At 42.3% G+C, this 61,183-nt stretch overlaps 2 protein-coding genes and 2 non-coding genes across 9 annotated transcripts; 3 read left to right on the forward strand and 1 right to left on the reverse strand.

The window, feature by feature from the left end:
• Positions 1–4,108: 4,108 nt before the first annotated feature.
• On the forward strand, positions 4,109–18,100 carry DKC1 (dyskerin pseudouridine synthase 1). 2 transcript variants are annotated; one of them, XM_025372481.1, is made up of 15 exons: positions 4,109–4,345; positions 6,172–6,239; positions 6,709–6,795; positions 7,174–7,265; positions 7,478–7,662; positions 8,279–8,343; positions 8,539–8,665; positions 9,458–9,588; positions 9,998–10,141; positions 11,711–11,831; positions 14,229–14,347; positions 15,006–15,109; positions 15,607–15,685; positions 16,599–16,736; positions 17,218–18,100. In XM_025372481.1, the coding sequence occupies exons 1-15, from the start codon at positions 4,330–4,332 to the stop codon at positions 17,284–17,286; spliced, it is 1,545 nt and encodes a 514-aa protein (XP_025228266.1). In that variant the 5' UTR covers positions 4,109–4,329; the 3' UTR covers positions 17,287–18,100. The 2 variants fall into 2 exon arrangements, with proteins under 2 accessions (XP_025228266.1, XP_025228267.1); XM_025372482.1 differs by having other exon boundaries at positions 15,006–15,094.
• On the forward strand, positions 9,684–9,815 carry LOC112616730. Its single transcript, XR_003117756.1, has one exon. It is a non-coding gene; the product is annotated as a small nucleolar RNA SNORA36 family (small nucleolar RNA).
• LOC112616735 lies at positions 15,407–15,535 on the forward strand. The gene has a single exon (XR_003117761.1). It is a non-coding gene; the product is annotated as a small nucleolar RNA SNORA56 (small nucleolar RNA).
• Positions 18,101–19,095: 995 nt separating the features above from the next.
• On the reverse strand, positions 19,096–45,155 carry MPP1 (membrane palmitoylated protein 1). 5 transcript variants are annotated; one of them, XM_025372173.1, is made up of 13 exons: positions 44,886–45,141; positions 39,435–39,580; positions 31,889–32,032; positions 31,539–31,617; positions 30,868–30,953; positions 29,810–29,878; positions 26,853–27,049; positions 25,765–25,871; positions 24,988–25,068; positions 24,011–24,091; positions 22,111–22,313; positions 21,730–21,804; positions 19,096–19,760 (listed from the first exon to the last, which is right to left on the reverse strand). In XM_025372173.1, the coding sequence occupies exons 2-13, from the start codon at positions 39,444–39,446 to the stop codon at positions 19,584–19,586; spliced, it is 1,311 nt and encodes a 436-aa protein (XP_025227958.1). In that variant the 5' UTR covers positions 39,447–39,580; positions 44,886–45,141; the 3' UTR covers positions 19,096–19,583. The 5 variants fall into 5 exon arrangements, with proteins under 5 accessions (XP_025227958.1, XP_025227957.1, XP_025227956.1 ...); XM_025372172.1 differs by lacking the exon at positions 39,435–39,580 and having other exon boundaries at positions 31,889–31,894; positions 31,955–32,032; positions 44,886–45,083; XM_025372171.1 differs by lacking the exon at positions 39,435–39,580 and having other exon boundaries at positions 26,853–26,989; positions 44,886–45,155.
• Positions 45,156–61,183: the final 16,028 nt, after the last annotated feature.

Consider the following 61,183-nt stretch of genomic DNA (forward strand, 5'->3'; position numbering starts at 1 on the left):
AGAGTTGAGGTGGGGAATGGCATATCTCACAGATATGCTGAATAATCTGCCTTCAGAATTTTTGCTTCTCAACCTCATGACTTTGTACCTGGCTGGTTTAGATTCTAGTACCCAAGAAAAACATGCTTCCACTTATGAGAATCACGCCACTAACCTGGAAACAGAGCCACTTGGCCACTTCTGGCTCCTCGTGCCATTACCCAATCCTCCCCTCTCCAGCTGACTTCCAGTTACAACTCGTTGGCCAGCACTGTGCCACATGGCCACCCGAACTGCAAGAGAGGCCAGTAAATGATGTGACAAAGGATCTGATTGGCTTAGAGCGACTGTGATACATCCCCCGCTGCTGGGCACAGTGCTGTCCTGGCCAAAACTGGGGCTCTTTTATGGAGAAAGAAGGGGAAAGGGATAGCTGTTAGGCAGCCAACTAACAGTGCTTACCACACATGACCTAGTGAAACATTGTAGAAGCAATATAACCCTACAGGACCTGAGGGCAAGAGAGCAGGCTGGGAACTAAAGAGCATCCATGCTGGGCATTGTTAGGGGCTTTTCTCTTAGAGTACAAAAAGATATTTAGAGCTATTGTTTTACATTCCCTTCTTTACATTTGATTTTCTGTTTTTACTTCTGCAAACATCCACTAAAGTCTTATTTAATCGTATAACTTGGTGTGGTGTGGTGCTGTGAAGGTGAGAGATGAGACATAAACAATTTTGAGGCCTACCCTAAATGTTCACTCACCCCACTCTTTAAACCTGTTCTTTATTGAGTCCCACAGTCTATAATACCCTTCCAATACTAACAGTCTGTTTCTTTTACTTCCAAACAAAACATTTCTGGCACAAGATTTGGTACTAGAAGCAAAGTCTTCCATGAATCTTGCATTCAGACAAATGCAAGAGTTTTGTTTTGGTTATCTGCTAGATGTAGTGAAAACAATGTGGTGAAAAATAATCTGGCATGGGAATCTGGCAGCTTACAGCATTTATTAGCGAAACACCTCCTTCAATCCTTGTACGTTCTCACCTGAACTCCATCCTCCATTGCAGTTAAAGTTCTGGGATAGGCTTCTTGGTCCAGGCATCACCTCCACATGAACCTCTATTCCAGCATCTATACCAAAAATTCAGCCCGATTTAAAATGATCTCCCTTTTTGGGTCAAGAACCTTCACATATTATTTACATAAATATTACCTATTTCCTGGTACATGTTTGCAAACTCCTACTACTGTTTTCATATGCAAGCTTTGTCCTGCTGCATGACTTAAATTGTTCAGTTGAGGCAATGTAGAGGTTAACTCTAGTCACAGGCCTGGAGACGTTGGGGTGGGAGAGTAGGAGGGAAGTGCTTTTGCTTCCCTGCTAATTCCCTCAGGAGAGAGTAAGTGAACCTGCAATCAGATAAACGTGGGGGTTGTTTAACAATGGAGGCTCAGTAAGAGTTGGGGATTCTGGGGACTCCCAATTCTCCAATTTACTCCCATTTCCAATCCCAGTGTTCTATGCTTTTCTGATCATGGCCCCAACCTTTACTAAGGGAACTGAGAAGGCTGTGAATTCACTGAGTTTTGTAATTTGGAAAGCTGATGGGTCAAAATTTTAAAGTTTGGTTTTTAGTTGTTTTATTGTTGTGCCTGTAAAAGATAAGTACTTCCTTAAGCATTGTTACAGAAATTCCCTGGATTTCTGTCTGTGACCCAAACCAAAAATTCGAGGAATTTGGCTGTCATTTAAATGATCCCAAACAGTCATGAGTGGCCATCCTATCCCACAATTCTTGAAATCTTGTGCAATCATCACCAAAATGTAATTTTAGAACCTTTTTTATCACCTCAAAAAGAAACTCTGTGCCCATTAGCAGTCATTCCCCATGTTCCCCTAAATTCCTAGGCCAAGGCTACCACTAATCTGCTTTTTGTCTCTAGATTTGCCTAGTCTGGATATTTCCTATAAATGGAATCATACAAAATGTGGCCTTTGGTGTATGGCTTCTTTCACTAAGCATAATGTTTTCAATGTTGTATCCATGTTGTAGCATGGATCAGTACTACATCCCTTTGTATGGCTAATAATATTCCATTGTATGAATAGACCACATTTTGTTCATCTGTTCATTTTGGTTGTTTCTACCTTTTGGCTATTGTGAATAGTTCTGCTATGAACATATGTGTAGAACCATCTGTCTAAAAATCCATTTTCAATTCTCTTGGGTCTATACCTAGGAGTAGAATTGGTGAGTCATATGGTAACTCTATGTTTAACCTTTCAAGGAATTACCAGACCATTTTCTAAAGTGGCTGCATCATTGTATTTGAGGATGGAGTGCTGCTTCACATGCCCAACTTTATGGTTTGGTCAGACAACACCCAGTTTATCATGGGCAGCTCAGGTCTTAAGACCACGTGTATCACAGTCATTCCGTTTCAGTAAATAATCACAGTAAGCCAGGAGCTTTTCCTCCTGGCATATTATTATTTTTTGTGTGTGGAGGTTTTAGCTTTAAGTTTATTTCAAATTCCAGAGGGCTGAACTGTGAGTCTCTTACTAAAGCTTGGAAAAGGCTCTGTGTAGCATCCTAATGGGATATGCCATCTCCAGAAAATGGCCCACTGAGTGTCATGCTTCTTGTTTAGTAAGCAGAGGGTTCCAAGTAAGGCAACTTGTCTTTCTCTTTGGAGGGACTGTCTCAACATGCCTCAGCCCACTGGATGCCCAGGAAGCTCACTGAGGTGTCACCTCCCTGAATTTTCAAGGGGCTTATCTCTCACCCTGTGGTGAAATATTTGCTACTTCCTAAGCATCAGGTCCGCTCTGCATGATGTCTTGGGGTACAGTGAGATTATAAAATCAGTTTCCAGGGAATCAATTATGATAATGTGCCAGAGGCTTCCTTTGATCTTTCCTTCCATTATCACCCTCAGTCCTTGAGTCAGGAAGCCCCTGTGGGAATTTTTTCAGCTACCAATTTACTGTTTATTACAAGTACGGATTCAAGAACTGGGGAGAGAGCCACAGGGTGGCTGATAGTGAAAGGGACGTGGGCTGACTCCACTTCTGACCATTGGACCACAGTGGCATTCTACTTCCCCAGCGATTAACACAGGCTAGTGCAAGCCCCTAGGAAATGGCCATGGGTCCCAGGAGAAGGCAGGAGGCAGGCTTAAAGTACACACTTGTAGCGTTACATATGCCTGGCCTCACCTTTACAGGTTCACCTCACAGGCTCTGGCCTGTGGACTGACCAGATCTGGGAATTAGATGAGGCGCTATGATTTTCCATTGTGGTGATTCAAGGCAGGATGCCTTTAGCCAGACCTAGAGTTACCGGGGTTATACAGATCATGATGGCTTACTACAGGACACTGTGATCAATTAGACACCATCAAAGATCCCTGGGGAGAAATCAGTTTGGTTCCAGCTTCCAGCCCTGCTGCCTATCATGATACCCAGGCTCATCCTGTTTCTATGAGATTTAGTGCCAATGCTTTGTCTCTGCTGTTTGGCGTGAAGCCCGGTCGTGGAGTTCGAATTGAGGTGTGCTGTGAGCATAAACGCACACTCCGGAAAGTCTTCGTGAGGGGACAAAAAAAAAAAAAAGTAAAATATCCTATTCATACTGTTGTGTTTTGCCTATATGTGGAAATGATAATATTTCGGATACGCTGGGTTAAAAAAATTCATTATAAAAATCATTTTCACCTTTTTCTTTTTACTCTTCTTTCATGTTGCTGCTGGAAAATTTAAAAGTTAACATGCAGCCCGCACTCTACTCCTATTGGCCATCTGCTCTAGCTGGATGGGAACTGCAAGCAGCAAAGGGCTTTCAACCTCTCCGAGCTTTAACATGTTCACTTATTAATCAGGACTGATCCAACACCAACCTGAAAGGGTCGGTGTGAGAAAGCAAAGAAAGGGGTACGGTTTACGGAGCGTTCAGCCGTGAGCCCAGGCGCAGGCGCGGAGCTAAAACCGGAGGTGAACCAGTTACAGCTGAGGCCACGCCCACAGACTCCAGGCTGCCGGGGCGGGCGGCAGTCGCGCTTCCAGCCTGGTCCAACCGGGCTGGTTGAGGCTCGATGCGCACGCGCGGTCGCGCCCTCCGTACTGGCCAAGCCAGCAAATCGCATTGCGCGGACTACCAGCGCGCGCCTCGGATTCCGCCCCCGGGATGACCCCGCCCCCTCCCGCCCCGCGGCAAGGCACGCACAGGGCGGTGCGCGGGTGGGTGGGTCCTAGCAGCGCGGCCTGACGGGACCGAGGCGGCGGGAGTCTGCGGTCGGTCTCTCAGCTGTGGTCCGGGCTGCACGCACGCGGTGCAGGATAACATGGCGGATGCGGAAGGTAAGGGCTGCAGGCGTCCGGGCCGTGCTAACTCCGGGCGACTCGGGGAGCTGGGGGTGGGGGGATGGTATCGGGGCCCGCGCACGCCTCCTTCTGGTTCCCGCCGGCGTGTCGGCCTCTTCTCCGCCAGGCCTTAAGCCGGCCTTGTCGCTCGGCACTGGCTCCATGGCAAGGGCGCGAGAGTGGAAGCCCCTCGTGGTGACTTAGTATGATGGGGCTCGGCTCTCTCACCTCTCTGGGGTCCGGGTCGCCGTCGAAGGACCTCTGCCGTGCTGCCCACCCTGTGGTGGCGGGGGACGTGGCAGTGTCTGTGCTGCTGCCAGCGCGGACGCCGCCGTTACAGCTCCATGCGACTAGGGGGGCAAGGGTAGTGGAAACGGGCCGAGAAGAAAAGGAGCCGAGGGACCTCGGAGCAGGGATAGAGCTCCAAGTTGCAAGAAAGTTCTAGAGGCCACAAGCCCGTGGGGACAGTCGAGTGGTCGCTTGTGGAACTTTCCGGCCCGCTGCCTGAGTGCTTCTGTTGGGTATTTAAGCCCTGCCATAGCCACGTGGTGAACCGGAAGGGAAGCAGACACGTGCAGTAGCCTGCAGTCAGTTACCCAGCCATGCGACCCATATATTTGGCCTTACACACTTTGTTTTCTCGCTTACCTACGGATATACGTTCTGAGAAATGGGTCGTTAGGCGATTTCATCATTGTATGAACATCAGAGGACTCTTACACAAACCTTGATGGCATAGGCTACTACACACCTGGGCTGTATATGGTGTAGCGTATGGCTCCTAGGCTACAAACCTGGACAGCATTGTACTGTGCGGAATGCTGTAGGCCGTTGGAACACAGCATCGAGAGTTTGTGTATTTAAACATGTCTAAGCAGAAAAAGGACAGTGAAAATATAGCACAGGGCCGGGCGCGGTGGCTCAGGCCTGTAATCCCAGCACTTTGGCAAGCCCAGGCGGGCGGATCACCTGAGGTCAGGAGTTCAAGACCAGCCTGGCTAACATGGTGAAACCCCGTCTCTACTAAAAATACAAAAAAATTAGGTGGGCGTGGTGGTACACGCCTGTAATCCCAGCTACTTGGGAGGCTGAGGCAGGAGAATTGCTTAAGAACCGGGAGACCGAGCCTGGGGAAAGAGGGTCCCCCCACTCAAAAAAAAAAATATATATATATATAGTACACAAGGTTATAAGTGGTGCACCGGAGGGCACTTACCATGAATAGAGCTTGCTGGGCTGGAAGTTGCCCTGGCTGAGTCGGTGACTGAATGTGAAGGCCTCAGACTGAAGACTACTGAAGACTTTGTAATCTGTATACCTAGGCTACACTAAATTTATAAAAATATATTTTTCTTCAGAATAAATCAACCTTAGCTTACTGTAACTTCATAAACTTTTTACTTCGACTATTGTAATAGTACTTACCTTAAAACAAACATTATTCAGCTGTACATAAATATTTTCTCTGTTTATATCCTTATAAGTTTTCTATTTAAAAAATTTTTAATTTTTTTCTTAAAAAAAAATTTTTTTTTTTTGTTAACTAAGGCACAAATACACACAACACACACAGTAGCCTTGACCTACACAGGGTCGGGATCATCAAGACATCACTAGGAGATAGGAATTTTTCAGCTCTGTTATAATCTTATAGGGGCCACCATCACATACGCAGTCTGTCCTTGCAAAACATTATGTGACATGTAACTGTAATCGTAGACCTAAAATACATTTCCTACCTGACCTAATTTCGGTCTTTATTTTAAACTCTTGTTTCATTTATTCTTGGGGAAAATTCCCGAATCCTGTGTTTGTTTTTTTAGTAATTATTTTGCCAAAGAAACATAAGAAGAAAAAGGAGCGGAAGTCATTGCCAGAAGAAGATGTAGCTGTGAGTAGTAATGTGTTTGACTTCACTTTGACTAAAAAGGTTTACTTAAATAACAAACTAAAAGAGGTGTTTTTAAAGATTTCCAAGGAATGGGCCAGCATTGCTGGTCATTGTGTAGATTTGAAAAAGCATTGAAATGAGAGCCCCAGACAGTCCAAGTGTCCTTCAGGCATAGCTTACTAAGTGGTGCCGGCCTTAACCAACTGCTCTCTCTGAATTTCTCTTCTTTATGCCACCCACAGACCCACCATCCCCCTTTCTCTTTAAATGTTTGGACCTATCTTAGTGGCATTTCACTTCCCCTCTGTACTCCTGGTTCATTTCTTCTCTCTCTTTCCCTTGGAGGTCCCAGTGAAAATACATAGGAAGCCTTATTTTCTATTTAAAAGGCATACATTTCCGTGGCAGTAATGGAATTGTTCAAAATCGGGTGGGAAGTTTAATAGGTTATATTTCTGTCCTGTCGAAGGAAATACAACACGCTGAAGAATTTCTTATCAAACCCGAATCCAAAGTTGCTAAGTTGGACACGTCTCAGTGGCCCCTTCTGCTAAAGGTATGTGGTTAAAATCGTGCATCAGGTGAATGCCTGCTCTTATGTTATTTCCAAGTGTTAAGCAATTGATTGAGAATGCTTACTGCTGGCATCCTTGACTTTAGGAAATGCCCACTGATACAGTTTAAAGCAGGATTCCTTAAGGTATCTGAAATGAAGAACCAAGTTTTTTAAAAAATTTGCAGTGCACTTGACACTGTTGTAGAATAAATGTCCCCACAATGTTAAATTGCTAAGTTTGTAAACAGTTCTCAGTTTTTGTACTTAGTCCATCCTGCAGACCTATGCCAGTTTGTGGGCCACATAGTGGTACTGACTCTTTTTTTACATGTGCTCACGACATGGTATTTTGTTTTGTGTTGTGTTGTTGCTTTGTAGAATTTTGATAAGCTGAATGTAAGGACAACACACTATACACCTCTTGCATGTGGTTCAAATCCTCTGAAGAGAGAGATTGGGGACTATATCAGGTAAGTGTTGGGAGGAGGCACTGTGCAAACTTACTTTCTTTTGAAAATGCTTTCACACCAGCTATTCAAGAAGGCAGTGACATGCCAGAATAGCTTTGTCCTGAATATATAACCTGTACCCACAGTGAATTCTTTTTCTTTTAACTCTAGATCTGTTGTTTCATTGGCGCACAGGAGTGGGTTATACATTAATTTTTTTTTTTTCATTCTAGGACAGGTTTCATTAATCTTGACAAGCCCTCTAACCCCTCTTCCCATGAGGTGGTAGCCTGGATTCGACGGATACTTAGGGTGGAGAAGACAGGGCACAGTGGTACTCTGGATCCCAAGGTGACTGGTTGTTTAATCGTGTGCATAGAACGAGCCACTCGCTTGGTGAAGTCACAACAGAGTGCAGGTATTTGGGAGAGGGAGGGAAGGACTGGCTAGAGTGGAAAGCTTTCTGTATTTCCCTTCTATGTTTTGTCTGCTGGAAACTATTTCTTCGTTAGGGAAAAAAAAAATCCTAAAGCAGAGATACTGTTTTGGTTTCTGTGTACCTTCTGTCCCCTGCCAGATCTTGGTGGTCCACCCTTTTTGGAATTCCACATACTAAGCATGTATTCATCAAGCTGACGGGATCCATTTGTAGCCTGGAGGCAGAACTCTGTCCAGGTTCAGCTCTCAGCTTGTCACTCTAGGCTTCTCACTCTGTGCCACTGCTTCTGCCTAAAGTATCCTTCCTTCATTTTTATCTGAGAAAAGCCTGCTTATCTTGCAAGGCTTTTTCCAGGCAGGTTCTACACTGGGTACTCCCAACTGTCCCTGTCAGTACATTGAATTCCCAGTGAGGGAGTATCTTCATTCTTTCCTACATCATCACCATGAAATCTGTCTTCATGCAGATTTTATAGAAACACAAGGTCAAACTGCCTGCTTTTCCTGTTGTGCAAAATGGGAGTGACTGAGCATATAAGAAATATGAAAAACAGAAAACTCAGTGGCCAAACCTGACTACTCTTGTCATTTTTCAGGCAAAGAGTATGTGGGGATTGTCCGGCTGCACAATGCTATTGAAGGGGGGACCCAGCTTTCTAGGGTAAGTCTGCAATTGTAGGGAGGACACCCTTTGTTGATTTGGATCTCTGAGCCCCTAAACATCTGGAGATGAGTTAGCTGTCCTGGCTGACTCCTTTTGTGCCCTTTTCAGTCAGCTGCCACAGCCAGCCTGGACCAGTGACTGCACATTTACATTCTGATGAGGGTGTTTGTTTTGCTTTGTGTTTGTTCTTAGGCCCTAGAAACTCTGACAGGTGCCCTATTCCAGCGACCCCCACTTATTGCTGCAGTAAAGAGGCAGCTCCGAGTGAGGACCATCTACGAGAGCAAAATGATTGAATACGATCCTGAAAGAAGATTAGGTGGGTCATTAGGTCTGTGAGTGGGTATGAACACATTCTTCAGGATTCTGTTCTCTTGTTAAAAGTAGATGCCCTTGAAGTTGAAGACTTTCTGAAACCTGCGCTACAGCTGGGATATTGTCTGTGGGCAATAGTTTTTATTATCTTTTGTTAAAAAGTGAACAGTGCCTAGTAAAGTGAGATGGCTTTTGCACTTTTTATGATGACTGCTTCTGCTGGAATTGAAATATTTTCATTCTGCATTTGTGTAGTTCGGTGCTTTGTTCAAAGGTGTTTTCACCAAAGTATGTTTTGCATGTGTTTTTTACTTGTTGCAATTTTGACTGCTTAGAAGTTTCTGTTGTACAAAACATCATTTAAAAGGTTTTTCTGTTGAATCCAGAGTATTCTCCAGATTGAAGCCTATATGTAAAATGCTACCAAATGGCAAAAAGCAACAATAAACAGTTGGATTGTACTTTTCTTTTAAACATAGCAATACTTAGCAGGGCTGGTCAGATTAAGTTGTCAGAAGTAAATTTAAGACAATGCCTATTTTCCACCCATCCATGAAACATACCATGCTGAATATACCTGCAACTAAGTGTTAAAAATTCTGTTAATATCAGAATTACAGATCTTTAAATACAGCAAATGCTTATATTTTAAGAAGTGGTTGCCCTTGGCATATTGTGTTAGTCATGCCCTCTGTCTGTCACCTCTAGTCTTGATGGCTCAGATGAAGGATAACCATTTCTCAACCAGTGATGTATTTATAGTAGGTGCTGCTTTTCTTTTGTGTGTATATCTTAGGAATCTTTTGGGTGAGTTGTGAGGCTGGCACCTACATTCGGACATTATGTGTGCACCTTGGTTTGTTATTGGGAGTTGGTGGTCAGATGCAGGAGCTTCGGAGGGTTCGTTCTGGAGTCATGAGTGAAAAGGTATGTGTTACGGGGCTAGAAGTTTTAGAGCTTGTTCTTAACATCTGCCAGCCTTTGGTGGCACTCCACTTGCTTCATGTTGTGGGAAAGGCGCTTTCCAAAGTGTTGAGTTCAGTCCAGGGCAGCTTCCCTGTTCTGTTAATTAAACTTTGGGACATTAAAATGGACTAAGGGAGATGATTGGGTAGGAAGTATTATTCTATTCATTTGCCTCCCAGCCTACAAAAATGCCTGCTTGGGATCTAATACTTCAGTGGTTAAAGATGCCTGGAAGAGCCAGGACTGAAGAGGCTGAAGACATAATGAGCTTGGACTAGTAGACAAGTTACATTCAGTTTTAGGAAGTTTGGGATCTGATGGGCCGAGATGCAAATAAACTGAATTATTTTCATACATGGCTGCTTTTCAGGACCACATGGTGACAATGCACGATGTGCTTGATGCTCAGTGGCTGTATGATAACCACAAGGATGAGAGTTACCTGCGGCGAGTTGTTTACCCTTTGGAAAAGTTGTTGACATCTCATAAACGGCTGGTTATGAAAGACAGTGCAGTAAGTTCCGGGTTAGGAGTTTATATTTGGACAGAACATACTCCAAAGATGAGGCTTGCTCTTTTTATTGTTTTCCTTGGGTTTTATTTATTTATTTTTTCAAGTCCAAACCAAGTATACTAATTTAAAGTAAAAGTTTAATGGTAGGAATACTTAAAAATAAGGCACATTAGGCTGGGCACAGTGGCTGATGCCTGTAATCCCAGCACTTTGGCAGGCTAAGACAAGAGGATCACTTGAGCCCAGGAAGGAGTTTGAGACCAGCCTGAGCAACATAGTAAGACCCTGTCGTCACAAAAATAAAAAATAGCCAGGTGTAGTGGCACATGTCTATATTCCCATCTACTTGGGAGGCTTAAGTGGGAGAATCGCTTGAGCCCAGGAGATCAAGGCTGTGAGCTGTGTTTTTATGATGATCAGAGAGTTGGCCTTTTATAAATTAAAGCATACTCTCTTTTCTCTAACTTGAGGGATAAAAATTTCTGGATATTTAAAATGTTTGTAGTTGGTAATTATTTATATTCAAATCTTGTACAGATGTTTGCATATTTTGTATGTGTATACGCTGTAATAAATACTGAAAGGTGGCACCATAATAGTTGAAAAAACTCAGTCACAAAACAGTGGACAACATAAATGTGATAACCTCTCCTTATCAAACCATTGGCTTCTGGGTGAATGTAAAGGGAGGGTCAAATGTGATCAGCAAAAGAGATCTAGGTGAGTGGAGATGGCATGAGGCAGATGGGTGCCTTGGGCACCATTGAACTTCTGGAGAGGAAGCCTTAGGTTGTACCTACTGATCTATAAATTCTGCACCAAGACTTTTGTGTGATTGGTTCAATAGGCCTCAGTAATCTTGTTTTCAAGTTCTTTAGGAGCCTGTTATTGCCTGGATCTCTAGTAAATCTATTCTTTCTCCTGATAAGGAGGAGAGAGGAGCAATTAAGGAATGCCAAGGCTATTTTTATGTTTAAAATGAAAATACCGACCAGGTGCAGTGACTCACACTTGTAATCCCAGCACTTTGGGAGGCCAGGCCAGGCAAATTGCTTGAGCTCAGGAGTTTGAGACCAGCCTGGGCAATATGGTGAAACCCTGTCTCTATTAAAAATACAAAAATTAGCTGGGCGTGGTGGCGCGTGCCTGTAATCCCAGCTACTGGGGAGGCTGAGGCACGAGAATCACTTGAACTCCGTAGGTGGAGGTTGCAGTGAGCTGAGAACGTGCCACTGCACTCCACCCTGGACGACAGAGGGAGGTTCTGCCGGAAAACAAAAAATAAAAAAATAAAATGAAAATACCTGTGAGTCTTTAGAACCTGAAAACCTGAAAGTCTTCTTTACGACTTTTAAGTCATGTGTGTAAAGTGCAGAGAGTGGTGCCCTGCACAGTGAGGTGGCTGTTGCTCTTCTGAGTCCCTTCATGCCCCTTGCAGCTAGTGGGCTATCAGTGCCATCCCTGTTTCATGGTGTCAGACCCCACCCCCTTGTTGTCTTCCTTTACTCTGGTGTGGGAGTGGGGTGGAAGGCAGCAGCTGGGCCCTCACACATGGTGCCATCTCTGCAGGTAAATGCTATCTGCTATGGGGCCAAGATCATGCTTCCAGGTGTTCTTCGATATGAGGATGGCATTGAGGTCAATCAGGAGATTGTGGTTATCACCACCAAAGGAGAAGCAATCTGCATGGGTAAGAGGGGATGTTTATTTTTTAAATTGTAAATGTTTGCGGTTACATAGTAGGTGTATATATTTATGGGGTTCATGAGATGTTTTGACACAGGCATGCAATACATAACAATCACATGGTGTTACTAACAATCCTATTTTACTGTTAGTTATTTATCTATCACCTTAGTTATTTTAAAATATACACTTAAGCATTTCTCCTTTGTGTTACTAACAATCCTATTTTATTGTTAGTTATTTATCTATCACCTTAGTTATTTTAAAATATACACTTAAGCATTTCTCCTTTGTGTTACTAACAATCCTATTTTATTGTTAGTTATTTATCTATCACCTTAGTTATTTTAAAATATACACTTAAGCTATTGATTATAGTCACCCTGTGACTATAATCTATCAAATAGTAGGCTATCAAATAGTAGGTCTTACTCGTCTTGTTCATTCATTTGATTTTTTTGTTTTTGTTGTTGGTGTTTTGTTTTTGTTTTTGCTTTTTAAGAAGACAAGAGTCTTGCTCTTTCGCCCAGGCTGGAGTGCAGTGACGTGACTGGCTCGCTGCAACCTCTGCTTCCCAGGTTCAAGCATTGGCTCGCTGCAACCTCTGCTTCCCAGGTTCAAGCAATTCTCGTGACTCAGCCTTCCGAGTAGCTAGGATTACAGGTGCACACCATGACACTTGGCTAATTTTTTGTATTTTTAGTAGAAATGGGGTTTTGCCATGTTGGTCAGGCTGGTCTTGAACTCCTGACCTCAGGTGATCTGCCTTTATTTTTTTTTTTGTACCCATTAACCATCCCTACCTCCCTGCCAGCCTCCAACTACCCTCCCAGTCTCTGGTAACCATTCTTTTACTCTTCTCTGTCCATGAGTTCAATTGTTTCGATTCTTAGCTCCCACAAATAAGTGAGAACATGCAATGTTTGTCTTTCTATGCCTGACTGATTACACTTAACATGATCTTCAGTTCCATCCATGTTGTTGGAAATGACAGGATCTCATTTTTTTTTAAGGCTAAATAGTATTCCATCGTGTATATGTACCACATTTTCTTTATCCATTTATCTGTTGATGGGCACCTCGGTTGCTTCCAAATCTTGGCTATTGTGATCTCTTTGATAACACTAATTTCCTTTATTTGGGGTATATACCCAGCAGTGGGATTGCTGGATCCTATGGTAGCTCAGTTTAGTTTTTCGAGGAACCTCCTAACTGTTCTCCATAGTGGTTGTATCAATTTACCTTCCCACCAACAATGTACAAAGGTTCCCTTTTCTCCACATCCTTTCCAGCATTTGTGATTGTCTGTCTTTTGGATATAAACCATTTTAACTGGAGTGAAATGATATTTCATTGTAGTTTTGATTTGCATTTCTCTGGTGATCAGCGTTGAGCACCTTTTCATATGCCTGTTTGCCATTTATTTATCTTCTTTTGAGAAGTGTCTATTCAAATATTTTGCCTGTTTTTTGATTGGATTATTAGATTTTTTTCCTATAGCACCGAGTTCGTTATATATTCTGGTTATAAATCCCTTGTCAGATGGGTAGTTTGCGGATATTTTGTCCCGTTCTTATGCATATGGATATCTAGTTTTCCCAGCACCATTTATTGAAGAGACTGGTTTTTACCCAGTGTATGTTCTTGGTACCTTTGTCAAAAATGAGTTCAATGTGGCTGTGTGGATTTGTTTCTGGGTTCCCTATTCTGTTCCATTGGTTTATGTGCCTGTTTTTATGCCAGTACCATACTATTGTGGTTACTGTAGCTCTATAGTATAATGTGAAGTGAGGTAATGTGATTCCTCTAGGTTTGTTCTTTTTGCTTAGGATCAGTTTGGCTAGTTTGAGTCTTTTGTGGTTCCATGTAAAGTACCAGTGTTTTTTAACTCGTGAAAGCTTAGCTACTGTTGGATTGTCTCTTAAGACTTTAAATGCTCTGCACCCTCTTAGCGAATGAACCTTAGAGCTATTCATTTAATGGGTCCAATATGTACCAGAAGTAAGCATGTCATCAGGATTCCTTAGCTCTGTGAGCAGGCAGGCCAGCCATGGCCTACGGACAGCAGCAGAAAAGGAATCCTTAAAACTTCAAAGGTTCTGTGGCCGCAAAGGGAGTGTGCATGCCATTCCTGTAGATATCTTGAGCTGCAAGCCTGTTACGTGTATCGTTAGGTGCTTTGGTTAGGTGTTTTTTAACTTGAGAAGTTTAACATCATTTCAGAAGCCTCCTTCTCATAATGGGGGATTTCTTCCATATGCATATCCTGAGCAAAGGAAACCCCAATTAAAGTAGTAGAGCTCAGAGTTTTAAAAGTGGCATACAACAGTAGAGTTGGGGCTCATCAATTATCAATTCTTTCCCCCTTCAAATAATTCTTTTCTTTATTCAATGCCTGTAGCTATTGCGTTAATGACCACAGCGGTCATCTCTACCTGCGATCATGGTATAGTAGCAAAGATCAAGAGAGTGATCATGGAGAGAGACACTTACCCTCGGAAGTGGGGTTTAGGTCCAAAGGTAAGTGGTACTGGGTTGCGTGCTCTGCCAGGTTCTTTTGTTTGGCATTGTTGAATACTTGGGCAGCTATTGGTGTATTTCACCACCACAGGCTTGTATTGTGCTGGGCTCTGGATTGTTGATGAGTGGAAACAGGCCCTGTCTTGGGCCTTAGAGATTTCAGTCTAATGAGGGGAAACAGTTGGGCATTACTTACGTAATCACACAGTGGAATGGCAAATTTCATTCATGTTAGTGGCTACCAAGAAGTGCAGAGAGGTGGCTGTCACCTGGAGTGTCCACAGTGCTCAAGGAGTCTGGGCAAGAGATCATCTGTTAAGCCACACCAGTGTGAAGAGTGGATTAGGTGTTGATGAAGTGAAGAGGGGAGGGGAGAGTTCAGGGCAGTGGGAGGCAGCAAGCAGCATGTGCAAAGGCAAAAGAGTAGAGTGGCTGTGGTGGGGACATATGTCTGCAGAGGCTCTCACTAATAAGCTTTGTGACCTTCAACAAGTCCTGTGTGTGTTGGAGTTAGTGGGCGAATTCTGAATGCTCTGGAGAGGAGTTTGAGGCCCTGCTGAGAATACACCAGGGAGGAACCTTGTTCTATTCTTTGCAGTCACCATGCCCGCTTCCGCATTAACACCATTCTAATGTTGACACCTTGATGTTCCACCAGGCAAGTCAGAAGAAGCTGATGATCAAGCAGGGCCTTCTGGACAAGTACGGGAAGCCCACAGAGAGCACGCCTGCCACCTGGAAGCAGGAGTATGTTGACTACAGGTGAGGGCAGGATGTTTCAGAGCCAGGGGTGGGTAGAGACAGCACACATGCTGCCTTGATGCAGGAGTACGTCAACAACAGGTGAGGATGGGAGGGTAGAGAGTGCCCACTTGCCATTTGGATGCAGGAGTACATAGACGACAGGTGAGGGACAGGTGAGCACGGAGGTTGTAGAGCCCAGGGGAGGGGGAGTCACTTGGTTTGGGGCAAACTTGCTAAATGCAGGACCACAGGAACCAGCTCTTTGGCTCCCATGAAGTCTTGGCTGCCCAGGCCAGTTAGGGGTGTGGGCCTGCACGGCAGACAGTTATCCCTTTCTAGTCTGGCTCGTGGGACTCTAGAGGGAGTCAGTCTGCAACAGTAAGTGGTGAGTTCTTCTGTCCAGCGTCAGTATTTTGATGGTGGTTTTAGACTTGCCAGATAACACTACATAACATCAGTACTGCCCTGGAAAGCCATTCAGTGAATTTGACCTATTGCTACCTCTTCTCTTTCAGTGAGACTGCCAAAAAAGAGGTGGTTGCTGAAGTGGTAAAAGCCCCGCAGGTAGTTGCCGAAGCAGCAAAAACTGCAAAGGTGAGTGGCATGCTGTAATCAGTTTGGAATGTGCTTAGGGAGATAATCCTAAGAGGCACTGGCATTCGTCTTACTTTGTGACTGTCTGCAGTCTAGCCATATACCCTGGCGTCAGAGGTGTAGTGCATACACAGGTAATGCTGCCTTATACCCTGGGGTGCTTGTTTGGGCTCTGCAGGCTCCTCTGATTTGTATTCCCTGTCGTATCTGCTGGGAGGAGGAATGTGGGCTCAGGAATCAGATCGGCCTCGACTCCTACCTCAGCTATGGCAGCAACACAGGGATAGAATGGGTGCTGGTGTGTGTGTCATTCTGGCCCCCGCCCTGGGTCAAATGGTAGGACACATGTGTTGAAATCAGAGGCCATGGCTGTTGGATACTCGAGGCCATACGAAATTCAGCAGAGAACAGAATTGCATTTTAACTCGGCACCACCTGGTGTTGAAAGAGTCAGTCAAGCATGGGGTGGCAACTCCACCCCATGTTGCTGCTGGCATTAGCGCACAGAATGACAGGTCTGTACTCAGAAACGGGGGGCGGTACTGAGTATCCTGCACAAGGCTGTGTGGGAGGAGCTTCTGACTTGTCAGATGTGAATTCCTGCTTTGCCTGCTTTCTGTGAGAGGTCCTTGCAGTCGTGAAAGAAACAGCTTCTCTGGGCCTTTCCATCCCCAAGCCCCGTGCTGCTGCTGTGCTGCTCCTCTCTGCCTGCCTCAAGGCTTCTTGGATTTGGGGGATGAGACTGTCTTCAAATCCTCAGTAAACTAAAGCCCTGTCCGGGTTTGTAGTCACAAAACGTCCTGTTGGATTCAGTTGGGATCTTTCTCGGTGCCTCACTACCTTTTGACTCACTGAACCTTTCTTGTCCATTATTGCCCAATATCTAACACTTAACCAATTGCTTTCATCTCAGCGGAAGCGAGAGAGTGAGAGTGAAAGTGACGAGACCCCTCCAGCAGCTCCTCAGTTGATCAAGAAGGAAAAGAAGAAGAGTAAGAAGGACAAGAAGGCCAAGGCTGGTCTGGAGAGCGGGGCCGAGCCTGGAGATGGGGTGTGTGGAGATATGTTCAGGTTCCTTGGGCTGGCTTAGTCCCTCCATGGGGAAAGAATTACCCAGGTGGTACCAGCTTTGTTACTCTTCTTGGAGGAGCTGTGGCCTGGGAGTGGCATGCGACTGAGTGCCTTTAGTGCTTCCCCATGTTCCTGGACTGCTTTTGCCCTCCCTGTAGAATGGACAGATAGAGGTACTCGGCATCTACCACTTACACTTACAGCTCTATTGATGGTGGGGTGGAGAGGATGTGTAGGATGGTGATCTGAATGTTTCTACTTCCAAAAGTAGACCACTAGGGTGTCACTGAAAGGTTCGCAGAACTTTGTGTCACATGTAGTATTTAACCCAAAATATCCTTACAGGTCCTGAAAAAAGGCTTGCTTGACTGTGGACCTTTACCAGATTTCCTTCTGGGAGAGTGATAGCTTTGTTAGTGGATCCCACGGTATCTATAAGCTTCCATTCTCTTTCTTTCTAGGACAGTGATACCACCAAGAAGAAGAAGAAGAAGAAGAAAGCAAAAGAGGTAGAATTGGTTTCTGAGTAGTGAAGGCCACTTGAAGCATTGTGTCCAGCTGGAGGAGAAACTAAAGCCTTATTAAGAAAACATGTTATAGATCCTTTTGTTGCTGAGAGAGTGGAACATAGGTCCTAGACAGGGTGAAGAGTTCCGGCACATTTTAGCTGCTACTTTGAGACCTCGGTGATGTTACCTGGTGTGGTCATCCCATCTTGTCCTGTTTTAAGGATATGGGTGATGAAAGAGGCAGAGTTTATCCCAATGACTTCTCGGTTTGAGCTGGGAAGCCTCACCTTCAGACCCAGTAACTGTCCGCAGCTGTCTGCTAGTGGTTGTCTTAACATCATAGTCCTAGTTTGCATTTTTTAATCCCCTCTGTTTATAAGGTTTGTAAAACAAAACAAAACAAAAAACTAAGTCTGCTCAGTGAAATGGTGTAGAACTGTAAATAAGTGATAGAAGAGTGTCACTGAATTTTGTCTCTGAATTCAGTATAACTGAGTTTTGTCCATGCTGGTGTCTGACGGGCCTGGTAGTTTTCCATCTTGTTCTGGCCTAGAGGTCAGTCCTTTGCACTTCCTCAAAGCTTCTGTACAGTGTTCACCTAAATCCATCTGACTACTTGTTCCTGTGCCGTCTTGTTTTAGGCCTCGTTTACTTTTAAAGAATGAAATTGTTCATTGCTGGGAGAAGAATGTTGTAATTTTTACTTACTAAAGTCAATTTGTTAAGTTTTTTATGTATTCCTGTTGGGTTTTCTTGTTGGTGATCTCATGCTAGCAGAGCAAAAATTGTAAAATATTTTGATTAAAAATCTAGGGACCTTTATGTTCTATTTGAAGTGTGATGCTTTTATGTTTTCTGGTTTTTACATTTTCGTTCTGTATCTTACACAGTTCACCTTGGGCCCTGTCATCTGATGTGAGTACTCAGAGGCAGTGATTACCACAAAACCAGTGATCTGTAGAAGAACAGAGGAGAGGGTTGATGTATTTATACATAGTGGGCCTGGCAGGAGGGAGGCAGGGTGAGTCGGGAGAAGGAAGCTGAAAGTTAGGGACATTCAGGAATCTGAAGGCCTTGGTGACAGATCAGTGGAAGAAAGGTCTAGGGTTGCTTCCAATTTGGTATTAAGAGCCAAGAAAGGGGCCGGGTGTGGTGGCTTACACCTGTAATCCCATCAACTTTGGGAGGCTGAGGCGGGCAGATCACCTGAGGTCAGGAGTTTGAGACCAGCCTGGTTAACATGGCAAAACCCATCTCTACTAAAAATACAAAAATTAGCCAGGTGTGGTGGTGTGCACCTGTAATCCCAGCTACTTGGGAGGCTGAGGCAGGAGAGTCCCTTGCACCTGGGAGGTGGAGGTTGCAGTGAGCCGAGATCCTGCCACTGCACTCCAGCCTGGGCAAAGCAGTGAGACTGTCTCAAAAAAAAAAAAAAAGTGTCGCTTCCTGGGGGAGTCCTTGGATGCAGTGAGGAGAGGCCCTGAGCTGTAGCCACATTATGAGCCAGGCGTGCAGAGTGGACCCCAGCCCTGGCTCAGTGACCAGCCTCCACTGTACCACGGGACCCCAGGCTAGGATTTTCTCTAAATATGTGCCCACAATGGGCTTTCCTCCAGATATGACAACCTTAGGGTGTTTTTCTACATGGGCACTAGCCAGTAGAGACCTGCAGTGGGGGCACAGAGAATGGGGATTCTTCCAGGGCACTGGTGTTTATCATCTGCATCCCATCTGAACACAAGTGAGACATCTTGTGTTAATGCCGTTGTCCAGGAGCTTAAGTGAAATGGACCACATTTCTTTGTGTGGAAACCCAGAGTTACAAGGTCATTGGCATTTTAACACAGCATTTTTATTGCTTTTGAAGGTTTCCCTAGAGCAGACATCATTCTATTGCACAGATGTGTCATTTTGGCATTATAGAAAGTTGCAGTTAAAAACGCTTTCTCCAAAATAAAAAGACAAACGAGATACAGTTGAAGGCAAAGGAGGGCAGGCTTTAGAGGGATGGGGTCATTGCTTTTGCTGTGCATCATCCTTGATTAGCAGTTACGTTTTGGTAGTACTGCTTACCCCCAATTTCTAGGAATCCTTTTGAAATCCAGATTACTGGGGCCCCATCTATCAGGAAAATCAAATCCCAACCCTTCAGGAGCCTGAGCAAGAAGACTGAACCCTACTGGCTTAATTAGGATAGCTGCAGAGAGCTGGAAGCTGACACAAAACTAGTTGGAGCAGCCCTGTTTGTCTTAAAGCAAGGGGGGTGGAGTTCCAAATGCTGGAGAGGGGCATACAGTGGGTTCCCCCATTCTATAAGCTTAGTAAACCCAGGAGACAGGCACCCACTGTGGAGAACTGCACGCTTGGTCGAAGGCTTCTTGTAATTTCTTAAGGGTTTCATCAACACTATTATTGACCAGTGAGAGGTCAAAGTAGTGAGCGTACTGGCTGCGAATGGCCTCAGAGTCCTTCTGCAGCTGCTGCAGGGCTTCTGTCTGCAAAGAAGAAAGCCACAGATGAAGCAAGCTGCACCACCCCCAGCCCAGAGAGGCCAGTGACAGATTTTAAAGAGCAATTGTTAGCGCTGCTCAGCTGTGCATCATACTTGAAGAGTCAAACTTGGAAGACATTGTGAAAGAATGTTAATAATAGGGCATGAAGAGGCAATCTCAAAAGACCATGGCAATTCTCAGAGGATCTCAAGCTAACCCTGACCAATCAGAGCCCTCTGGAGAACCAATAGCTATGCAGAGACAGCATGGACTTCACCAGCATCTCCTATTAGTGCCCTTTGAACATGGAAGAGCCATTTCAACAACCACCAGAGCTGCAATACTAAAACAAAGATAAAGGTGATTTTGTTTTGTTTTGAGATAGAGTCTTGCTCTGTGGCCCAGGCTGGAGTACAGTGGCACAATCTTGGCTCACTGCAACCTCTGCCTGCTGGGTTCAAGCAATTCTCGTGCCTCAGCCTCCCGAGTAGCTGGGATTACAGGCATGCGCCACCACATCTGACTAATTTTTGTATTTTTAGTAGAGACAGGGTTTTGCCATGTTGGCCAGGCTGGTCTCGAACTTCGGACCTCAGGTGATCCGCCCACCTCGGCCTCTCAAAGTGCTGGGATTACAGGCGTGAGCCACTGCACCCAGTCAGATAAAGGTGATTTCTAATCCCAGAGCACACCTGTAATCCCAGCACTTTGGAAGGCCGAGGCAAGATGATTGCTTGAGCACAGGAGTTCAAGACCAGCCTGGACAACACAGTGAGACCCCATTTCTACAAAAAACAAAATTTAAAAATGTGTGTGTATATATCTCACGACTCTTTCTTTGACCTAAAACCAAGCAGCCATGAAAGACAAATCATGTAACTACATAAAAGTAAAAATGTCTGCATAGCAAAAAGACATGCCAAATTGGGAAAAAAAAATTACAGCTGATATTACAAAGGGCTAATTACCCTAATACGGACTTCCTATACATCAAAGGCCAATAACTCAGCAGAAAAATGAGCTAAGGACATGACCAGATAATTCTCAGAAAAGGCAATACAAATTGCTCTTCATATGAAAAAGTACCCAATCATCTCTTTTAGTAAAAAAGAATGAGATACCATTTTTCCCGCCAGTAGCCTGGCAAAAAAAGAAAAGACAACATGCTACAGGCAAAGAGAAACAAGCACTCACAGGTGGTTGGAGGGACTACAAATCCTAAAGGAGTGTAGTTTGGCAGTCCCTGTCCAAATTCTAAGTGCATGTGCTCTTGGACCCAGTGATCCTACTTGGGAGTTTTTCCTACAGATATATTTGCACACATATGCTATATGCACAGGGCTGCTGATTGCAGTATTCTTTATAATCAGTGTTTGAAAGCAACCCAAATGGCCATCAACAGGTGAATGGTTAAGTAATTACACATGCATGCAGTAGAAGACCATGCAGCTACTGAGAAAAATAGTTCCTCACACCCTGATAGGGAAAGGTGTCCATTGTTCAATGAAAAAGCACAGTGTAGCAAAGTGCATGGGTAGGGCTGGGCAGAGGAGCAGGGTAGGCTTTTCAATATATTCCTGGCCCCTCTGTCTTTCCTCACAGCCATACTGCACCCCAGGGCAGGTTCAGTGCCACCTCTGTCCATCACAGCTTCCCCTGCCAGAGCCTGCATCCCACCAGTATCAGGATCTGCTCAACTGTCCATCTCTACCCCTGGAACTGTGTGCCTCTGGGACAATGACTGGGTCTGGTTTGTTTTGTCCCCATTACCTGTCATGGGCACCGGCCTAGCTAGTGGTTTAAGAGCTCGAATGAATGTGCATGCCCTTTGGCTTCTTGGCCCTGGAGGAAGAAGCCCAGCTGGAGCTGTGACCTCCAGCCAGCACTCTGGCCAATGACCTGGACTGAGGTCCTAGTCTGGGCAGGCCCGGAGAAAGTGAATTCCTACCCAACCCGCACAACCTCTCCTCACCTGAGTGCCCTGGTCAGTAGGTGCAATGAATACAATGAAAGGTGAAAGTTCTGCTGTCCGAACAATTTTCAGGGTCTAGGAAAAAAAAAAAAGAAGGGGAGGAAGGAAGAAAAGGAAAGTGAAAACAAAAAACAAAACAAAAAAACCTACATAGCTGTCATAATGGATTCCTTCTAAATAAGCAGCTTTGAGCTTTACCCCAATACTACTTTCCAGCTTTCCCAGTACTACTGTTCTTGTTCCAGGCTGACCCCATTAAAAGTGCTGAAGCAATCCTGAGCCCCCAGAAGATTCCCAAGGAGCACTATCTTTTTCAGCACTCTCTTCGCCATCCCTTGTGTGGCTGAGCCCATCCGTCCCTGCCCTTCCATGCCTACCCACCTGGGGCTCAATGTCAAGGATGGCAATCTTGTCTTGCTTATGAATCTGGTGCACTGTTTCAAATTTGGTGCCAAACATGTTGCCTTGGTAGCTGCCAAACTCCAAGAACTCATTGGCAGAGATGTTCCTTGTCATCTCCTCTGTTGAGATAAAGTGGTACTCCTTCCCATCTTCCTCACTCTTCCTTGGCGGCCGTGTTGTATCTGTGTACAAGAGCCCAAATCCCTGACAAACTCCAGGTCCTCACCCTTTCATGAGGGCTTGGACCATGGTTGTCTGTATTGAAACCCTAGCTGCCTTTGGTGCATTGACTTTAATACAGGGGTTCCTGAAGAGCTGATGCTCGAAAGTGATGTACACCAGGAAATCCCTCCATCTGCCCAGGACACATTCAATTTTTAAGGGGCAAAGCCTAACATAGAAAATTCCTATTATCATTTTCCCTAGATGAAGTTACATCTCTCAAACTTCCAAATCTAGGAATATTGAAACTCAGAAATGAAAACAGCAGAAAATATTTTTAAAACAGATCTATAGACTATGCTCAGGATCTCTTGGAAATATATTTAAGGTTTCCTTTTCATGACTTGGAAAGAAGAGTACTTTGGTTTACTCTCAGCTCATGTTGTTAAAAATTGGACTATTTTCTATTACTCATATAAATTGTCTAATCAGTAAAATATGCTCCAGATATTGTAGTTTGAAACACAATCCTCCCAACCTCCCCTCTTTCCATCTTCCATTGACTGTCTACTTTGCCTCCCAGATCACACTTGTCTCTCACCTGGCCCCTTCTCCTCAATCTACAACCACGTGTGATTCTCTTGAAGGAGGAGCCTGTACTGGTTATTTCTGCTTCCCCACTCACTCCTGGGGCCATTTGCTTTCTGCTCCTAATGCGAACCTGGAATAAGTCTACGTCCCTCCGGCAAGGAGACAACTTTCAATGATCCATGTGTAAAAAAGCAAAATGAAGAAAGAATAATAATAATAAAAAAAACCTAATATGAGGTTTAGAATCTGGTTTTCTATTTTGCTTAGCAGTACAGTAACTCCTCACTTAATATTATTATCAGTAGGTTCTTAGAAAATGTGAGTTTAAGTGAAATCACATGCAGTTGGTCCTTGAATAACACGGTTTAGTTCAACTTCATTTCATTGTATTGTTGATGAGTAAAAAAACCGTTTCTTGTTATATGTCATTTCACTTAAAGTCACAGTCTTCGAAGAGCCTATTGACAATATTAAGCGAGGAATGACTGTATTTCTTTCTGGGAACATACACAACTATACCATGCAGCATCACTTCTGGGAATGGAAGAGTTATCAAATTCACCTGATCACTGGCGCTACTCTTCTCCATATCTAGGACTCCTGTTGAGATAGTTTGGGCCTTTCCTAGGCACTGCTTTGATTTAGAAGACATTCCATGAAAATGAGAGGCAGCCTGAATATCAAGAGTGGGATAGCTAAGGAAATCTACCAAGGACATCCACTCAGTGGACTATAAAACCATTCTCAAAGAGAATTAGGCAAATTGCAGGGGAACATGAGAAAATGTTTAAAAAGTAAAACGACAAAGTTATATGTACAAACTTTAATACTTAGTAATTTTTAAGGCGGTATAAAATGTTTACTATAGCTTCTGTTATGTAGACAAACAGCACGAATAACAATAAGAAAACAGTTATTCTGTTAGGTGGAGGAATTGTGGGCACAAATTTTTATCTTTCCATATTTTGTTTAGTTTTAATAATCAAACATTTAAAATAAAATAATTAAAAAAATAAAATAACACTATGGTATTTCAGATGGAGAGTGGTACTGTGATAAAAAGTGCTACTGATGCCCTGTCCTTCAGCCTGTCACCTCCCCTCCACAGTGCCTATGAGCTACTTACATGGGGCAGGGTACACAAACTTCTCTGGATTCTGGCTGAGCAGGGCATTCTTAATGTGGCTGCGACCCACCCCACTGGCTCCTGTGTAGAGAGAGAACATCTTTTGGAAAGCGGGGAGAGGAGCAGGGATCGGGAATAAGATACAGATGTTCCTCTCTCGGCACTCAAAGCTGCCAACAGGTGAACATGAGTTCGGGTTCCATGTGGGCTGGAGTCAGGGCCTTTAAGCTGTCAGAAGATTTGGGGCCACCAAGGGGCTTCAGGTCCTTTTTTCCATTTCGGGGAGAAGGCTCTTTCTGAGGACTAAGGGTTGGGACTCAGAATGTAACTGTCACTTCTGCAGAGGAGCCAGCGAACACATGAGGCTTTCTGGTTATTTTCTAAAATTTCTTCAAAATTAATGGAACTGAATTTAAGCCAGTGTTTTTACTAGAAATTTTACCAAAACCTTAATGTAGATCCTCTAACCAACTAAAGTTTCAACTCTAAAGACAGGAAGGTGAGCAGCCCGCCAGAGGCAAAGCCTACATACCTGGGTTTGAAGCAAGGACTTACTCTGTTTCAGGTCAGAGTCACTGCTTGGGGGAAGGTTCCAAGGCTTATATGGGTGACTGACAGCTCAGAATACTAACAAAATGCTAGCGAAGCTCTCCAACATATTTGCTTTAAAAAGCATATCACTGCCAGTGGACAGATGAACAAAGAGCAAAACCTTGTTTCGGACCTGCCAGCATGAAACCTAACCAAAAAGAATTCGTTGCTAAATAGTAGAGAAACTTATAAGGTTTAGTTTCACTTGTGAGGTGGACCCAGATGGGGTGCATGTGAGGATTCAGAAAATTCCTTACACCTGCTCTATGTGGAGAACCCAAGAGACCTCACTTATTTTCTTCCTCACTGCCTTTTTTTGGGGTGGGCACATGATGCAGGCAGGAAAATAAAGACAGAAATGTGCAAATGGGGCAATGAGAAGATACCGATCAGCACCAGGGTCTTCCTCTTGAATGCAGGGAGCCGAACGACTTCCTCGTAGGAAACAACATCCAACTGATCAAAAACTAGAGACAAAGAAAACCAAGCAGTGTTCATTTCCAGAGCTGGGAAGAACAGTGTTCCACACTCTGAAGTGGGAAAGAACCTCACGATATCTCAACAAGCAGGGAGGAAGTGACTAGAGATGAGGCTATTGACCCAGCTGCTCAAGATGGAGACCTGGTGTCATCCTGACTCTCCACCCCCTCACCTGCTCACAACCCAAGACTGCCACGATCATTCCCTGGCTGGTGGTGTGCATGTGACATCTCAGAAAGAGAAATGCAGATGGAAAGCTGACCGTGTGAATTCTCTGCTCAAAACCCTTCACTAGCTCCACAGTCTGTAGTACAAAATTGAAAACGCTAGGGAGGGTGCACGAAGCTCCTATGACCTGGTCCTGGCCTCTCCCTCTGGCCTGTGTTCTTGCCCCACTTCTCCTCTCCCACCACAGATGTTCTGGCCACATCTACTTCTGTGTGAGGGGTGGGGTGATGAGTAGGTGTAGGCAGACCACTAGTCCTCCTTTACCTCCACTGGTCTGACTGCGGCAAGCTTGTGAAGATGGATTCAATAAAAAGAAACCAGAAGAAATTATATGCTTTATGTAGAATGTGCCTTCCGCTGCACACTGCACCACCTCCCCTTTTCTGCTGGTTACAGGGACTGGGAAACACACGAATGCTGGAGGAGCCTGGGGCAAGAAGGCTCAGAAAGCTTACTCGAGCTGTGCTTGGCCAGATATTTGTCTTTGTACTTCTTCTTCTTCCCAAAGGGACTGCAGCTCGGGGCTTCGCTAGGAGCTGACTGAGCTATACTTGCCACTCGCCTGGTAGGAAAAGACAATCAAGGGGTCAGCTTTCCTCCCCCTCCCCTCATAACCCCCTAGTCACTCATTCCCTAATCCCCTTCACTCTCTGAGTGTCCGTTACAGTGGGACATAATGTGTGCAAAGCGCCCCATACGCTGTTTGGTGCATCTTGCACTGTGCCCTGCCCTCAGTCAGGGACCTGGCCCCTTGAGTCTGTGTCATCCAGTACCTGTCAGCACATTCTGGACACAACGCAGAAACAACGTGCTTTCTTTGGTCTAGACCATAAAGGTCTCAAACCTTTATGACCCTAAGAAATACACTGTACATTGCAAGCCAGTATTACACATACATCTATAAACAAAACACATACACACACCCCACATATATATATCTAAAACAACTGCTTCACAAAACAATAACTTGTATTACTACATGTAATAGATTCTAATATTTCTATTCAATGTCAACCCCACAAGGGTTGTAATCTTTACACCGGGGTAATTTTGCACAGGCAGAGGGAGGCTCAGTGTTGGATATGTTATAGGTTGGAACTGTTTTGTGAATTTTTTTGGGAGCAATCTGACTCGGGGACAGGAATTATTTCTTCTATGTACCAGAAATGTGCCTAAAGGACACATACTTAAATGTGACTGTTTTCTGCAGGACTCCAAGGAAATCCCAGAAACAGTATGGCTGGTAGAAGCGCACTAGCTTGGGAGATAGGAGACCAGGGAGGGCTCCGTCCCAGCACTGTCACGTGCTTTGTAACTATGGGGAAAACGTTTAAGGAAGCAAGAGGCCCGCATAGGAATGAAGAGCTATTTGGGCTCCCTTGCCTGTAGTTGCCTCTTTAACCCTCCCCCACCCATTATGCCAGGAAATCTAGGAGGTCTCCTTGGTCGAGAAACAGAAACTACAAACAAAATGACAGATTTTCTGAAGCTAAGTTATTTGTGGCAGGCACATGGCCCTTCCGCCTGCACAAAAATGGCTCACCATTCCTGCAGTTCAGGGGAAGGGATCAATCCTGCTGACTCCTTGGAGGAGCCTTCCACCCGTCCCTGCCACCAATTGCTGTCATCCTTGTTGATAATCTGGATAATGTCCCCAGTAGCAAACTTCAGTCCCGCCTCCTTGCAAGGGATCAGGTTGTCCTTTTTGGGATCATAGTCAAACTGCGCTCTCATGAACATCTAAAAAGAAGGCAAAAGGAACTGCAGGCGGCAGCTTCAAAAGAAACACCAGCATCAGAGCATGTCCTGCTGTAAACAAATTGGGTCAAGATACACAAATCTGACAAGAATCTTACAATTTCTCTCTGCAACAGAGATGTAAAAACGCCAAACAAAATATTAGCAAGTCAAATTTAGCTATGTATAAAAAGTATAATAAATCACACCCAAACAGGATCTAGTTCAGCAATATAAGAAGGTTTACTACCTGAAGGCCAATAAATTCACCACATTAACATAAAAATGGAAAAAGATCATATGATCCCCTCAACAGATGCAGAAAAAGCCTATGATAACATTCAAAACCCATTCAAGATTAAAATTCTTAGCAAACTTGGAATAGAAGGGAAGTTCTTTATTGTGAGAAAGAATACCTACAAAAACCCTACATCCAGCGTCATACTTCTCAGTGAAAGATTAAAAGCTTTACCCCCTTTTTTTTAAAGGACATGGGTCTTGCTATGTTACCCAGGTTGGTCTCGAACTCCTGGGCTCAAGCAATCCACCCGCCTTGGCCTCCCAAAGTGCTAGGATTACAGGCGTGAGCCACCACACCTGGCCAGCTTTCCCTTTAAGATGGAAAAATAAACAAAAATGCCTGCTATCATCACTTCCACTGAGGTATGGTGCAGATGCCTCTTTTATCCAAATTGACATGCAGGTTTGGCATAGGGATAAACAAACAGTACAATGGAAAAGAATAAATAGGCCTGTAAATATTACTCATGACAAAAGTGATGGTGTACAGTAAATGATACTGGTTCAATTGGTATCCATATGGAAAAACTGGAATCTTGACCTCTTACCTTACAATATGTATAACAATCAATCCCAGATGGGTTGTGGATCCAAATGTGAAAAATCAAACAAGTAAGCATTTAGAAGAAAACATAGGAGAATATCTTAACCTTGTAGTAAGTAAAAACTTTTAAAACAAGACGTAAAAAGTGCTAATCAGAAAAAAGTGGTAGATTGGATTTCATTAAAATTGAGAGTTTCTAGTCATTAACAGGAACCATGAAGAAAATAAGCCACAGAAGAAGAGAACATTATCCAGAATATATGAGGAACTCCTACAAATCAGTGAAAAGCCTTGAATTGGTATCTTACAAAAGAGGATACCCAAGTGGGAAAAAAACATATAAAAAGGAGTTTACCCTCACTAGTCATTAGAGAATTTTTAGAATCACAATGTGATACCACCATCAGGATGGCCAAAGGGCGAAAAAAAAAAACCAAACAAATCAGACAATGGTAAGTATTGGTGAGAATATCGAATAACCAGAACTGTCATACTATGCAGCTGGGGATGTCACATGGTTCAGCTACTTTGGAATACTATTTGGCAATATCATCTAAAGATGAAGACACACATATACTACAACCTGGCAATTCTACTCTCAAAACAAAGGCATAGATGTATGCACAAAACACATGCATAAAAATCATATGATTTTTCTCCATTTTTCTGTTAACGTGGTGAATTCATTGCCCTTCAGGCAGTAAATCATCTCGTATTGCTGAATTAGATCCTGTTTGGTAAATGGCAGCACTACGTAAGACCAAAAAAGCTGACTGAATAAATTGTAGCATGTTCATACAATGAATGAATGAGAATGAAGCAATATAGGCGATTCCCATAAACATAATACTAAGTGAATAAAATGAGACACCAAAGAATTCATACTGTATAATTCAATGTTAATACATTTCAAAAAGGGGCAAAACTCATCCCTGCTGTTAGAAGTCAGGGTTATGGTGGGCCTTGAGGAAACAGGCATGGTGGGGCTGGGGGCGGTGGTCTTAGGCTGCTGGCATATTCTGTCTCTTGAGCTGGGTGCTGGTTGCATGGGTGTATTCAGTTTGTGAAAAATTCATCCAGTTTTATACTTGTGATGTGTGCCCTTTGTTGAATATATACCCATATATGCCAAAACTTCAATTTAAAAGTTTACTTAAGAAAATTATACCATCATACTACAAGTAACCTGCAATAGAAACTTCAGATGTATTCTTTTAAATATCTCCTTCTTCCACATTGACTTGCCATGGCCCTGTCCAATCTATTCCTCTACTGGCTGATGAGCTGTGTGCAAACTGGGAACCATTTCTCTTTATGTCACCTCCATGTTCTAGCACAGTACTTTGTACATGGTAGATCCTCAATAAATTGTCAATGAGTGCTCAACAGATTCTATCTTCTTTCTTTCTTTACTTCGCCACTATCAATCACAGGGCTTTATTATTGCTATTTTAAAAGTTATTTGCCAATTTGCTTGGTGAAAACTGGTGTCCCATGCATATTTCAATTTGCATTTCTTTGATGACAGGTAAGATAAAATATTTTTTTCATATGTTCAACGCTCATTTGTAGTTTTCGTCCCGTGAATGATCTCTTCATTCCCTTTACCCATTTTCCTCTTGGAGTTGTATTGATTCCTTACCATCTGTAGAATAAGATTACCCTCTCCCTTCCTACCTGATCACTAGCAGCAAAGGCTCATTCATTCTCTACTACTGTCGTCACTATGTTCTCCCTTGAGGAAAGGGGAATGAGCTCCTGTATTTTATACCAGGCAGGGAATAATGGGACCCTGAGCCAAGCAGCTACACACTTGTGAGATACTTAGAACTTATCCCTTATAATCAAATTTCAAAGAATACAAGACAAATGGCCCAACTCCTGCCATCATGACAACAGAGAAAATGGTGCCCACCCACCTGTAGTGCAGGAAGACGGCTTTGCTGGTTGGGAATTACTTTTAATGAGATCATTCCTTTGGTTTCTTTCTATTTAAAAAAATGGACATAAAATTGTACAGAAAACTCAGTTGAAAGATGTGATCATTCATTCAAAGTCCCAGGTTTTTTTCCCCAACAACCATCTTTACATTTTGAGATTCTGTAGGACAATTCCTCCTTTAATACAAAAGTATCATGTGCCCCATAAAGCAGCATAACAATATGAAGACATGCAAAGAGTAACAAAGAAAAGCTAACTAAAGACTTTTCCGAGCTGGGCACGGTGGCTTACGCCTGTTGTAATCCCAGCTCTTTGGGAGGCTGAGGTGGGTGCATCGTCTAAGATCAGGAGTTCGAGACTAGCCTGGCCAACATGGTGAAACCCTGTCTCTACTAAAAATGCAAAAATTAGCCAGGCGTGATGGTGGGTACCTGTAATCCCAGCTACTCGGGAGGATGAGGCAGGAGAATCGCTTGAACCCAGGAAGCGGAGGTTGCAGTGAGCCGAGATCGCGCCATTGCACTCCAGCCTGGGTGACAGAGCGAAACTCCATCTCAAAAAATAAATAAATAAATAAATAAATAAATAAATAAATAAATAAATACAAACTTTTCCTCCCCAAAAAGTCCCGAAGAAGTTCCTAAAAATGAACTATGGCACATATATATCCAAGCCTTTCCCCATACCAATAAAAGCATTACAAATATTTACATACATTATACATATACATACATATGTATTGTTTGTTTTTAACAAAAATGGGATTCTACTATACACATGATAACTTGCTTTACTTCATTTGGCATTACTTCATGGAATACCAGACTGATGCTCCGGGTTATTTGCCCTGCTTTAGAATTTTATGAAATAAAGGCAGAAAATTATCATTTCTTACACAAAATAAAGACTAGCAGTGAAAAGAGCCCCCTCAAGAAGGTACAAATACTCTGACAGAAAGACAAGGTCACTGATACCAATGTGGATCAGCACTTCTGGAGACAACGCAAGGTCTTCATCTAGCATAGAAAATACCCACCATCGCCTTCTGCAGCTGATCCACTGAATGATTAGTCACATTTGTGCCATTGATTTCTAGGATCTCATCCCCCACGTGAAGAGAGCCTGCCATGAAATGAAAAATCAATCCACAAAAGAACAAAAGTTCAAACAGGAGCTGTCGATGTAACTCAAGATACCACAGAAGAGAAACCAGGATTTACAGCATGTTATGAAACAGATTGCGTCAAATACTCAGGATTGAAAACATTTGATACAGATGTATATACTAAAAAGAATAACAAGCAAGGCGAAGACCTCAGTACTCCTCTTTCACCAGCAAGCTCCATGTTTCTTTGTTGTTTAGCTCAAACCCCAAAATGCTACCAAATGGTACTGCTGTCCTTTCCGAGTCTAATGCCATGGGTGGCATGTGGCAATTGTTCAAATATTAACTACTAGAAAAATATTGGTATAAATAGGTGTGAAAGAAGGCTCAGATAGAGAGATGGTCGCACTGGGCAATTCACATAGAGATCTTATCATGTAGTGATTCTACAGAGCCAGTTATTAAGCCACAAAAAGTCTCTTGGCACACTCACAAAAATGCTACCAGTTTGGAGGATTGTAAGCTTCATGCCCCACACCACTGAACAGGGAGTAAATTATTAATCCCTGAATAAAACCCCACCCAGAGCTCCCACAGAGCACCTTGTCTATGGATCATGCCACCATGAAGAATTCTGGCCACTGTACAGGACTGTTTTTCATTCAGCTTCAGAGTGATTCCCTGAAATAAAGATAATGGCATGATAAGCTTTATTTTAAGGTCTTTCTGAGGTTATTTTAGAAATAACTTATGGCAATTTCGCAGGAAAAGCATTTTCTATTTATACCCAGGATAGTCCTCAGCTAGAACAGGCATGAAGCCTGCTTTGAGGAGGAATTTGAGATGAGGATGAAAAGACAATATTGGGGTTGGCCAATTCCCTAACTCCATGAGCAGCCTCCTTCACTGGGCCATAAGAGTCACTGGTGGGCAACAATAGGACGAGGATTACCATGGGCTCTTCTGTGACCTTCTCAATCTGTATGAGTCGCACTTTCCGCACCTCCTGTCCCTTGACTTGGGCAGGGCTACCTGGGGCAGGAGACCCGTTGGTGTACATGTCCTCGGTCACAGTATTCAATGGATGCGATACAGCCTGTCAAGTCAAAACAACAAAGCAATGTATGAAATCAGGAGCAAGGCCCACAGTCAGTCCACAATCTGCAATTCTAACATTCAAGAGGCTCTGAAAACTTATTTCATAAGTTTGGCCTCATTCTTATTTGAATTAACATGAAGCTGTTTGTAAGCTTTATTTCTCCAACTTAATAGACATGTTAGCCAAGTGTGGTAGTGTGCACCTGTAGTCCCAGCTATAGTCCCAGGGCAACAGAGCGAGACCCTGTCTCTAAAAATAAGTAAAACAGACATGTTTATCTAGGTTGCTGCAGAAATATTAATGTGCCTTGATTTACATGGTGCTCCCCTGGATCCTACTTGGGGGATTACATAATATATAACAAAATTAGAAAGATTCTGAATCCTGCAGCACCTCAGGCTCCAAGGGTTTCTGGCATGTCCCCTTCTCCTCTGTATTTCCTTGAACAACCTGATGCTCTCAGTCACACAGCAGCAAAGGTAATTCAGGTTAACATCAGTTTCTCATGAATCACCTCTTAGGCTACAAAGAACTTCTACCTGTAGAATTAGGTGCTTAGGACTGGGCCCCAAACCACGGTGATGACAATAATACATTGCCACTGTGACTCCTTCCCCTAATCTCAAAGACAGCAAAGCTAAATGAGTTACTCTACCAGGCAGCAAGACCTCTTCATTATAAATCTAAAGTAATTTAAGGCACTGTGGTAAGAAGAAAGATAAAAGACCAATGTAACAGAACAGAAAGTGCAAAAACAGAGCCACACATTTATAGTCAGGTGACTCTGCAGTGAACTCAAGCCAATGACATGCATGCTGAAGCTTTCAGGGGTAAAGTGCTCTGATATCTGAAAATTATTTGAAATACCAGGAAAAAAAGGTGGACAGATGGGCAGTTTTTGGATAGAAATGTGATAAAGCAAACATAGCAACATGTTAATTGTAGAATCTAGGAGGTGTGGCTATATGGGTGTTACTATAAAATTCTTTCATCTTTTTGGCGCCATTCCAAGAGCAGCCAGTACCCTTTAAAAATGTTATAAAATTTAATTTTGAACCATTTGAGCTTAATCTGAAGACTTTATTTTCCTTTACCCATAAGTGTCTCTACATGTTAGGAATGAGCATTTTCAAAACTGAAAATTTAACATTGACACAATATTGTCATCTGGTCCTCAGTTCATATTTAAATTTTGCCAACCCTTTCAAGAATGTCCTTTATAGCTATATATTTCTTCCCCAGTACAGAATCCAATCTAGGACTTTTTGGTCCCAGAATCCAATCTAGGACCAGAATCCAATCATGCATTTTTCACATTTCCTTACTCTTCCTTAATTTGGAAAATTTCTTCTTTCATGACCTTGACATTCTTGCAGAGTACACACCTGTTATTTTGTAGATGGCTCTCAGTTTGGGTTTATCATCTGATGTTTTTTTAAAGATTAGATTGGGATTTTGCATTTTTGGCAGGAATTCCAGGAAAGTAGTGGTGTGCCCTTTCCAGAACAACACTATTCTTAAAAGCCCAAACCTGAAAATACCCCAAAAGTCCATCAACAGTAGAATGGATAAACTGTGGCATATCCAGTGGATATCCCACATCAATGGGAATGAATGGCTACTGCTACACCACAACATGGTGGATCACCTGTGGATCACTCACAGGTGATTGCTCTCTTCTCCTTAAAACACTCCTTCTCAGTTTGCTTTGCTGGTCTTTCCTCATCTTACTGATCTGTTAATGTCTAAGAAGCCCAGGGCCTGGGGTAAGAGCAATCACAATGGGGAAAAACTATGGAAACCTCTGAAAACGCTCCCTTCCCACCCCAGATAAAATATTAAATCAAAAATAATATAGCCACCTGGAGGAGGAGGAGGAGGAGGAGGAGGAGGAGGAGGAGGTATATGCCTGAAGTGGGCTTATGGAAGGATCTGCTGAAAATAGAGGATAGCTGCATTCCAGTCATACCCAGAGGTGACCCTCAAAACAGTAAGGAGGGAAGATCTTCCCAATAGGCAGAACTGTGAGGAGTGTGCCATTCACTGTGTGGGGAAGGAGAAGGGTCCCTAGAAGGGAATACATGTATTCCTGAGCAGTGTCCACTGGCCTGCCCAAAGCCTAGAAAAGGACTAGAAGACGAGAGACAAGGAAGTCTGGAGTAGAGGCTTACATCATTTCTAAGGGACTCTGATTTCTAAGTAGAAACTTTGATAAGATAGTGAGGTTTGGGCCAGGTGCAGTGGTTAACACCTGTAATCCCAGCACTTTGGGAGGCCAAGGTGGGGAGATCGCTTAAGCCCAGGAGTTTGAGACCAGCCTGGGCAACATGGTGAAACTCCTGCCTCTATAAGAAATTTTAAAATTAGCCAAGTGTAGTGGTGCAAGCCTGTGGTCCCAGCTACTCGGGAGGCTGACGCAGGAGGATTGCTTGAGCTCAGGAGTTGAAGGCAGCAGTGAGCCATGATCATACCACTACACTCCAACCTGGGCAACAGAGGAAGACCCTGTCTCAGAAAAAAAAAACCAAAAACAAACAAACAAAAAAAACACAACATGGTGAGGTTTGAAGTAATGTTCACTATCAGGTGACCTCAATGAGGGAAGTACTGAGAAAGAGAAACTGCCTTGTCTAGCAACTAGAAACTGCCTTGCCTAGCAACTAGAACTTCAAAAAACTCACATGACACCAAGTCATATGGCATTGCTGTTATAACAAAATTGTCTAAGATAGGCTTATATTAAAAAATTGACTTATGATACCTGGGATACACCATGCAGGTACGAAAAGGAGGTTCTGAGGGTAATCTTGAAGATTTATTGTTAAGCAAAAAATAATAATAATGTGATGAAGGGTATATTAGCTTCATCATAAAGAGTGAAAGAATGATTATATTCATATTTGCTTAAAAATCCATAAACTGGCCAGGTGCAGTGGCTCACACCTGTAATCCCAGCACTTTGGGAGGCTGAGGTGGGAGGATCACTTGAGCCCAGGAGTTTGAGACAAGCCTAGGCAACATAGTAAAACCTTGTCTCTACAAAAAATAAAAAAATTAGCCGGGCATGGTGGTGTGCACCTGTAATCCTAGCTACTCGGGAAGCTGAGGCTGAAGGATTGCTTGAGCCCAGGAGGTCAAGGCTGCAGTGAGCTGTGATTATGCCACTGCACTCTAGCCCGGGTGACAGAGTGAGACCCTGTCTCAAAAAATAAAATAAATAAAATAAAATAAATGAAAATACATAAACGATGTCTGGAAGGAGACATAAGAAACAGTGCTTACTTCTAGGGAGAGGAACTGGGAGGCTATAAGATGGGGTGAGAAGGAAATTGTTTTCACTGTGTATCAAGTTATACCTTTCAAATTATGTATTATGTGCTTGTGTTACTTTAATAAAAGAAATTAGTAAAAGAAGTTTCCAAAGTGATTGGGACTCAGGTTCAAGTACTTGTATGGATCTTGTCCTGCCTCAGCCTTGACCCTGTTTAAGGTGAGGAGGGAAATAGAAACCCACAAAAAGTCATCAGGGTTGAAGGGTTTCTTTCTCTTCTTTACTTTTCTTTCTTTCTTTTTTTTTTTTGAGAAAGAGTCTCACTCTGTCGCCCAGGCTGGAGTGCAGTGGCGTGATCTTGGCTCACTGCAACCTCCACCTTCCAGGTTCAAGCGATTCTCCTGCCTCAGCCTCCAGAGTAGCTGGGATCACAGGCATGTACCACCATACCTGGCTAATTTTTGTATTTTTAGTAGAGACGGGGTTTCACCATGTTGGCCAGGCTGGTCTCCAACTCCTGACCTCAGGTAATCTGCCTGCCTCGGCCTCCCAAATCTACTGGGGTTACAGGCATGAGCCACCGCGCCTGGCCAGGATTTCAATAGCTTTCTAGAAGACAGAAAGCAGATGGAGGAACGACCAAGGAGAGTTGAGACAGCTAGAGCCTAGAATGTGCATACCAGAGGCACCAGCCAAGGGGATAACTGTGCCCTCTGCAGAAAACAACAGATTCAGGGCTCAGAGACCCCCAAAAGAAGTGAGGCTTGTGGTTCTTGTCTCATTGGCCAGAACTGTGGAACACGGCCGTCCCAGCTAAAAAAGAGGCTGGGAAGATTAGTTTAGTTGAGCATCTTGCCATCCCAAACAAGATCAGGGATCTATAAGTGAGAAGTGGGATGTTGGATCGGCAACCAGTTATAACAATATAAAAACCACTTACTGATTTTTACTTTTTAGAACTCACTTAGAAACAAATCATGAAACAAATAACAGACTGTAAATATCACCACCATGACAATATTAAGGTACATATGTACATGATAGGAAGTTGGCAGGTAAAAGGGGGAGAAAAAAATGAAGGGAAGAGGCCTGTAATCTTGTTCTGTTACAAAGTGGGGATTCAAGAAGTAGTATCTGCATTGGTTGGACAATAAATGAAGGAATGAATGCATAATTTAAAGTTCCAAGCCAGGTGTGGTGGCGTGTGCCTGTAGTCCTAGTTACTCGTGAGGCTGAAGCAGGAGGATCGTTTGAGCCCAGGAGGTCAAGGCTGCAGTGAGCTATGATAGCACCACTGCACTCTAGCCTGGGCAACAGAGTGAGACCCTATTTCCAGAAAAAGAAAAGAAAAAGCTCCAAGGGTAACCACCAAAGCAGAAGTTGCAAACTGTTTTATTTCAACCACATGTCTCTGTTTTGTTTAGTAAAAATCAGGGGACTACAACTTCTTTTTAAAGTACCGGAAAATCTGGCACCGCTCTCCAGGTGGCCCCAGCTCTCACATTCCCTACTGATGCCTCATCCAGAAGCCAGTGTTGGCTACCGATCACCCTACACTTGGGGTGTTATTTTTCTTATACATAAGAGTTTTCACTCACTTGGTCCATGTAGGTTACACTAAAAGCACGTCTAGACTTGCCCCTTTAAAAATCATATACATGATGGAAAGGTACAGGCCCATGAAAAGCTAAAACAATTTTGAAAAACAAGACAGTAGGAAGACCCAGTCTGCACAGTTTTGAAACTGACTGTAGTATAGTCTCAATAAAGACTACACGGTATAGACACGCAGATCAATGGAACAGGACAGGGAACCCAGAAACAGATCCACAGAGATATGCCCAGTTGATTTTTAACAAAGATGCAAAAGCAACTCAATGGTGCTGCAGCAACTGGAAACTCATTGCCAAAAAGGGAAATGCTGACCTGAACCTTACCTTCTAAAATGGATATGGACTTACATGTAAAGTGCAAAACTAGAAAATAGTTTTGGAAAAAATAGAAGAAACTTGTCAGGATCTAGAGCTAGGCAAAAAGTTCCTATACATGACACCAAAAGCAAGATCCATAAAAGGAAAAATTGGTAAATTGGACCGCATCAAAATGAAAAACTCTTGTTCTGTGAAAGCCCATGTGAAGATTATGAAAATACAACAAGCTACAGACTGGCAGAAACATTTACAAAGCACATACCCAATAAAAGACCGGTATATAGAATATAAAAAGAGAGTACTCAATACTCAACAGTAAAAACAATCTAATTAGAAAATGGGCAAAAAACATGAACAGATATTTCACCAAAGAGGATATATAAAGATGGCAAATGAGGATATAAAAAGATATTCAACATCATTAGCCATCAGGGAGAAATGCAAATTAAAAAAACAATGATATGTCACTACACATCTATCAGAACAGCTGAAATAAAAAATAGTGACAATACTCATAACTGGTGAAGCTGAGGGGAAATTGGGCATCTCATACATTGCTGGTGGGAATGTAAGTGATATGGCTTCCTTAGAAAATAGTTGAACACTTTATTAAAAAACCAAACACATAACTACCATACAACCCAGGGATGGCACCTAGAGAAATGGAAATTCATGTCCGCTCAAAAGCCTATACATGAATGCTCATAACAGCTTTATTTACAACAGCCAAAACCTATAAAGAACCAAAATATAGGTGAACAGTTAAACTGTAATACATCCATACCATAGAACACTTCTCAGCAATTAAAACAAAAAACACAATATTGATAGTAAAACAACTTGGGATCCATCTCAAAGGCATTATCCTGACTGAAAGCAAGCTAATCTATCTCAAAACATCACATACTATATGATTCCACTTATATAACAGTCCTGAAATGACAAAATCATAGAGACATTGAACAGAGTAGTGGCTGCAAGGGGTTGCGGGGATGGAGTAGGGAGGAGGACAAGTGTGAGTATGAAGCGACAGCAGGAGGGAGGTCTTTGTGGTGATAGAACAGTTCTGTATCTTCACTGTGGTGGTGGGTAGAGGAATTTTATTTTATTTTATTTTATTTATTTTTTGAGGCGGAGTCTTGCTTTTGTTGCCCAGGCTGGAGGGCAATGGCACAATCTCAGCTCACTGTAACCTCAGCTCACTGTAACTAGTTGAACTCCTTCAACTAGTCCCCACGTCTCCTCATTACTGACGTATCATAGGAGAAAAGATATGCAGAATTCAATCAATTCTCCTGCCTCAGCCTCCCGAGTAGCTGGGATTACAGGGATGCACCACCACACCCAGTTAATTCTGTATTTTTAGTAGAGACGGGGTTTCTCCATGTTGGTCAGGCTGGTCTCAAACTCCCAACCTCAGGTGATCCACCCGCCTCAGCCTCCCAAAGTGCTGAGATTACAGGTGTGAGCCACCATGCCCAGCTATGTTATATTCTTCTTATCCAGCTTTATTACAGTGATTGCTTTTTACATGTCAGCCTTTAAATTAAAGACTCAGCAAAGCTTAGTAAAGGCAGAACACATTCCAGCTAGAAAAGTTCAAGCGTTGCTATCCCAAAGGTTGGTCTTTCAGATGTGCTTATCCATCAAGATGTTCCTCTTTGCGATGACTAAGAGTCATTATCACGCTTACGCAGAAGTTGCAAATGATGACTAAGAAAAACGGAAACTTTCAACGTGGTAACTAAAGTACACACTTGCAACAATAAGTTTTCCAAAAGCAAAGCACAATTTTCTCCCCCATCAACTTGTCCCTGAGCCACCCTGTCTTCATGAGACTCTCAGAAAGGGAGGGTCAGCTTCTCTGAGACCTCATCTTACAGAACTCCTTCAACTAGTCCCCACGTCTCCTCATTACTGACGTATCATAGGAGAAAAGATATGCAGACATATACTGTAAGTGACATGAGTAATGCTGAACAAATAATAAAGGTCAAAGGTACTAGATTCTATTTCTCAGAGGTCACTTCACAACCTCCACATCATCCCCTCAAAGCAGCCGCCATCATCTCTACTGGATACAGGAGGCCACAGAGCTATGGCAGGCCTGCCCCTGACCAGTGACAAGGCAGGGCGGAAGTGGCTCTGTTAAGGATGACTGCTGGGATTCAGGAGGAGCCAGGGAATAAACACCCACCCATGACTCCATGTCTGGCCTTTGTTCTGCAGCATCTGGCCTTTAATCAGACAAAGTGCTGGAGTGGCAATGCCTGCCGCTCTGAAAGCCCCTGCGGAGGAAACATCTGCAGGGTTCAAAGGGCAGAGGCAGTTGCTCAAAGGAAGCTGGAATTTAAAAAGAGATGAAAAACAAACTGGGCGGGGGCAGGTGGTGGTGGGGGTAAATAGAGCAGAGGCAACTGAAGTTGGCTTTCTAATCCAAACAATTAGATTAAGTGACAGTGAACATAGGAAAGAACAAACATTTGCTCAGCCTACTGTTAGGCTTTTTGCCAACTGCTCCCACGTGGAGACTTAGAAAGCCAAGTCCAAGACGGCGAGAGGATGCCAGACAGCTGCCCAGCAAGCCCTGGCCCCAGGTGCCCGCAAATTCCCTCTCTTTGCATGGGCAGTATCCTATTTCACTTTGGGAAAAAAACAAGAGAAACTGAGAAAGCCAAGGGTATTCTGAAGTATTAGAAAAAGATTAGCAATGTTTAACCACAAATGAGAGGAACTAGGGAGAGAGGAAGGCCTAAGAGCCAGGATATTCTTGCAGGTACTGTAAAATCATACATTAACCAGGTGCTTTGCTTCTCAGGTACTAAATCCATCTGGGAACACACACATCAACCTAAAGGCCAAGTCTCTAGAGATCCCTTTCCAACGAGCTTTATCTACCCCATGCTTTCAGTACACATGCAAAGGCTTTTGCTTTCACCGGGCCGGGACGGAGGTGGGGAAACAACAGGAAACTCAAGTAGCACCGGTCCACACAGAAGAAACACAAGGCTGCAGATACCTGGTGCTGAGTCCGCCATTAAACCAGTGCCAGAGCTGTGTGCAAATAACAACACTCGTTAAATCAAATGCTCATCCCCATTCTATGGTCAATATTTGAAGACATGAAATGGTTCAGAAACCTGTCTGAGCTTAAAGGATGAGTAAGCCTCAGACTCCAGAAGTTAAACTATAAGCATGGACTTTGGAGTTTGTGCAGGTACAAGGAGAGAATGCAGGTGCTGTGTCGCTCACATAAAGGCTGCCTCTGCACTGTGCAGAATATTCAGAGATGATGACAGGTGCTAAGGAGGAAAATAAAGCAGAAAAGGCCTCGCAAGGAAGATAACTTTTGAGGGAAAACCTATTATGAGTTTTGTTCATGTATATTTCTTCATATGAAAGAAAAAAAGAAAAGCAAAACTCTATGTTATGAAAGTTCCTCTTCCCCTCCTCTGGCGTCACTTCCCCTACCCCAGCCAATCTTGGAAATATGGCTATTTATTTTTGCCTTTCTACACTCCACACTCAGAGTTCTTTTTTAGCAACGTTGAAAGGTTAGAGGCAATTCACTGCTTCTGAGAAAACTCTCTGCATCGACTAATTTTGTCTCCCCTCCTGACACTGTCTCAGGACATTTTTGATGGTCACAACTTAGCGGCGAGGTATTACTTTTTACAACAGAATTATCAGACCCAAAATGTTAACAGTGCCCAGGTTGGCAAACTCCAATTTAAGGGAATTGATCTTAACCTGAAATATCTGTTCCTGATATTCTATTATACTTCAGTGTCTTGAGTAGGGAGAACAAATGAGTTAGAAAAGAATAGAACGTTCATGATGAAACTCGAATCTACTTAGCAACAATAAAAGCAGATTCTCATCTACAAGGTATCCTAAGCCCTTCTGGTGTTGAAAAAAAAGTCACGAAAGGCCAGGGATGCTGGCTTATACCTGTAATCCCAGCACTTTGGGAGGCCAAGGCAGGCGGATCACCTGAGATCAGAAGTTTGTGACCAGCCCGGCCAACATGGCGAAAACCCATCTCTACCAAAAATCAAAAATTAGCTGGGTGTGCTGGCAGGTACCTGTAATCCCAGCTAGCTGGGAGACTGAGGCAGGAGAATCGTTTGAAAGTAGGAGACAGAGGTTGCAGTGAGCCAAGACCACGTCACTACACTCCAGCCTGGGCGACAGAGCAAGGCTGTGTCTCAAAAAAGAAAAAAAAAAAAAAAAAAAAAAAACAGAAGAAAAGTCATGAAGTTCCTGGAACTGAAGGATAGGAAAGGGCAGACTGGCTGAGACCACACCACATACTGGGGAAACTGGGCAGAGGATTGCATAATTTGAAAATTACACTTTACTTTCTAGTATCAGTTCTGTGAAAAGAGAAACCTTGAACAGAAACATTTCCTTTGCAAATGAAACAGCAAGATCCAAGTCTGGAGCAAAAGTTCTTTCTCAGGTGAAATTATAACTAGTCAGAAGCAGACTCGACCTCCTCCCATCGCAGAAGGTGCCACACCTGGCATGCACCTTGGTGTCTGTGCACAGGCTATTCCCTCTGCCCGAGTGCTACTTGCCAGTTACAGCCTAGGTACTGGGAAATGCAAGAGCCCCACCGTGCTGGGTGCCCCTCCTTGCTCCACAGCGCTCCACGCCTGCCTCTATCACATCACCACCACACTACTCTGTATTTGTTTCGATGTCTGTGTCCTTCCTTATTTGCCTCCTAGTTCCAGCAGCAGACCTGGAGTAGGCAACAAACAACACTGCGTCACACTCAATGACCACCAGCGGGGAGTAATGCTGCATGTGATGGCCCTAAGAGCCAAGAAACAGGTTTTCTTAGTGGAAATTTGCCTGGAGCCTGACTTATCTGTTAGGTGATTTTTTTGTTGTGGGATAGGCCTAAGTGAATTTTCAGGGATTCGCAACCTATTGCTTCAGGTCCTGGGGAAAGTGTTGCTTCAAACAGGCCCGAAGAGGAAAGCAGTAACAGGAATTTTACAACTACTTTTATGTGCATTAATGGGCGCTACTGTGAAGAACAAGGCCAGAGAGAGCTAATAAAATTAGTTTCTCCATCAACCTGCCTAGACCACATTGAAAAAAAAATAGTTTATCTAAGGAAGGAGATATACTTAAATAGGGGAGACAGGCTACATTCAAACCTATTGCAAAATTATCTTTAGACAATATTTTTTCAGTATTAAATGTGGATTATAATTGGAAGTGAAACTTTGTGTTTTGAATCGGTAGCCTTTTTCCATAAAGTGACACCTTTAATGAAACTTTCAGCAAAATAATTTTATAATTTCTATTGAAGCCAACAACTTCCTCACAGGTTTTCCTGCTTCAACTCTTGCCACTATAGAAAACCTTTCTGACTGCTACTACTGGGCAGGCAGCTCCTAGGGGATACTGAGTCATTACCCTGGATGTCCCAGTGTGGCTCAAGGTCCTTGTCAAGTATTACCTCACGTAAATGTTGCCACAACCTTCCAAACTTGCCAGTTTCATAAAAGAGAGAAAGCTAAGGTACAGAGAGCTTCAGCAGCTTGCCCAAAGCCACGTAGCAAGTGAAAGGCAGAGCTTGGTGCTGCAGCAAAGACTGGTAAGAGCCCCAAAGGGAAGGTGAACCTAAAGAAATAAGAAGCTGCAGGTTTGTGGAGTCAAGCCACACTTCATCATGTGAAGATGCTCCCTCAGATGCTCACTTTGGCACAGCTGGATGCTATTTCATTCAGGGATTTAGTAAGTTTTCTTATTTGATCTTCTTCAAATCCTTTAATAAAGACCAAACAAATTAGCTAACTGGTAGACTATCTCCAATATTATAGTATAAACTCAAAGCCCCACAAAACACGCTGTTTACTCAGGGGGTGTGCCCACAACATAACACTGGTGGTGACAGGGCCTCTTTTCGAAAAGGCAATCTTTCAAGCATGCCCATAAGAGAACACATAGGTTTACATAAGAACCCCGACACAAAATACATCATACTGTAGGATTCCATTTATATAAAATTCCAGAAAAGGCAAATCTGTAGTGATAGATCAGTGGTTGCCAGGTTCCAGGTGGAGGAAAGTGACTGACTGCCAAGGGCCACAGGCGAACTTTCTGGAACCCTGAAAATGTTTATTCTTTGTCATGATTGTGATTGTCGTTACATGACTGTATACATTTGTGAAATGTCATCAAACTGCACAATTAAATTTCATGAATTCTACTGTATGCTAACTGTACCTCAATAAGACTTCCAAAAATAAATAAAGAGATTTTAAAAAAATAGTTGAGGCTCAGCCAAGTGAGTACTGACTGTGGGGAAGAAAAAAAATTACAAGTCCAAGTTCATGGGGAATCAGGTAACAGAACTTGTAATTTTGTCTTGTCATCTGTATAACAATAGCATCTTTCACGCCTGTATTATTTCTGCACTCATTTAAATCCAGGCTGTTGCAATCCTGATTTGAAATGACAGGCAGGTGTGAATGCCTCACTCCGAGTGGAATATAAAGGGAAAGGCAATGCGGCGCAGCAGAAAGTACACTGACCTTTGACTCCGCAGACACAAAATCTAGCCTCAGTTCTGATGCCCATTACTTGTTTCCTTGAGTTAATGCCACTCAGCCCAAAGAGTCTACAGCTCTACTGTTTGCCTTACGTTGCAGGGATCTTCAGTTTTCTCATCTGTGAAATCGGAGGGTTACTCTAAATCCCAAATGTCCACCTCTTCAGTCATTTATTAATTGAGGCCTTGCAGTCTAGGATGTTCATGCTGTGACTTCTAAGCTTCTGCCTGGCTTTCTGGTTCTCTCTGGACATTTTCCCCTTGGGACCTGGCCAAGCCACAGGGAGAGGCTGCTGGTTGATTTTCCGGCTCATGGCTCCAAATGAGAGCCAGCATCAACCTCCAGATGAGTAAGTGAGCCGTGTCCCCACCTGACAGACCCTGAATGACGACCACCTTGCTGGGCCCAACCAAAACGAACTATGAGAGACAAGAAAATGCTCAGTGTTGTAAACCAGCGAGTTTGGGAGAGATTTGCCAGCAACAGATAAGCACAACCTACCCTTAGGGCATCTTTGAGGACACAGGTTAATAGCTATTTACCAGCCATCCATCCCTGGAATCTGGATTCCTTGTTCCACCCGCAAATACACACTGGCCACCCTCTTTGCACCACAGCACAAGGGGACCTGCCTAAATGAAGAGGAACAGTGAGTGAGCTGTTTAGAACCAGAAGCTGGCTTTTACAATCATTTGTGCGGATCCAAACACAAGTACTTCAACAACAACCAGGCAGACCTACTCCTTGATGTGTTCCTTAAAGACTTTCTGTTACTCTGACTTCCGTCCACGAGGAAGTTTTCCTTGACCTTAATAAGCTCATTGTCCAGGCCGCTGTCTCTCCTGATTTCCAACTAGAAGGACTGCTGGGGGCAAGGATCCACTGCACCAGCAGCCCGGTACGAACCCGGCCGCGCGCTGGCCTTGTCCCCACCCCGCTGGCTATCGCGGCCTCCGGCCTATGGCCAGGATCCGCAAGGTCAGGCCCCCCGAGGACACGGCCCCGGACAGGGAAAGTCCCGAGATGAATAGCCGAGCCCCGGCCCAGCACCCTTGGGACTCGCGGAGCCCGCTCACCTCTGGCCGACTACGCTTCTGCAGCAAGTGCTCCAGGTAGAGGTCAGAGAGCGCCGTGTGCATGCTGCCCCCACTCTCGCCCTCGCTCGCCTTGAGCGTCATCTCGCAGAAGCTGGAACACTGGAACCCAAGACAGGGCAGCGCTGAGAATGAGAGGGCCCGGGGCCTGCGGGGCTGCAGAGACCGCGGGAGACGCGGTGCGGCTGGGCCAGTCACCGCCCAGCAGGCGGTGCGCCGGGCGGGCGTGGACGGAGCTCCGCCCACGCTCCACCCACTCCTGCCCTCGCTCCGCCCATGGAACCCTCCCACGCCCCGGACTGCGCAGCGCCCTGCGCTCTGGGAAGCGGCCCTTAAAGGGCCTGAGGAAGTCGTAGCTGTAGGTGGCCGCGTGAGAAGAATCCCCGAAAGATAAGAACGGGGAGGGGGCCCCCAGTTTCTGGCTGGTTGAGCACACGGCCCACGCCCCGTTGGGCCTGAGCCGCCCGGGTGCCCGGCCAAATTCGTGGGGATTGCAGAAAGGCAACAAGGGAAGTCGGAATCGGCCGGCTTAGAGGAGTCTGAAGGATGTAGGTGAACTCTAGACTCTTCCCATAAATTGATGCGGGCGCAGCATTACCCTTTGAGATCTGGACATTGCGAAAATGCCTTTAAGGCTCCTGTGCTGCTGCACCCTGTCATTTAATTGCTGTATGCTGTTCGATGATGAAACATCTTATTGCCTTCAAAACCAAACTGTTTTTACTTAGGGCAGATCTCCTGCTGTAAATGCCACAAAATTTTTCCGGCTCAGCGAAAGCAAAGGGAGCAAACATTCCTTAGGAACCCTAGAGGAGAATTCCTTAGCATCCTAACGCGTTGGAGACATTCAAACACCAGTCACAGTGATGGAAGGCTTTCTGAACAAAACAAACATGTAATGGACTTGTAGGGCTCTTGGTCCCCTACCCCAAGCTAGTAGCCTCACAGTATTAGAAGCAGTTCATCACTACATGTAATCTTATTCTGACCTTCCTCAAAGCTTCCTGGGAAGGAGGAGCTCATAGCCAAGAGGAGAAAATCCAAGGGCAACAGTTTAGAGCTGCATTGCCCAGTTTTCTCTACAAAGAGGCTGAACTCATGTGAATGACGGTTCCCTTCCACAAGATCACGCTAAACGAACGAGGCGGGGGCGGGGTAGAGATTGAAGTTAACACTGTGATATTGATGCACGGATAGACTAACTGAGCAATGGCGTAGAATAGAGAACCCAGAAACCCATCCATGCCAGTATAGAAATGTGGTATATGATAGAAGTGGCATGTTAGGTAAGTAAACAGGGACATTTTATTAACTGACGGTGGAAAATGGTTATTTATATTGGAAAAGATGAAATTCGAACCCTCATTCATGTGATATGGAAAATAATAATAATCTATTCCAGATGGATTAAGGAATTAAATGTCAAAAACATACCCTTAAAGCTCTTGACAGGAAACATAATCAAGAAACTTTTAGACTTTGGGATAAAGATTTCTAAACAATGTGGACAAACCATTGACCATAGAATGGAACAGTGGTAACTTTGACTTTAAGAATTTTAATTTATGAAGACACCATAAAGAGCAAAAAACACAGCTGTGCATTGGGGGAAAATATTTTCAATACAGATAAGTGGCAAGGAATTCCAATTGTGAATATATAAAGGACTACAAATTATTAAGAAAAACACAATCCAGTAAAGAAGTGGGCAAAACACATGAATAGACATTTCACCAACGGAGAGACACATATGGCCAATAAACATATAAAGAGATGTTCGACATCATTAGTGATCAGGAAAATGCAAAGCAAAACTACAATGAAATACCACTGTTCACCCATTCAGTTGTCAAAAATTTAAAAGTCTAACAGTATCAAGTGTTGGGGAGGATGTAAATCCATATGATTTGTTGAATATTGCTGGTGGGAGTCTAAATTGGTACCAGTTGTAAGGAAAATGGGTTTCCATTATCTCTTACAGTTGAACATACATCTACCCTGTGAGCCAGCAATTCTACTCCTAGAGGGAACGACTATTCCCAGTTTGGTCTGTAAGGTCTCCCTCTGTGCATCTGCAAAATATTCAGGACTAGAGTTGCCTTGTTTGTCCAGGTATGAAAACCATAGTATGCATGACCTTGCTCCAATTTATACTCCTTCCATATTTTCTCAGCCTTATCTACTTCCCAGGCCATCAGGCACTTGATCAATGGAAATCCCTGACTGCCACTGCCTTTTTCACATCTCCTGACATTTCTGACTCCTTCACTTTTCTAAAGTGAGGGCTGGGTTCTGAAATGTCCTCTACTGCACTCACTGCAGCAGAAGCTTCTGCACTCAAGCTCATCCTGACCAGATCCATGGAGGCTCTACCACTTTTGGACTCAGGACTGAACTGTGGTGTGTGGGATCTGGCTTTCCTACTGACTATCAGGACCAAGGTAACACAACAACTCAGAGGTGTGAGGAAACTAACAAACACCCAATAGGGTGAACTTTGACCACTGACAGAAATGAGACAAACACCTGTAGGCAGATCAATTCCTTTCCTCAACCATTTCAAGATGCTGTGATTCTATACAACTCATCTAGAAGCATTCAGGAAGACTGTGAAACAAGGTGTGTTTTCTTGAGTAACAGTGGCGAACTCAGTAGCACACCAAAGTATATTTTATTTCCATCCTTCCCTACCTCACTTCATTTATTCCCTCACTCTTACACCCATGGGATTGCATCCTTCACTAAAGCTTTACCACATATGTTTTGCTCCAGGCTTTGCTTTCTGCTGAACATAGGCTAGGAAAACAGGTGTCAGAAATGGGGTGGCCTCAGAAAACAGACCCTCAGGATAGGACTTTTTCTATACAAATACATGGACATTAAATAATCTGCTCTTGAATGATCTTTGGGTCAACAATGAGATCAAGATGGAAATTAAAAATGTATTTGAGCTGAACAGTAACAGGGACACAACTTATCAAAACCTCTGGGATACAGCAAAAGCAGCGCTAAGAGGAAGGTTCATAGCATTAAATGCCAAATCAAAAAGTCTAAAACAGCACAAATAGATAATCTAAGGTCACATTACCTGACTTCAAACTATACTACAAGGCCGTAGTTACCAAAACAGCATGGTACTTCTATAAAAATAGGCATGTAGACCAATGGAACAAAATAGAGAACCCAGAAATAAAGCCAAATACAAACAACTGATCTCTGACCTAACAAACAAAAACATAAAATGGGGAAAGGACACCCTGTTCAATGAATGGTGCTGGGAAAATTGGCAAGCCACATGTAGACAATTGAAACTGGATCCTCATCCCTTGCCTTGTACAAAAATCAACTCCAGATGGATCTAAGATTTAAATCTAACACCTAAAACCATAAAAATTCTAGGAGATAACATTGGTAAGGCTCTTCTAGACATTGGCTTAGGCAAAGAGTTCGTGACCAAGAACCCAAAAGCAAATGCAACAAAAACAAAAATAAATAGGTGGGACCTGATTAAACTGAAAAGCCTCTGCACAGCAAAAGAAATAATCAGCAGAGTAAACAGACAACCCACAGAATGAGAGAAAATATTTGCAAACAATGCATCTAATGACAAAGGACTAATATCCAGAATCTACAAGGAACTCAAACAAATTAGCAAGAAAAAATAACCCCATCAAAAAGTGGGCAAAGGAATGAATAGACAATTCTCAAAAGAAAATATACAAATGGCCAATAAACATATGAAAAACTGTTCAACATCACCAATTATCAGGGAAATGCAAATTAAAACCATAATGAGATACCACCTTACTCCTGCAAGAGTGGCCATAATAAAAAAATAAAAAAAGAATAGATATTGGTGTGAATGTGGTGAAAAGAGAAGACTTTTACATTGCTGGTGGGAATGTAAACTAGTACAACCACTGTGGAAAACAGTACCAAGATTCCTTAAAGAACTAGAGGTAGAACTACCATTTAATCCAGCAGTTCCACTACTGGATATCTACCCAGAGGAAAATAAGTCATCATGTGAAAAAGACACTTGCACACGCATATTTATAGCAGCACAATTTGCAATTGCAAAGATGTGGAACCAGTCAAATGCCCATCAACCAATGAGTGGATAAAGAAAGTGTGGTATATATATATTATACTATGGAATACTATTCAGCCATAAAAAAGAACAAAATAATGGCAACCCACAGATGGAGTTGGAGACCATTATTCTAAGTGAAATAACTTAGGAATGGAAAACCAAATATCGTATGTTCTCACTTATAAGTGGGAGCTAAGCTATGACGACAAATGGCATAAGAATTATACAATGGACTTTGGAGACTCAGGGGAAAGGGTGGGAGGGAGATGAGGGACAAAAGACTACACATTGGGTGCAGTGTACACTGCTGAGGTGATGGGTGCACCAAAATCTCAGAAATTACCACTAAAGGCCGGGCGCGGTGGCTCAAGCCTGTAATCCCAGCACTTTGGGAGGCCGAGACGGGCAGATCACAAGGTCAGGAGATCGAGACCATCCTGGCTAACATGGTGAAACCCTGTCTCTACTAAAAATACAAAAAACTAGCCATGCGAGGTGGCGGGCACCTGTAGTCCCAGCTACTCGGGAGGCTGAGGCAGGAGAATGGCATAAACCCGGGAGGCAGGGCTTGCAGTGAGCTGAGATCTGGCCAGTGCACTCCAGCCTGGGCGACAGAGCGAGACTCCGTCTCAAAAAAAAAAAAAAAAAAAAAAAAAAAAAAAAAAAAAAAATTACCACTAAAGAACTTATCCATGTAACTAAAAACCACCTCTACCCAAATAATTTTGAAATAAAAAATAAAAATATTTTAAAAGAACTCTTTAAAATAAATAATGAAAAGCACCAACAGACTTATGAACAGGCAATATAAAAAATGAGAAATAGAAAGGAATACAAATAAAAGTACAGAAAAAGATACCACACTGGTCATTTGAAATACAGATTGAAATAATGCAAAAAAAAAAAAAAAAAAAAAAAGGCAATTTCTGGCACCATGGCAGACCAGGTACCTGGATGACTTTGTTGGTGAAAACAACTGAAAATGCTAGTTAAAATATATTAACACATTCTTGAATACAGTCATGGCCAAAGGAAGTCACATGACTAAGCCCACCGTCAAGGAGTGAGAAGTATTTTCTTTTTCTTTCTTTTTTTTTTTTTTTTTTTGAGACGGAGTCTCGCTCTGGAGTGCAGTGACCGGATCTTGGCTCACTGCAAGCTCCACCTCCCGGGTTTACGCCATTCTCCTGCCTCAACCTCCCGAGTAGCTGGGACTACAGGCACCCGCCACCTCACCTGGCTAGTTTTTTTGTATTTTTTAGTAGAGACAGGGTTTCACTGTGTTAGCCAGGATGGTCTCGATCTCCTGACGTCGTGATCCGCCCGTCTCGGCCTCCCAAAGTGCTGGGATTACAGGCTTGAGCCACCGCGCCCGGCCGAGAAAGTATTTTCTACCTACCACGAGGCCAGGGCAAGGGTATGCACTTAAAATTCTATTACAGTAGTCAAGAATTAGACCACTAGCTTTTTTTTTCCTTCTGTTCATTGAATACAGTCACTGTGCATTTTACATACTTTCATTTAGTTTTATGACAATCCTATGAAACAAGTACTTTTTAAAAAATTGAGATAACAGTTGCATACCGTGAAATTCATCCATTTAAAGTGAACAACTCGCAGGTGCAGCTAGCTCAGTCAGCAGAGCATAAGACTCTTACAGTGAAAACTTCAGTGGTTTTTAGTATATTCACAGAGTTGTGCAACCATTGCTACTATCTAATTGGTCTTAGTCTGTTTGGGCTGCCATAACAAAATACCACAAATGGGATAGCTCATAAACAACAGGCATTTATGGCTCACAGTTCTAGAGGCTGGAAGTGCAAGATTAAGATGCCAGCAGATTCTGTGTCTGCTGAGGGCCTGTTCCTCATAGAAGGTGGCCTCTTGCTGAATTCTCACATGGTGGAAGGGGGAAAACAAACTTGCGTGGGCCTCTTCAATCCCAAAGGCCCCACCTCTAAAAAGCCCCACTTCTGAATACCATTACATTGATAATTAGGTTTCAGCATAGGAATTTGGGGGAACACAAATATCCAGACTGTAGCATAATTCCAGAACAGATTCATTACCCACGGAGACCCCAGCCCCATTAGTAGTCACTCCCCATTCCTAGTCCCTGGCAACCACTAATCTACTTTCTGTGGGACCACTAACTGAATCTACCACAAGGGACTAATGAAAACCCTGCCCTGAGAATTCGTAAGTACAAGTTGGCCCTTGCTCTGGTTGGCAGCTCAAAGTTGCACTACCTGAGTAACCTGACAAACCTTAAGTAGAGAATTTAACTTCAAGTGTTTTCTTGACTGATAGAGCCCCGAGGTGCCTGGCAAAGCAAAACATGTCTTTTTGAAGGAGTCCTCATTGATACCAGACCTTAAATTCCATACATATCCATAGACGAATAAATCACTAAATAATCAAGGAAACAAAGTCCTGTGAGTGAGATCCAGCAGAAACTACAGATAACCAAACTGGACCAAAAACTTCAGATACTGAAATTCAAGATTAGTTAACATTAGAAAATTTATTAATCCAATTTACCATATTTATGGAGAAACTCATATTATCTCAGTAGGTGGAAAATATTCAATGTAATTCAATATCTATTAATGATAAAAAAATCTTTTATCAAATTAGGCATAGAAAGAACCATCTTTAGTCGGGCGTGGTGGCTCACGCCTGTAATCCCAGCACTTTGGGAGGCCGAGATGGGTGTATTGCTTGAGGTCAGGAGTTCGAGACAGCCTGGCCAACATGGTTAAAAACGATCTCTATGAAAAATACAAAAATTAGCTGGACGAGGTGGCAAGCACCTGTAGTCCCAGCTCTTTGGGAGACTGAGGCAAGAGAATCGCTTGAAGCCAGGAGGCGGAGGTTGGAGTGAGCTGAGATCATGCCACTGCACTTCAGCCTTCAGCCTGGGTGACAGTGAGATTCTGTCTCAAAACAAACAAACAAAAATTCCCTCTTTAATCTGATTTTTAAAAACTATTTGTAAAACATCTAAAACACCTACAACAAATATAGTATTGAAAAGCTGAATGTATTTCCTTTAACATTTTGAACAAGACAAAGATGCCTCTATAACCACTTTTCTCTGTGTTGTATTATAAGTTCTATCCGGCAGAATAAGGCAAAAATAAATGTATCATGGTATAAAAACTGGGAGGGCAGAAACAAAATTGTTGTTATCAATGGATATATTATTGTCTATGTAGAATATTTAAAAATCTACAGATAAATTACTAAAATTAATAAATGCTATTACCAAGGTTGTTAGCTACAGTCATATAAAGAAATCAATTGTATTTCTATACACCAATGACACACAGAAAATATAATTTTAAAAGACTCCATTTCGTTATGACATCTAAAATGATCAAATACCTAGGAACAAATCAAACCATATATAGGTACTGTATGGAGAGAATTATAAAATTCTGTCCGCATACATTGAAGAAGAGCTAAAAATTGAAAGAGAAATCATGTTCATGGTTTGGAAGGCTTAATTTTATTAAGATGTAGGTTCTCCTGAAATTGGCCTAAAGATTCAATGCAATCCTGATAAAAATCTCAATAGCTATGTTTTGTGAAACTTGACAATCTAATTTCAAAATATGTGTAGAGTTGTCAACAGTAAGACTAGCCAAAGAAGAACAAAGTGGGGGACCTGTCTTGCAGATAGCAAGACCTTAATAAAGCTATGGTAATTAAGAGTGTGGTATAGGCACAGAAATAGACCAATGGACCGGAAAGAAGAGGCCAGAAACAGAGTCATGCATATTTAGACACTTGATAATATGACAGGTAAATCAGTAGGAAAGGACAGACTTACACCAAGTGGTACTGGGCGTACTGGGTATTCATAGCATCAAAATGGAAACCGAAACTAGATAGAGGTGAAGGAAGGTAAGCACTTTACCTAAACTACTGTAGTCAGAAGAACAGAAGAGGGAGTGACTCCTTGAGCGAAACTTGGTTTTTACTGAGGCAAAGCTCAGAGTAGAAAAGTACTGCAACAGCAAGTCGGTTGCCTCAGAGGCTGGGTGGTCCTACAGCTTGTCTTTTTTCAACATTCCGATGCCTTTTTATGGTCAGCCAGCTGTGGTTCAAGGTGATCATGTTCAAAATCTGATTTTGCTCCTTCGAATTTATTGCTTCTTGGAATTTATTGCAACTATCTGCTATTCACAGTTCCTAGAACTGCCTTTAGGTACAGCAGTTCAGTTCAAAGTTCATGAGTGGAAAGTTACAACTTTTCACAATATAAAAAAATGACATTGGACTCTACCTCACACCATATAAAAAATCAATTCCAAGTAGCTTAAGGAGCTAAATATAAAAGGCAATATAAAAGTTTTGTCTTCCAAAACTTTTGGAAGACAAATACAATCCTCAAACTGGAAGAAAGTATTTTCCACACACATAGCCTACAAAACATTAGTGTATCAGGTATATAAAGAATTCCTGGCCGGACGTGGTGGCTCACGCCTGTAATCCCAGCACTTTGGGAGGCCGACGCGGGTGGATCATGAGGTCAGGAGATCGAGACCATCCTGGCTAACACGGTGAAACCCCGTCTCTACTAAAAACACAAAAAATTAACCGGGCGTGGTGGCGGGCGTCTGTAGTCCCAGCTACTCGGGAGGCTGAGGCAGGAGAATGGCGTGAACCCGGGAGGTGGAGCTTGCAGTGAGCCGAGATCGTGCCACTGCACTCCAGTCTGGGAGACACAGCGAGACTCTGTCTCAAAAAAAAAAAAAAAAAAAAAAAAAAAAAAAAAAAAATTCCTATCATCAATAAAGAATAAGCAAAACTACTAATTAGAAAAATGGGCAAAATCCATTAACATGATTTTCATAGAAGATAGACAAATGATCTATAAACACAAGAAAAAGTCTTCAATCTCATCAGTTATCAGGGAAATATAAATTAAGAAAACAATGGGACATAATTTCTCATTCACCAGATTGACAGACAATTAAAAGGCTGATGATATTGCATATTATCAAGGATATGGGATAATGGCAACATTCACATACTGCTGGTAGGAGTGTAAATTGATGCAATGTCTTTGGGAAGCTGGCATTGTATCATAAAATGGAACATTTGCTTACCCTTTGACCCAGCTATTCAATCACAGGGTATATTCCTTGCAGAAACTTGCACATGTGCACTGTGAGACATGTGCAAGAATATTTATGGAAGCTTTACTTAGAATAGAAAAAAACCATAGGATCAATACAAATATCCTTCTGCAGTTGATAGTCTAAATGAGTAGCGTTCTCTTCATACTATGGGACATTATGCAGAATGAGTGAAAATGGACTAACTGCAACTACAAGCATCAACATGGAAGAATATCAAAACGTTATATGAATAAAGCAAGAAAATCACAGAATACATATGTATAGCTTAGTTTTTATAAAATTTTAAAATGGGAAAGGTTATGTGTTAGATGAAAGGATAAGGGTTGCTTTGGGGGTTAGGAGGGGCTGGTGACATGGAGGGGGAGGGGAGGAGGAATTTATTATCTTTGTGGTAACTCTTTGAGCTACATACATATGATCTGCATTCTTTCCTGTATGTATATTTCAAAAATAAATTTAAAAGTTCTGGGGCACCAAGCAGAGGAACACTTCAAGACTTTTTTAAAATACAGGCAAAATTAAATAATATATTGCCAAACATATTAGCAAAAAATGTAAAGAAAAACAAGGAAATAATATTAGGGACAGAGGAAGGAGGGCTGTGAGCGTGGAATGTAAATTGGTATAGCCATTATGTGGAACAATATAAAAACCTTAATATGGTGATAGTCTATAACCCAACAATTCCACATTCAGCAATTTGTAGTAAGGAACAACTTGGACAAGAGTATAAAGACTATAAAGCTATGTGTAAGGTTACTCAACAAATTGCTGTGTGAGTAGCAGGGTTCCAAATGCCCCTAACACCAAAACTCAGATGTTCACAGAAAGTGCAACTCTTCTGTTTTATTATAACTTATTGACTTCCCCCACAAGCTCCCACCTGTTGGTTAGTGAAAAAGAATTTAAGTAAATATCAGTCTGATTTAAAGTTTAGTGTAAATTGATAAATTAAACAGTCATTGCAGATAGTCTCTGATAAGAATGATAGTCTCTTTCTACCATCTGGATGTATGGGACAAAGGATGTGTGGCTAATATGCTATGGGGAAATTGGTCCCCTCACATCAGCTTGCAAATGCGACCTGGCACCCACTGGTGTCCACAGGGATGTCTCTTGTTCCCCAGTCTTTCTCTCTGTTGGTCTCTAATGCGGCCCATCATATTTTGGTTTGAGCAATGCTCTCAGTAGCTCCCAACTGGCAGCAGTACCTTAAGCTTCTGTCAGGTCCTCCCCCTAACTGACCACTCCTAGTCTTTTAAAAAAAGTTTTCGCCTCCAATTTTATTGAGATATAATTGACAAAATTTTATATATATAAGGTACACATTGTGACGATTGATATACATGTATATTGTGAAATGATCATCACAACGAAGTTAGTTAACACATGCATCACCTCACATAGTTACCACATTTTTGTGGTAAGAACATTTAAGATCTTCTCTCGCCATACTCCATGCAAATGGCAACCCAAAGAGAGCAGGGTGGCTATATTTATATCAGACAAAATAGACTTTCAGTCAAAATCTGTCACAAGAGACAAAGAAGGTCTTTATATAATGATAAAGGGATTGTGAATCCCAAATATCTGAGACAGGTCTCTGTCAGTTTAGATAATTTGTTTTGCCAAGGTTAAGGAGACACCCATGACACAGTCTCAGAAGGGTCTGACGACATGTGCCCAAGGTGGTTGGGGCACAGCTTGGTTTTATACATTTTAGGGAGACAGGAGACATCAATCAATATATGTAAGATGTACATTGGTTTCATCCAGCAAGGTGGGACAACTGCAATAGAGGAGGGAGCTCCCAGGTCATAGGTAGATAAGAGAAAAATGGTCGCATTCTTTTGAGTTTCTGATTAGCCTTTCACTGGATACACAATTTACAGGAATAGTCAATTATGCCTTAGTCTGGCTCAGTGCAACAGTAGGGCAAAAGAAGTAATCAGATATGCATTTGTATCATGTGAGTAGAGGGATGACTTTGAGTCCTGCTTGCCATTTGTTTCACAAGGAATTTCCTTGTGGGCAAATTGTGAGGGAGGCATGTAGCTTATTTGTTTGTTTGTTTGTTTGTTTGTTTGTTTATTTATCTTTATAGCTATCTTATTTAGGAATAGAATGGGGGGGGGGGGGACATTTACCTAATGCAGTTCCCTGCTTGACTTTTCCCTTTGGCTTGGTGATTTTGGAGAGATTTATTTTCCTTTCATATTCTCCCCTTTCCCTTTTAAAATCTTTCAGAGAAAGCATTTTAGAAGAAAATGAGTCTCTGGTCTCAGCTTTTGTCTGATCTGTCATGGCTAGGATGCTTTATTCCCAGACAGATAGATCCCACATTATTAGGAAAGCTCATTTTTAGCAGGTTGTGAAGTCTCATGTCCTACAAAGGGAAAATAGGGGTAGGAAGGGAGAAAAACAACAACAAACAAACATAAATTGAAGAACAATCCTGGAAAATCAATATAGGCCATATTCCTCTGAAGTCCATACATCAGTAGGCAGGTATGAAATTGGTTTATGTATAATATGTAAATAGGTTGCTGTTATTTTCTTTCTTCTGAAGTTTAAGTTGTCTAGCTTTAGTTTACAGAGCTTTAAGAAAGCACAGCTTAATTTTTAAATTTCAAATCAGGAAAAATGGGAAAAAAGGAGACTTGTAGCCAGAAAAAATTTTAGAATTCAGCCCAAACTGCAGAAAATAATAAAAAATGAAAAATGTTAGGCAAGACCAGAATCTAATTAATAATTATTTGCCATATAGGCTCCTCTTTTTTTAAATTGGCTTTGCTGGAACTTTATTCCATAAGCAATCTTGGATTTGAATTTAATGTCTTAAGCCCAGCCTATGTCTGCAAATACCTATGTTAATTGGGTGAATTCCTTACCTTGAGGTTCCAAGAAAACTTGGGGATCCTGGGCCAGTCGGAAAGTGACATTTTTTACTTACCACAGGTCAGGAACCTGTATAGGGACTGCACAGACAAGGTGTGAGGCCAGTTTTCCCAAGGGGCTTTTATTGGCTCTATAAGTCAACTTTGATTACTTGAAGGAATCTGTATTTGAAAGCATGTTATTCCAGTCAAAACCTTGCTAAAAGAACCAGTGTGTCTCCAATTGTGTCCTGTTACAAAAGAAAGCAGGTTCTTATTATACTTAGGCAAATAACAATATTGCCATAAGTTGAGAATACTCACAACCACTTTCCAAATTTTGGAGAAATCAGGTAGAGAGAAATGTGCTCCAAATTTTGTTTATAGGAATATATTTTACTCAATTGTCAAAAGCTTCAAAAAGTGTCTTTGGCTCTGAAAAACAAACAAAAGATCAGCAATGTTTTAAGCAAAAAGTCATAAAAGGATTTATTTCAGTCTTCTATTAGTTTAGTCCATGCAGTTAACTCTTGTTCTGCTTGATATTCGTGAATATTTCAGCTCTCTATGGGAGTCTTGGGAAGTTTTTCCTCTATTGTAGTGTCACTATCTCCAACGTTATCAGAAACCTGCACTCAAGAGCACCTGTCAGAGTCCTATGTTGATTATAAAACCACCTTTTGAAAAGGATAAAAATAAAACAACTGTGGATAACAAAAGTCTTAGAATAGTCATAGTTAAACACACAATTGACAAGAAAATTTGGTTATTTCTGTGGCATACAACAGTTTTACATAATAAACATAATTACTGCTGATAACATATGCTAAGACATCAGAATCACAGGAATTTCATACAATTCTGGAACATTCACTAATAACACAGTTATATAAACATAATCCAAAGAAGCTTAAACACTGTTTCATATTTGACAATACTTCCTGTTTGACTTTATTATATCAAATAAGTTGAATATGTCTCTTCTGAACTTCAGAGGACTAACATAAAACATTAATGAGTACTGAAGTTAAAATTTGATTTGGGAAAGTTTGTCAAATATAAAAAGTTTAAAACACTTGATATCACAAAATAGGATCACAGGTCATTGTAAAATAAGGCATTCATTTAGCCAAAGTGATAACTCAAAGTTTTTTTTTAAAGGTAAAAATCTTTAGTCTTTGAGAGAGGAGACTTAATTTTCCAAACAATAAGCCCTAATAAAGACAGCATGAGGCCAATTAAATTTTTTTCAAAATTTTATAAACAATCTATAAAATGTTAATCATCTTGACCCTAAGATATAATTTCCATAGCCTTTTTATAATCTTTATAATCTTTTATTAAGGAGTGGTTTAATGCTCCAAGAAAACCTTGTTAATCTGACACAGGGACCCACACGCTACATCAGTGTGCCTTCAACATTAATGGTTAATTTATAGAGAAACTGAACTTACTTTATCTCTCAAAATCAGCCCTTAGAATCTCATGTGCTCACCTCTTCCACGATAGTCCCTGGACCTTGAGGAGTTAAATAGCTTTAATTTCTGGCCATGTGTCTCATGAACAAAGTTTATTTTGATTGGCATCTTCTATGGGGTCTGGAGATGAGGATTTAATTGCCGTCAGTGTTTAATATTTAGCAGGACTTGGGGTTCTTTTTAGACCCAGTAGTCATAGCCCTGTAACTTAGTGGCACAAGAATTTTAAAAGCACATATAGAAAGTCATATGGATGTAATAACCTTAATTTAAAAAAAAGTTTTAATCTCAGTTTTTTCCCTAAGCAAATCAAAACTTAGTAATAATGACATAGAAATTATTTTGATAAAGCGTAAAATCTGTTTATCAGGCCAGTTACCCAAAGGCAAAAGACATCTTCTGCAGTGTGACTGCTGTTCCCTATGGGGAGTTTCATTTAGATAACATCAAGTCAAAACTAATGAAATGGGTACTTGAATTAGTTAGACATAGGAAGAATGTCTTCTGGATCATAAATGCAAATTTTCAGATTCATAAAACAATTTAAAGCCAAGAGCACTGAATATTATGTTGGAAGGAAACATTTTCTTTAGACCTTTAAGATAAAACACTTTTAGCATCAGACCACAACAAACAGAAACCAAAGGAGGGAAAAAAAAGAAATGTACAGGAGCTGAAAATGAGTTGAAGGAGAGTTATTATTTCAGACTTTTAAAAGGGGAGAGAAAGCTGAAAAAGTGGGACACAATGAAAGTTGAACTCTGCATTAAAAAAATCATAATGTCTTATGATTTTATTAAGGGTAAAGCAAATACCTTAAGAAAATACCATTTTTCTAATCGATCCTTTAGTGTATAAGTGTTTTTTCTTTAAATATCAAAACCCGATCTCTAGAAAGACCATTATAAATGATTTCCCTTTAATTATAGACAACTTGATCATACAAGATTTGATCCCACATTTTTTTTTTTCTTAAAAGGAGGAACTGAGCTGTGGCCAGACTATTCATGATATGCTTGGACTTTCTGGTTTGTCTTGACCTTCCCTCTTTCTTAAATAACCAATCATTTTATTCTGGCACACAAAAAAATACCATATAAGATTCTTTATCATATAAAATTATTTTTAAGCTGTTTTACCAAAAATACTTCTTTATTTCTATACCTTTCTTTACGTATCTCTTATTTCCCCATTCTTTTTACTTGTTTTATACATAACCTTTAAATAAGCTTTGAATTAGACAAAAATTATTCACCTTTTAACAAGAACACACATGTTTTTTAGAAAAAATGTTTTCCTACAATATATATTTTTTAATTAGAAAATACCCATTTAATGAAGTATCTATTATTTAACTTTAGATTCTAAATTATGGCAAGTTTATCTACAAGTATTTATCCCATCACATTTACCTAATTATTTTATTTTAATAGTTTACCTAGATTATTTATGAGAACTGCAATAGTCACCAAAGTTATTTTCCTGTCAACCATTTTATAGCTTGTGAATTTCAGGCATTTATCTGAGTTAGAATCTTAAGATTGAATATATGGTTATTTTATCAAATAATTCAGGATTTAGCTGTTTTCATTAAACCAATAATAATGTCTTTTTTGTGAAAGATTACACAGGCAAAGATCATTCTGTTTTGGGTTGGGTTTATCGTTTAATAACCTTTATGACGGCTGGGCACAGTGGCTCAGGCCTGTAATCCCAGCACTTTGGGAGGCTTAGGCGGGCGGATCACGAGGTCAGGAGATGAGACGATCCTGGCTAACACGGTGAAACCCCGTCTCTACTAAAAATGCAAAAAATTAGCTGGGTGGGTGGTGGGCACCTGTAGTCCCAGCTACTCGGGAGGCTGAGGCAGGAGAATGGCGTGAACCCAGAAGCCGGAGCTTGCAGTGAGCCGAGATCACGCCACTCACTCCAGCCTGGGCGACAGAGCGAGACTCTGCCTCAAAAAAAAAATAAAGTAAAATAAACTTTATGACAAGTTTTTTTCTTCTTTTTTCTTTTTTTTAAAAATTAATTAATTAATTAATTATTATTATTATACTTTAAGTTCTAGGGTACATGTGCATAATGTGCAGGTTTGTTACATATGTATACTTGTGCCATGTTGCTGTGCTGCACCCATCAACTCGTCAGCACCCATCAACTCGTCATTTACATCAGGTATAACTCCCAATGCAATCCCTCACCCCTCCCCCCTCCCCCCTCCCCATGATAGGCCCCGGTGTGTGATGTTCCCCTTCCCCAGTCCAAGTGATCTCATTGTTCAGTTCCCACCTATGAGTGAGAACATGCGGTGTTTGGTTTTCTGTTCTTGTGATAGTTTGCTAAGAATGATGGTTTCCAGCTGCATCCATGTCCCTACAAAGGACACAAACTCATCCTTTTTTATGGCTGCATAGTATTCCATGGTGTATATGTGCCACGTTTTCTTAATCCAGTCTGTCACTGATGGACATTTGGGTTGATTCCAAGTCTTTGCTATTGTGAATAGTGCCACAATAAACATACGTGTGCATGTGTCTTTATAGCAGCATGATTTATAATCCTTTGGGTATATACCCAGTAATGGGATGGCTGGGTCATATGGTACATCTAGTTCTGGATCCTTGAGGAATCACCATACTGTTTTCCATAATGGTTGAACTAGTTTACAATCCCACCAACA

This window comes from Theropithecus gelada, chromosome X (assembly GCF_003255815.1).
Source record: "Theropithecus gelada isolate Dixy chromosome X, Tgel_1.0, whole genome shotgun sequence".
Classification (NCBI taxonomy): domain Eukaryota; kingdom Metazoa; phylum Chordata; class Mammalia; order Primates; family Cercopithecidae; genus Theropithecus; species Theropithecus gelada.

Coding starts and splice junctions, on each gene's coding strand:
- DKC1 (XM_025372481.1), top strand. Junction 6,240..6,708: donor TGCCAGAAGAAGATGTAGCT/GTGAGTAGTAAT, acceptor GTCCTGTCGAAG/GAAATACAACACGCTGAAGA. Junction 14,348..15,005: donor AGTGGGGTTTAGGTCCAAAG/GTAAGTGGTACT, acceptor ATGTTCCACCAG/GCAAGTCAGAAGAAGCTGAT.
- MPP1 (XM_025372168.1), bottom strand. CDS start 44,987: ATGACGCTCAAGGCGAGCGAGGGCGAGAGTGGGGGCAGCATGCACACG. Junction 22,314..24,010: donor GTTTGTGTACCCTGCCCCAT/GTAAGTAGCTCA, acceptor TCTTGTACACAG/ATACAACACGGCCGCCAAGG. Junction 21,805..22,110: donor TCCTTGACATTGAGCCCCAG/GTGGGTAGGCAT, acceptor TTTTTTTCCTAG/ACCCTGAAAATTGTTCGGAC.